Raw genomic sequence first — 72,089 nt, 5'->3', positions numbered from 1 at the left:
CACTGAGGCAGCCTTTCTTCTCTCTCCCGGCTATTCCTTGGAACTCTGCATTCAAATGGGTATATCTTTCCTTTTCTCCTTTGCTTTTCTCTTCTCTTCTTTTCACAGCTATTTGTAAGGCCTCTCCAGACAGCCATTTTGTTTGCATTTCTTTTCCATGGGGATGGTCTTGACCCTGTCTCCTGTACAATGTCAGGAACCTCTGTCCGTAGTTCATCCGGCACTCTATCAGATCTAGTCCCTTGAATCTATTTCTCACTTCTGCTGTATAATCATAAGGGATTTGATTTAGGTCATACCTGAATGGTCTAGTGGTTTTCCCTACTTTCTTCAATTTAAGTCTGAATTTGGCAGGGAGATAAGCTAGATGATCTGGGTGGAACTGATTCAATCAGTGGAAGGCCTTAAGAGCAGAGCTGAGGCTTCCCAGATGAAGAAGAAATTCTGCTTGTAGACATCTGTTCTAATCCATGCCAAGAGTTCCATCCTACACTTCCTGATAGCATGCCCAGTGGATTTGAAACTTGCCTGGTAGATCCCCATTTCACATTACTCAATTTCTTGCAATAAATCTCTTAATATATAAATCTACTGGTTTGACTTCTCTGGTTGAAAATTGACTAATACCACTGCATTGTTGTAAACAAAGATTTTTTAAATCAGAAAAGCACTACTACAAAAGAAAACATTGTAATTTGGACTTCATTAAAATTCTTTCAGGAATTCCCTGTCAGTCCAGTGGTTGGGACTCAGCACTTTCACTACTAGGGCCCTGGTCAGGAAGCTGGGATGCCACAGATCACATGGGATCAGCCACAGATCATGTGGCATCAGCCACTGATATATATATATATATATATATATATATATATATATATATATATCTCACTATATATATATATATAGTCACACTAGGAAAAGATATTCATAATACATATTTCTGTCAAAATATTCATGTTCAGAATATGTAAATAACTTCTACAAATCAATAGGGAAAAAAGTAAATAACTAAACTAAAAGTGGACATAAAATTTGAATTAGCATTCACAAAATAAGATACCCAAACATCCAATAAACACATGAAAAGATACTCCACATCATTACTCATTTGGGAAATGCAAATTAAAATCACAATGAAATACCACCAGACACCAATCAGAATGGCTAAAATTAAAAGGATCAATAGTGTTAAATAATGGCAAGGATTTGGAGGAACTGGGATGCTTACCGTAGAAGGCAATGGCACCCCATTCCAGTACTCTTTCCTGGAAAATCCCATGGACGGAGGAGCCTGGTGGGCTGCAGTCCACGGGGTCGCTAAGACTTGGACACAACTGAGCAACTTCACTTTCCCTTTTCACTTTTGTGCATTGGAGAAGGAAATGGCAGCCCACTCCAGTGTTCTTGCCTGGAGAATCGCAGGGATGGGGGAGCCTGGTGGGCTGCCGTCTATGGGGTTGCACAGAGTCGGACACGACTGAAGCAACTTAGCAGCAGCAGCAGCAGCAGGGGGTTCTAGTCCCAAGAACTGTTGGGTAAAATGAACAGTATCTACCACAGCCACTTCAGGGGGTTCTGCTTTCTCTACATTGTGCTGTGTGCTTGCTGTACTAAGTTGCTTCAGTCCTGTCTGATTCTATGTGACCCTATGGACTGTAGGCTGCCAGGCTCCTCTGTCTAAGGGATTCTACAGGCAAGAATACTGGAGTAGGTTGCCATGCCCTTCTCCAGGGAATCTTCCTGGCCCAGGGATCAAACCCAAGTCTCTTATGTCTCTTGCACTGGTGGACAAATTGCTTACCACTAGCGCCACGTGGGAAACCCCTCTCTGCACTACTTGTGTGCATTTCGCGCTGGGTCTTTGAAAGAGAACTGTGTGAGAAATACTTTCTCAGGACATCCACCTGGGAGGCTGGTAGGATTTGGAGTCCTGGGAGTTCAGAGTTCTAGTTAATATTCCTCTGATCATTACTTGGAGTGGTGCAACAGGGTATAAAAGGAACATGAGGAACTAGATAAGATCTCCTTAAGTTTAAACTTGTTGCCTAAAATTCAATTTAGCAAATGTTATGGGAGGCCTGAGTTTTTACTGCCAGAACCAATAATGAAGATAGATCTAAAGACATAATTATTTATGGTTGGCATAAATAAGCACAACAGCACAACTTGCAGTTGACAACTGGGAACTGAAGAGCTCCACATGTATTTCATTTGGTTAGAAAGCTTAATTTAAATAAAGCACCAGGTGAAGACCTTCTGCTATCAAAATTATTCAAAGCTTGTCCTAAGTGACGTTCTCTAAAACATAGACCCATCTGTTTGTTAAACGTTCCATTTAAACCTGATGTCTATTTCTTCCTTATTTCAGACTGAGGATTTCTAGATCAATATTTTATTCAAGTTTCAAGTATAGATACGCCACTATTATCTAATAGAAAAAAAATCAATAATAATATAATAGACTGTTTGTGTGTGCTAAGTTGCTTCAATCATGTCCGGCTCTTTGAAACACTATGGATTGTAGCCTGCCAGGCTCCTCTGTCCATGGGATTCTCCAGGCAAGAATACTGGAATAGGGAGCCATTCCCTTCTCCCGGGGGGATCTTCCCGACCCAAGGATCGAACCTGGGTCTCTTGCATTGCAGGAGGATTCTGTACCATCTGAGCCACTAGGGAAGAAGCAATAGACTATTAGTAGCATCACCTTCTTGGAACTAAATGGGTACAACTAAAAACTTAAATACAGTAAATGCAAATTTTTACCATTTGAACCACCAGGGATACCCAAGTGAATTAGAGTTGGTTTCTCCTGTTTGCTTTTTAACCTATCTTTCCTCTGCCTTTAACCCTGAACTAGAATGATTCTAGGTTAAGCTTCCTGAGCACAGCATTGACTCCCAGTTGTTGGTTCTTACATAAAAGCTGCATTATAACACCATAGCAAGAGTCAGTATCTGTTTTCTGACAGATCTGTCTCCTGGCAAACCAGATAACTACGTTGAAGAGCCTAAAGCAGGACTATGTTCTCCTCCCTCCCATGCTTTCTTAAACTGTTCTTTGACAGAAAACCCGTAGATGACCTGGGTACATTCCTCCCTGCTGGAAACATGAATTAGGAATGGCTTCAAAATTGCTCAAAGTTGGAATTTTGATGGTAGATTATGCCCGTTTCCCTATTTCTGTGATGAGTGATTAGTAAAACCTCTTTGAAAATTTTCCTTGCTAAGTTACCTCATCCATACATGATGATGAAAAAACAAAACAAAACTTCAGGGACTTGAATTTGTTTATTTATTGAAAGACCAAAATAGGTTCTTAAGAATGATCCTGTCTTGGTTATAGTTACTCCTTTGGTGAACCTTTGAAATGAGGAGGGTGTGGGAGATTGTAATTTACAGATATGGCTGCAATAACATTTTTGTTCCCAAATGGTCCTCTAAACTCTACCACTTCCCCATCAATACCTCCTGGGGTCTTTATCCCTTCATCTTCGACCTGAGCAGAACTTTGTACATTGCCTCAGTGGATGGACTGTGATAGAAGTGACAGTACATGGTTTCCAAGGCTAGGTCAAAAAAGGTAACATGATTTCTACCTGACTTTCTCTCTCTTTCTGCCCTTCTCCCTCTCCCTCTTTCTTTCATTCTGAGCCACTGTGTAAGAAGCCCAGCTAGCCTAAAGCCATGCTGCTGGAGAGACCATATGTAGAACTACATAGAGATACAGTTACACAGTTGCACAGGGGCCCAGCTGTTCCAGCCCCAAGCTGGATGAGTCTCCTCAACCTGATACCAGACATGTAACTGAGCAGACCGTCAAGTGATTCTAGCCCGTCACTGTCTGCAACTGCATAACTGCCTAGCTAAGCCCATCCAACACCTATAACTACGAGAGATACTAATAATAGCCAGTTTTACTTTTAATTAGTTAATTAGTTTTTGGATGCACTGGCTCTTCGTTGCTGTGCGTGGGCTTTCTCTAGTTGCAGGGCGCAGGGGCCACTCTAGCTGCGATCTGCAGGCTTCTCGTGGCAGTGGCTTCTCTTGCTGTGGAGCACAGGCTCGAGGTGCGTGGGCTTCGGTAGTTACAGCACACAGGCTCAGTGTTTCTGGCACACAAGCTTAGCTGCTCTGGAACATGTGGAATCTTCCCAGGGCAGGGGTCAAACCTGTGACCTCTGCACTGGCAGGTGGATTCTTTTCTGCTGTATCTCACCAGCGAAGTCCACCAGTGTTATTTTAAGCCACTACGTTTGGGGGTAGTTCACTAGGCACTGACGGGCTTCCCAGGTAGTGCTAGTGGTAAAGAATCCACATGCCAATGCAGGAAACACAGAAGACTTGCGTTTGATCCCTGGGTTGGAAAGAGCCCCTGGAGGAGGGCATGGCAACCCACCCCAGAATTCTGGCCTGGAAAATCCCTTCTTCCCTGGAGAAGCCTGGTGGGCTACGGTCCATAGGGTTGCAAAGAGTGAGATATAACTGAAGCAACTTCGCATGCACATACTGCTGCTGCTGCTGCTAAGTCGCTTCAGTCGTGTCCGACTCTGTGCAACCCCATAGACGGCAGCCCATGAGGCTCCCCTGCCCCTGGGATTCTCCAGGCAAGAACACTGGCGTGGGTTGCCATTTCCTTCTTCAATTCATGAAAGTAAAAAGTGAAAGCAAAGACGCTCAGTCGTATCCGACTCTAAGCGACCCCGTGGAATGCAGCCTACCAGGCTCCTCAGTCCGTGGGATTCTCCAGGCAAGAGTACTGGAGTGGGCTGCATTGCCTTCTCTGTTGCACACACTAGGCAGTGATATATAACCCCCACCCCCCAAAAAGGGAGAGAATTAGTCATTCATTCTGAAGAATGTTTTGGTTAGGTGCCTCAGTTTTCATAAAAGCTTGAAAAAATCTCTTCGGATAACTCTTGTATGTGTTACCATCCTAAATGAACAACATAGAACAATCACCCTTCAGGCTTTGAGAGATGATAAAAACTCCGATGATCTGCTCTCAACCATTGTAAGAGATCTAGCTCAAAGAAGTGATCTTCATGGAGAAAGTGTCTGAAGGACTTCTACTCCTCTGGATTTTCTGGATGTATTATTTGATGTAGCTAAAAGTTTAGAAAGTTTCGATCTCAAACCATATTACCCTGGTTTCCCATAAAACTGCTTTTGGTGAGTTGCAGTATGGGTCATGCGCCAGATTTCAAGCACTCTGTTAAGAAACAGCGCTTCCCAGGTGGTACTAGTTGTAAAGAACCTGCCTGCCAATGCGGGAGACACAAAAGTCAAAGTCACAGGTTTAATCCCTGGGTCAGGAAAATTTCCTGGAGGAAGCCATGGCAACCCTCTCCAGTATTCTTGTCTGGAGAATCCCATGGACAGAGAAGCCTGGCAGGCTACAGTCCATAGGGTCACAAAGAGTCAGACATGACTGAAGCAACTTAGCAGGCACACATTAAAACACAGCTTTAGAAACACTTTATTGAATTTGTTGTAAGAACATCATTAAGGACACTGTTTACCACATTACGTAATGTCCCAGGTATAAAACACCATATCAGAAAAAAATTTCAGAGCTAAGTTCCAATAAAATCTTTAAAAAAATAAAATGTTTTTCTTTTGTAGTGAAGAAAAATTATGATTGACCTTTATTTTTTCAGCAGAAAATTCAAATTCTTACCTGTGGCTCAGCTTAGATAATTCTGTGGAACCCTATTGCTTATATAATTTATTCCACTCCACTGACTTGTTTTTGCCTAATAGATGTTTCTAATGATCCTATTTATTATTTATATTTTCTAATGGATCATACATATTCTTGTAAGCTTTTCCAAACCCTTACAGAAGAGGAGAGAATAGAAATAAAGTGAGAGGAAAATGAATATATATGTAAATTACTCTTCTGAGACCTTACCAGGCCTCCCACAGGTCTCGTTTAATGATTTATTCATTTACCTCACAAATATGGATTAAACGTCTACTATGAGCCAGCTTGGAGTAGGAAATGGCAACCCACTCTAGTATTCTTGCCTGGGAAATCTCATGAACAGAGGAGCCTGATGGGCTACAGTCTATGGGGTCACAAAGAGTCGGACATGACTTAGCAACCAAACACATGACTTAGAGACACAACAACAAATGAACCAGGCATCATATACAGGGAGAGTAAGGGCTAAAGCAATTGTAACACACACACACACACACACACACACACACACACACACACAGAAATAGCATGCCTGAGCATGGCCCAGAGGTTTGGGTGTCAACAGCATCAGGCAGCAAATTCAAATGGTGACCTCCTGATCCTTCCCACAAAGGGGCCCAGGGTAAGGGTGGGAGTGAGAGTGAAGGTAGATCTTGGATGAATACACCCTTTCGGTTCTTGGCCAGGAACGTCCAGAGGCTACCATCTCAGAAAAACTCTTTCCAGTTCTGGAGAAGGCCTTGCTAAACTTGCCCTTAGACCCGGATTGCCACATCTACACTGACCAAGTCCTTTATCCACCGCAAGACAACACTTGCAACTGGTTTGTCCCACTGCTGCCAATTAGACTTCACTGATTTGTTTGGCTCCTCCTCTGGTCCTCTGGTCTTCCCGGGTGGCTCAAATGGTAAAGAATCTGCCTGTAATGTGGGAGACCCAGGTTCAATTCCTGGGTCGGGAAGATTCCCTGGAGGAAGGAAAGGCTGCCCACTCCAGTGCTCTTGCCTAGAGAATTCCATGGACAGAGGAGCCCGGTGGGCTACAGTCCATGGGGGTGCAAAGAGTTGGACACAACCAACTAACGCGACTAACACTTGCGCTGGTTCTCTGCTATCTTCATTTGCACTGATTGTGTCAACTTTTGCATCTGTGTCTCAGGATACACCTGCGATCCCTCAGCTTCTTGTGCCAAGGGTGACAACAAACCTAATCTTCCTTGTCAACCTTAAACCTTCACGTTCTTATCCATTTCACTATTTCTTTTTCTTTCTTTCTTTTTTTTGGCTTGTCCGTGGAAGCCTATTTATTAACTTATCCTCTTTCTTGCATTAAGGTTTATTCAGGATATTGAATATAGTTCCCTGTGTTAGAGAGTAGGACCTTGTTGTTCATTCATTCCCTATATAAATAGTTTGCATCTCTTAATCCCAAACTCCCAATCCATCCCTCCTCCTCCCACCTCCCCCTTGGCAACCACAAGCCTGTTCTCTGCGTCTTACTGCATTATTTCTGATGGCATTTCCATGAAACGTTTCTACATTTTTTTGGTCTCTGATTTTCTTTGCTAGTCTTTGCCAGCAGGGGGCGCTGTACTCTTGTCTCCAGGCTTCCCCTCTATCACGAGATATTTTCCTGTCTTCTAAGAGGGCTGTACCTCCCTATTCTAGAGTTGGCAAATGTGGTTACTAATCATATTACCCTAGCATTGAGAGTCCAAAGACCATGATGTTTGGTTTGCTAATGAGAATATTCATAAATATTTTGTAGTTAAATAATAAATCTATTTTGGCTTCTCCAAATGCTGGGTTCTAGGTACTTAAAAATGAAAATAAGCTTGGGATTTCCCTGGTGGTACAGTGGATGAGAATCTGACTACCAACGCAGGGGACAAGGGTTCAATCCCTGGCCCTGTAAGATTCCACATACAACTGAAGACACCACTGAGCCCGAGCTCTAGAACCCAAGAGCTGCAACTACTGAGCTCATCAACAAGAGAAGTCACCACAACTAGAAGCCTGTGCCCCACAACGAAGAGTAGCCCCCACTCGCTGCAACTGGAGAAAGCCCCCACACAGCAATGAAGATCCAGCGCATCCCCCCCCCCCCAAAAAAAAAGAATGCTATAAAAAAGAAAGAAAATAAGCCTGTCCAGTACAGGCCCTTATCTATGGAGTTTTAACAAACTGCAGTACTCTGAGCTAAATTTAAATAGATGCGAATTGCTTTTTTTTTAAAAAAATATTCACATGCTGTCTTCCATTTACCTAATAAGAGATGCATGATCTCAGCTAATTTCTCTGACAAATTGCTGTCATAAAGTATGAGTACTCTTCCTGGCAAATAGTCCTCATGGCTGCCATTTTTTCCTCAATGGTGCATGAAAAGGGATAGAAGTTCCCCTTCTGCATATAGGAAAATCATCGAAGAGGTGACTTTAGTAATTGCTCACATCACTGAGCACTCTTTGCTTAAAGTGTCAGTGCTACAGAATGAAGCCGCATTCAGATGATGATGGCCCGTGAATTCAATACAACCTTGAAGGCTGAGGTCATCTCGCATCAATATGGTACGTTTCATCTCTGTTCTATCTCTCCATTAACACCATCCATCTGCCCTCCCCCTAACATTTTGTCAAAGAAATATCCACCTCTAAGAACTGCTGTGTTGGCTGCTATTTTGAAGGATATGACTCAAAAAGATATAATTTTTCATCTTTTGTCCACTTGGTTGGGTGTATTAGTTACATCTTAGAGCAATACGCCATGTTGTGCTTCTACAGGGAAGAGCTAGGTCTATCCTATAGCCAAAGTGGATTTTATACACAACTCACTGCATTTCGCTACACAGAACACTTTCTTTCACAGCAGCTGATTCCATGTTTGCTATTCATCCATACCTTTAAGTACCAGCTTTACCCGCATCAACTGGGCAGTACCTGAAGAAGATATAAGCCCCTAGAGAGAGCCTGCAGGAAATCCTCCTACTTGCCAGAAAGCAACCTGTGTTTATTAACACTGACCATCAAGGAAATACATTGAGTGGAGGACATCATTGTGTAGTTATTTGTCTAATGCAAACATATTAACTGCCCATTATAAAACTGGCATTCCTCCAGGTCTTTAAAAACCTTAACCTCATGGCTTACTCTATCAGTTTGAACACTCTGCATTACAAGTGACAGAAAATCCAATTTAAAACCATTTAAACAACAAAGCCAAAGCCTTTGGTACATCTTAACTCAAAGATCCAGAGTGAGGGTTGGTTTTAAGAAGCCTGAACTAATCATATCAATAAGGACTGGGTTTTCTTCTCTCTGTCTCTCCGCTTAGTGTTGACTTCATCCTCAGCCTCTGCAACAAGGTCCTCAGTAGTTCTAGAATGCTCTCATGATGACAAAGTGGCTGCAGCAGTTCCAGCACATTCCATCATATCACATCACCCGGCAGAGGCAAGCAGTTCCTCAGGAACTGAGCGGATTTCTTAGAAGCATATATTCCTTGGATTTCATCAGCTGTGACTAAGATATACGACCCCTGAACAAACAATTGGTACCTAGGAAATGAGATTGGAGCTTTCTACACCAAAGGAAGTCAAGATGTGGAATGGATTTGGGGCAGTGAAAACAAAGTCTATGAAGTATCTTACTCACGTGCTTTTACCCTATCTTCTACAATGTTCATGCTACCTGACACCAAGTAAAGAAATCTTTGCTTCTCTAAACTGATAAAATTTTTCTCCTTTCGACTCAGGAGGTCACCTTCCATGAGTTATCTCATCTACCACCAAGGCCTTAAATAACCTCTGTGAAGATGCCTCTCAAAGTAGTACCTTCAGGCCAGACCTTTCTTTTGAATGTTAAAGAGATATGCCCAATTGTCTACTAGATATCTACATTTTTTTATTCAAAAGCATTTGAAACTCTTTAAAAAATCCACGTGCTTTAGAGATACATGCTAAAATATTTATAGAAGAAATGATACAATATTTGGAATTGGCTTCAAAATATTCCAGTGGAAAGAGGGGGATGTGTGAGTTTAGCTTAAATCAGATAGATGAAGTGGTTGTTGTTGAAGTTAAAGTTAAGTATCTATGACATTACCTAGTATTCTTTCTACTTTGCATATATATAACACTTTTCATAAGAAATTTTAAAGGCACCTCAAACTCGACATGCATATGAAAGTTAAAGTATGGTTTCGGCCATACAAATAAGACTTCAAATAACAGTGGCTTCACAGGAGAAAAAGTGTTTATCTTTTATGTAAAAGTCTGATAAATCACTCCACAGTGTCAGGGGCCCAAGTTCCTTCTATCTTATTGTTTCCCTATCCCTATGGTGTTCTCTTGGACTTCATGGTCCCAGATGTAATATCGTATCACATTTCAACCAACAAGAAAGAAAAGAGGAAAAGAATATGCCACTCCTTTTAAGAGTGCAACCTAGAAGTCACAAACATCACTCCCTCTCAGATCCCCTTCAGTTCAGTTCAGTCGCTCAGTCATGTCTGACTCTTTGCAACCCCATGAATTGCAGCACACCAGGCCTCCCTGTCCATCATCAACTCCTGGAGTTCACTCAGACTCACGTCCATCAAGTCGGTGATGCCATCCAGCCACCTCATCCTCTGTTGTCCCCTTCTCCTCCTGCCCCCAGTGCCTCCCAGCATCAGAGTCTTTTCCAATGAGTCAACTCTTCGCATGAGGTGGCCAAAGTACTGGAGTTTCAGCTTCAGCATCATTCCTTCCAAAGAACACCTAGGGCTGATCTCCTTTAGAATGGACTGGTTAGATCCCATTACCTAGGTCTTAATAAATTAGGTGTAAGCAGGCGGGGAAATATACCATCTTCCTGGGTAGTCACGTGCCAAACTAAAGAATTCTAATATTAAGAAAGACTTCTCTGAGGGGCATACTGAGGGGCAACTAACAGTCTTTGGCCCATTCTGTCTCTCAAGTCACCCAAATATTCACATGCACCTTTCTTCTTATACATTTATTTCCTCTCTGGGGGCAGAAACCACCAAAGTCCCATCTAGTTTCTGCATCCAGCTCAAAGTTCACAATCTCTGGTTAATTCTCATTCCTATTTATAACATCCACCCATAATTCCTTATGGTCTGGTAGCCTCCAAACTAAAAGAAAGTCACCTGCTTCCAATGATCCTGTTATAAATTGTAAAACAAGAATAGGATTGCCTATTATATATAGAGAGAGAGAGAGCGAGAGAATCAGTAAAGAGAAGAATGGGAAAGAGGGAAAGACACAGCAGCCTCTGGTTCATTGCAACCATCAAATCCTACAGATCAGTAATTGCAGAGATTCCCTGCCCTGGTATTGGAATGAGTCCCTAGGTTATCCCATATAGCAGTTGCTATTATTGTTGCCTGGGGGATGTGGAGATCTCTCTTCTGAATCCTTGCCCTTTACTCTCCATGACCCAAATTTTACCCTATGGGAGGTTCTTTCTGCCTATGCTTGTCTCTGGTTACATCTAAAATAGTCTTTATAGAATGTGCTATACTTGGGGCTGCTTAGTTCTCAAAAGGAATATCTCTGCTACAGGCTTGGGGGCTACTGTGCACATAATTACACAGTCAAAGGTTTCTGCTAGATATTTTTAAGCTGAAGACTGATCTTTTATCGAAAAGGCATGGAAACAGATTCTCCCCTGAAGCCTCCAAAAGGAATACAGTCCTGCCAACACTTTGATTTTAGCCCAGTGAGACCCATTTCAGTCTTCTGACCTCCTGAACTCTGATTTTGGAGGTTACCTTTAATTTTCTGAGTAACATATTTAGCATATATAGCAATAAAACATAGAATCTGTATTTACCTTTGTCTGAAGTTTTTCAATAGTTCTATCATAATGCAGAACAGAACCTTAGCACAAGCTACTGTATTCTGCCATCATTATTGTGCTGGCTTTGTCTGTACGTTTACTGCCTCATGGTTGCCACACTGTTGCCATGACTCCATTTGGTACCAAGTTTACATTCAAGGCAGAAAAAAGGAGGAAAGCATGGCAGTGAAGAAAAAGGTTATATCTATCCTATTTATTAAGAAACCAAAACTTTTCTCACATGCTGCTAGCAGAATTCCAATTAGTTTGCATTGGCCAGAATGAAGTCCCTAGCTAGAAAGGGGAAGTTAGGAAAACTAAGGCAACAAAGTATGCGTTGATAGATTAGGATTCCAGCTCCACTTTGTAAAACTTGATAATGGTTTTTAAAAAGGGAACAAAATGCATCCCTTCTAATTATGATCTGGAGCAAGTCACCTTCCTCCATTGTAAAATTAGCACATTGTATCAGATTATCTTTGTTGGTGATGAAGGCCTGGGGCAAAATAATAAAAATAACAGCAGAATGGAAAGTATTTGAAAAATAGTTAAAGAAAAATGTAATAGGTTTGAGACTGAATGAGCCCAGGCTTTTCAAGAATTTGCTTTTTTTTTTCTTTTCCTTTTTTCAACATACCTAGTGAAAACCTATATCTTAGTTCTAATTTCTTTTACTTATTTATTCAAAACTTTGAATAATCTCTCTACTACTAACCTGTTTAGGATTAAATTTTCTCTTCCATTAAAAAAAGGGGGAACTTGGATTTATACATCCTTCTTAGCTCTGAAATTTCTTGATTCTTTTTTAAGAAGTCAATTCAGCCAGCATTCATTTAATACCTTTTAAAACTAAGACATTCTTCCAGATGTTGTCAAAATATAAAGATGAGTGAAATATGTTCCTTGACCTCAAGAAATTCACAGTATAGTAAGTATGACATTACGGTTTATCATCATCACCATCAACAATGCCAATGTTCTCTTCTTCAGGCCCGCTTGCTTCCAAGGTCAGTCTTAACATTGTTGTAGCCTAGTGCAGAGATAGTTTGCAGCTTCACTCTAGGTATTTCCATCCCTGCTGTTGTTTAGTTGCTAAGTCGCTGCAGCCTGCCAGGCTCCTCTGTCCATGGGATTTCCCAGGCAAGAATACAAGTGGTTTGCCTGGCTCACAGACTCTAGTTGTATCTCACAGGCTTAGCTGCTCTCCTGCCGGTGGGACCCTAGTTCCCTGTCCAGGAGTGGAACCCATGTCCCCTGAATTGTAAGGCAGATTTTTAACCCCTAGACCACCAGGAAAGTCCCTGGGATTGCTTCTTGAAGAAGGGAGACAGCACACAGAAAAAGGAGTGGGTGGCAGGATTAGCTTTCTTTTGGAAGGATCCATGAAAATGAGGTGGGACTGAAGCCCCAAACTCCATAATAGCTTTCTTAACTCCTGAGATGAAACATTTCTTCTTGACTTTGAGTGAAGAAGAGACATTAAAAAAAAAAAAAAACTGGTATAAATGCTCACTAGTGAAGAATTAAATCATTGACTTGGTCATGTGGAGGGCTTAGCCATATCTGACTAACATGTTTTCCTTTTTTTCTTTATGGCTATGCTTTGAGACTTGTGGAATCTTATCTCCCTGACCAGGGATCGAACCCACAAATCAGGCAGTGAAAGCTGTTGACCAATACATTTTAATCTCATTACTCTTAGGCTAGGATGTGAAGTAACATTAGCCTTGAAAGATCCCTTTCTGAAGTCCCAGTCTCCAAAAAGTTGAATTAAAGCTTTTTGATCCCACAAGTGAACGAACATAAGAGGTAACACTTCCTCATTTCTTTACATTCTATGCTACACATTCTTCTTGGTCTCTCTAGATCCACTTTCTGCCATTTGGCACCCTGCTCTCTACCCCTTTATGGTACATCTTCCACCCTCCCAGTTGGCTTCATTCAATGAAAGGCCCTACCAGGAGATCCAAGGTCAAGAGAGGAGAAATAACAGGCTTCCTAGGCTTTCTCTGCTGTGTGCCTCTACTGAAGGCTATAGCCTAGGCAAGCAGTCTTCTCTTAAAAGTTAGATTTATCCCTGAGTTTTAGCAACTGATTGCTCTCTTTGTCCCTTCAGGCTTGCCCTACAGTGCTTCATCATCCTTAATTAGTTTCTCTTATCCCTGCCCATGCTGTCATAAATGATTGCTCAATTACATTCTCTATTTTCCCCAGTGAGTGTGGCATCCCTTTCCTGCTGGGTTCTGACTGGCACATGTTCCCAGAGAATTCCAAAGGAATATCTGTGCTTCTAAGGATTACCAGCTCCCCTACCCCACACTGTGCATATACTTTCTAGTTTGAGTTGATACTTATAAAGCATTCATCTCAGGGGCACATATTACTAGATGCTTAATAATTGTTGGCTCTTTCCCATTTCTCATGTCTTCAACCTAGAACTCCAATTGAGGTAGATAGTACTAATATTATTCTTATTTTTTTTTCAACAGGGCTCATTGAGGTTAAGTAACTTTTGCCCAAAATGTCACAGTTGGGTCCCAAATGACAGAGCTGGGTGTCAAACCAAGACCTGTCACATTGCAGGCTACTGTGCCACTTCTTACTACAACATGATGGAATTTTATTTACATTTGTAACACTTGTTACTACCTACTACAGTGGTCCACACACAGTAGTTGCATTAAAAATATGTGTTGAGGGAATACCCTGGTGATCCAGTGGTTAGGACTTGGTGCTTTCACTGCTGAGGGCCCAGATTCAATCCCTGGTCTGGGAACTAAGGTCTCTCAAGATGCAAAACAACAACAACAACAAAATGTGTTGAACAACGAAACAAATAGAATTTATTTGTTTCATTATTCAATTTTCTCTTTTTTGTCTTGTGTCTTGCAGAATCTTAGTTCCCGGACCAGGGATTGAACCTTGGCCATCAGCAATGAAAACACAGAGTCTTGGGGCTTCCCTGTTGGCTCAGACAGTAAAGAATCTGCCTGCAATGCAGGAGATCTGGGTTCAGTCCCTGGATTGGGAAGATCACCTGGAGAAGGGAATGGCAACCCACTCCAGTATTCTTGCTTGCAGTATTTCCATGGACAGAGGAGCCTGGCGGGTTACAGTCCATGGGGTCGCAAAGAGTTAGACAAGACTGAGTGATTAACATTAACATTATACATTAGTTTAGTTGCCATAGAAATTGTAGGAAAAAAATAAACAGTATGATTACTAATTTTGAGCCCCATTACTCCATAAAAAGTGATTTTTGATGTTGAAAGATACTTTCATTCACATTAATATTATTGTATTTTGCTGAAGTACAATCCTTCATGTGGATTGCATATTTCCATTTCACCTCCAGTAATTTCCAGAAACAAATCATTAAAAACACAAAGACAGGGAGAATGGCAGTGAAACATGTATAATATCATATGTGAAATGAATCGCCAGTCCAGGTTTGATGCATGATACAGGATGCTCTGGGCTGGTGCACTGGGATGTCCCAGAGGGATGGTATGGGGAGGGAGGAGGGAGGGGGGTTCAGGAGGGGGAACACGTGTACACCCATGGCGGATTCATGTTGCTGTATGGCAAGACCAATACAATATTGTAAAGTAATTAGCCTCCAATTAAAATAAATAGATTTATATATATTTTTAAAAAAGTAGTTTCCTAGGGCTACCTACAAATTAGTCTTAGTTATTAAAATAAGTTTTAATATTTAATAAAAGCTATAATTAAAAAATAAAATACAAATACAAATACATTTAACAAAGCACAAAATAAGACTAATTGCAACAAACAATACACTTTAAAGTCATGGAGAGAAGCTTTTTTTTTCTTAAACATTCAGTTCAGTTCAGTTCAGTTGCTCAGTCATGTCTGACTCTTTGAGATCCCATGGACTGCAGCATGCCAGGCTTCCCTGCACATCACCAACTCCTGGAGCCTACTCAAACTCATGTCCGTCGTGTCGGTGATGCCATCCAACCATCTCATCCTCTGCCATCCCCTTCTTCTCCTACCTTCAATCTTTCCCAGCATCAGGGTCTTTTCCAATGAATTGGTTCTTTGCATCAAGTGGCCAGACTATTGGAGTTTCAGCTTCAGCATCAGTCCTTCCAATGAATATTCAAGACTCATTTCCTTTAGGATGGACTGGTTGGATCTCCTTGCAGTCCAAGGGACTCTCAAGAGTCTTCTCCAACACCACATTTCAAAACCATCAATTCTTTGGTGCTCAGCTTGCTTTATAGTCCATTTGTCACATCCATACATGACTATTGGAAAAACGATTACCTTTGACTAGATGGACCTTTGTTGGTAAAGTAATGTCTCTGCTTTTTCATATGCTGTTTAGGTTGGTCATATCTTTTCTTCCAAAGAGCAAGCGTCTTTTAATTTCATGGCTGCAGTCACCATCTGCAGTGATTCTGGAGCCCCCCAAAATGAAGTCTTTCACCATTTCCATTGTTTCCCCATCTATTTGCCATGAAGTGATGGGACCAGATGCCATGATCTTCATTTTCTGAATGTTGAGCTTTAAGCCAACTTTTTCACTCTCCTCTTTCACTTTCATCAAGAGGGTTTTTAGCTCCTCTTCACTTTCTGCCATAAGGGTGGTGTCATCTGCATATCTGAGGTTATTGATATTTCTCCTGGCAATCTTGATTCCAGCTTGTGCTTCTTCCAGCCCAGCATTTCTCATTGTACTCTGCATAGAAGTTAAATAAGCAGGGTGACAATAGACAGCCTTGACGCACTCCTTTTCCTATTTGGAACCAGTCTGTTGTTCCACGTCCAGTTCTAACTGTTGCTTCCTGACCTGCACACAGGTTTCTCAAGAGGCAAGTCAAGTGGTCTGGTATTCCCATCTCTTTCAGAATTTTCCACAGTTTATTGTGATCCACACAATCAAAGGCTTTGGCATAGTCAACAAAGCAGAAATAGATGTTTTTCTGGAACTCTCTTGCTTTTTTGATGATCCAGAGGATGTTGGCAATTTGATCTCTGGTTCCTCTGCCTTTTCTAAAACCAGCTTGAACATCTGGAAGTTCAAGGTTCATGTATTGCTAAAGCCTGGCTTGGAGAATTTTGAGCATTACCTTACTAGCGTGTGAGATGAGTGCAATTGTGGGGCAATTTGAGCATTCTTCGGCATTGCCTTTCTTTGGAATTGGGATGAAAACTGACCTTTTCCAGTCCTGTGGCCACTGCTGAGTTTTCCAAATTTGCTGGCATATTGAATGCAGCACGTTCACAGCATCATCTTTTAGAATTTGAAATAGCTCCACTGGAATTCCATCACCTCCACTAGCTTTGTTTGTAGTGATGCTTCCTAAGGCCCACTTGACTTCACATTCCAGGATGTCTGGCTCTAGGTGAGTGATCACACCATCGTGATTATCTGGGTCATGAAGATCTTTTTTGTACAGTACTTCTGTGTATTCTTGCCACCTCTTAATATCTTCTGCTTCTATTAGGTTCCTACCATTTCTGTCCTTTATTGAGCTCATCTTTGCATGAAATGTTCCCTTGGTATCTCTAATTTTCTTGAAGAGATCTCTAGTCTTTCCCATTCTATTGTTTCCCTCTATTTCTTTGCATTGATCGCTGAGGAAGGCTTTCTTCTCTCTCCCGGCTATTCCTTGGAACTCTGCATTCAAATGAGTATATCTTTCCTTTTCTCCTTTGCTTTTGTCTTCTCTTCTTTTCACAGCTATTTGTAAGGCCTCCTCAGACAGCCATTTTGCCTTTTTGCATTTCTTTTTCTTGCTCCCTGTCTCCTGTACAATGTCAGGAACCTCCGTCCACAGTTCACCAGGCACTCTGTCTATCAGATCTAGTCCCTTGAATCTATTTCTCACTTCCACTGTATAATCATTAGGGATTTGATTTAGGTCATTCCTGAATGGTCCAGTGGTTTTCCCCACGTTCTTCAATTTAAGTCTGATGTCAATATAACATTTCTCAATAAAATAATATTTATATTTTCATATATTATGGCTGCATGTTTTAAAATATACTAATAGGGGTAGGTATTTTTAAAAGTTTGGGGACCATAGGACCTGTGGTATGTTAGAACCAAAATCATGTTCCTGTAGAGGTCATGGCCTTGACGTGTTTGGGGTAAGTAAGAATGATAGCCCGTACTAAGTATTTATGGACTGGATTTGCTGTCCCCAACCATCAGGCTTTTGTCTATGTGATGTCATTCAATAAGGGGAATGTGTTATATAACAAGTGGAGTGTCTGCTTGGCTCAAAACAACCATCTTTCGCTCACAAGTCTCCACACTTCCCTAACTAACACGGTAGAAATTGTAAGCCAAGTTGTTATTCTGGGACCCCACTGCCTTAGACAAACTTGGCTGGACTAGGAGTAGACTTCCATTACAGCTGTGCTAAACAGTTGCTTTCTCCTTAGGTTTTATAATTGAAACTAAGAAAGATGGCCATTTTCTTGAATAGTAGTTATTTGAAGTTTGCAGCTGAGGTTGCCATTGTTGCAAGACCATGTGCATGGAAAAGGAGAGAAGGTTCTTCCATACAGAGAAAAAGCAGATATACAGGGAACCTTAGAACATGATCTCTCTTCTAATCCCTTTGCTAATCTTAAATATTTTAATTTTATATTATTTTTATTATTAGAGTAATGGAAAGGGGGTCATAAAGAAAGCATGTGGGCAGCCTCTAGGAGACGGATAAAGCAAAAAATGAATTATCCTCTAGAGCAGGGTCCTCAACTCCTGGGCAACATCAACTCCTGGGCAACAGACAGGTACCAGTCTGTTACCTGTTAGAAACTGGGCTGCACAGCAGCAGGTGAGCAGTGGGAGAGTGAGCGAAGCTTCATCTGTGCTTACAGCCACTCCCCCTCACTCGTATTACTTCATTCTCACAATGTGATGATAATAAAGTGCACAATGAAAGTAATCTGCTTGAATCATCCTGAAGCTATCCCCATCCCACCCCTACCAGACACACTGTCTTCAACAAAACTGGTCCCTGATGCCAAAAAGATTGGGGAACGCTGCTCTAGAGCCTTCTGGAATGCAGGCCTCCCAACACCTTGATTTTAGCCCAGTGAGATACATTTTAGACTTCTGATCTTCAAAACTGTATGATAATATACTTGTGTTGCTTCAAGTCACTCAATGTATGGTAACTTGTTACAGCAGCAATAGGGAACAAATGCAGGTGGGCTAGTAGGAAACTCCTCTACAATATTTAATATATGATTGTCACAAGGCACCTTGAACTTTCAGAGAATTCTCTGTAGTTTTAAACAACAGAAATTTAGATCTGAGAGGGACCTTCATGGAGAATTTGAGGGAAAGGACTTGTCTAAGGTTACTCGGCTAATCAGTTGTAAAGCCAGTATAAGAACCCGAGTCTCCTATCTTTCATCTATGTACAGTGACAACTGTAAGATGCCTAACAAAGAGACTGCTATGTAGAAGACACTCAATAAGCTACAGAGTTTGTCACTGCTGTCATTATTATTATGGTTTTCCTTTGTAATTCTCTACAAGGCCATTTTGTGGCCAAATAAAGACGTACCCTGGAACATCATTTTTAAATCATCAAAATGATGGGGGAATGTGAGATACAAATTCCTGGGTGTAAGATAGGCTCAAGGATGTATTTTAAAGCACAGGGAATATAGCCAATACTTTGTAATAACTGTAAATGGGAAGTAGCCTTTAAAAGCTGGATATGAAAATTCCCTGGCAGTTCAGTGGTTAGGATGCCACACCTTCACTGCCAAGGATAAGGGTTCAATCTCTGGTCAGGGAACTAAGATTCTGCAAGCCACTCAGCATGGCCAAAAGAATTAAAAGAAAACAAAACTGTATAAAAATTATTTTTTTTAATAAAATAATCAAAAAGCTAACCAAGAAGTGAGTTAGGAATTCTCTGACCAAGAAGCAGAAGGGAATAGTGTCTATACATTCACAGTGATTTTGTCCTAGGGGCCATTTTAATTTAATTTTTGTTTCTTTCTCTTTTTTTTCCCCTTTTCTTTATTTCTTCTTTAATTTTTTTTTAATTTTTAAAAACTTTTTATTTTATATTGGACTATAACCAATTAACAATGTTGTGATAGTTTCAGGTGCACGGCAGGAGCAACTCAGCCATATATATAATGTGTGTATTCATTCTCCCCTGGGAGGCATTTTTAGATTCAAAAAGAGATGACTGAGAGGTTGAACTCCACTTTTGACAACTAGAAGAACAAAATATGGAGTCTTGGATCTGTCAAAAGTGTAATTCTGGACCCATCAACAGCGGGTGATTTTTGGGACTTCCCTGGTGTCCAGTGGTTGGGGATCCGCCTTGCAGTGCAGGGGATGAGCGTTTAATCCCTGGTCGAGGAGCTGAGATTCTACATACTATGAAGCAACTAAGCCTTTGTGCACCAACTTGATGTAGCCAAATAAATATACATATACATATATATATATATATATATATATACACACTACTGCTAAGTCGCTTCAGTCGTGTCCAACTCTGTGTGACCCCATAGACGGCCTCCCACCAAGCTTCCCCGTCCCTGGGACTCTCCAGGCAAGAACACTGGAGTGGGCTGCCATTTCCTTCTCCAATGCATGAAAGTGAAAAGTGAAAGGGAAGTCGCTCAGTCGTGTCCGACTCTTAGCGACCCCATGGACTGCAGCCTACCAGGCTCCTCCATCCATGGGGTTTTCCAGGCAAGAGTACCGGAGTGGGATGCCATTGCCTTCTCCAGTGATGATTTTGGTATACCACGTTTTGGGTTGGTCTTCACAAGGGCAGTAGTCTGGGAAGTAAAGGCCAGCCAAACTAAAGCAGTCTCCCCAAGGTCCCCAATCACCTGGGTTAGGCTGATCCTGTTTGTTGGTACTGCAACATGCCTCAAAGAAAATGAAAATCATCTTCCTATCATGGAAGAAAATCATATGCATCTCACATTATTTCTTCAAATGTTTCAATTACGATGCCCAGCTTACACTCAGGTAACAAGACAACATGAGTGAGAATCAGCACAGTGAAGAATAAATAACTAGAACAATGAAGCAATAACAGATACAAAAAGACTCCAGATAATGGAATTATCAGAGACCAAAACCATATACCCATGATGCCCACTATATACAAAGAGATAAAACCTAAGATTAACAGTTTGAGCAAAAAAAAAAAAAAAAAATGGTGCCATTAAAATGAACCTAAGTTTAAAAAAGAATCAAATAGAAGTTCTAGAATCTAAAATTTAAAAAAAATTTTAAAACTAAATTACAGTCCAGTAGATGAATTTAACGCTATAGGAGAAAGAATTAGTAACCCAGAAGAAAAGGAAAAAGCTATTCAAATGAAGCATAGGGAGATAAAGATGTAGAAAATAAAAGAGAGAAGGTAGGAGAAATAGTGGATAGAAAAGATCTAACAAACATTTAAATGGAGTTATATGAGAGAAGAAAGAGTGGGGCATAAACAATATTAAAATAGGTAATATCTAAGAATTTTTCAGAACTCATGAAAGGCATCAATCAATATATTCAAAAGGCCCAATGAATTCAAGGTGTCATAAATAAAAAGAAATACACTTCCAGACATACATACTAAAAGGGCGGAAAACCAAAGTCTAACAGAAAGAAAATCTTTAAAGCAGCCAAAGGGGAAAAAAACTCCAATGACCTTCAAAATAACAGTCACACTAAGAGCTGATGTTTCACAGGTAGCAATATAAGTCAGAATCTTGAAATGATTTTTAAGTGTCCTGAGAGAACAGAAACTACTTTTATCCTCACGGTCTCCTCAGACTCTTCACTTGCTCTTTTTGTAAGGACTCTTGTGATTCCTTTGGGCCACGCCCAGGAAATCCAGTATTCAAGGTTCTTGTTTCAAGGTCCATAACTTAATCATATCTGCAAAGTCTGTTTTGGAATGTAAGGTAACATAGTCCCAGATTCTAGGAACTGGGATGTGGACCTCTATGACAGGCCATTATTGTACCTACCACATTACCAGTCTAAAAAGTGCTCTTGCCTTTTATCAGGAGTGGTTCTTTTTTCCTATAAAGCCTTTTGGAAAAAGAGGAAACCAAGTGTTTCCAAGAAGCAAAAGTGGATAGGCATTTTTTCATACATTAAACCACTATCAACCTTCAACCCTGATGCGGTAAACATTACCACCCAAATTTTAAAGATCCTGAGATTGAACCTGAGAGCCAGTAGTTATCTTGACTGAGGTCATCTAGCTGGGAAAGTAACTGACTAGAAATTTGTATCCAGATCACCAGACCTGTCTCTAAAACTTCAACCAACCAAGGTTTTCCACCATATCAAGTACAGTTATCACTTTTTGCTTACCATTGTATCAGTCATTTCTGGGCAGGGTGTATCTTATAAACACACTCTAACTTGGTGGGGTTTTAAAAGGATGAGAAAGAATAGGAAGAAGTTTCAAACTGGAGAGACACCTTTGAATTAAAGTGGAGTAGTCCCCACTTGGGGCTTCCCAGGTGGCTAGTGGTAAAGAACCCCAGAAGGGATATGCTCCAAGACCCCTAGTGGATGCCTGACACTGCAGTAGTACCCAAACCTAAATATACCATGTCTTTTTTCTGGACTAACAGGTAGTGTATAAAAGGTGCTAGACAAAAAGATGATTCATTTCCAGGGATGGTTGGTGTAGGATGGCTAAAGATTTCTTGGATGCTACTCAGAACTATAGCTACTTAAAACTTAGGAACTATTTCTGGAATTTTCCATTTAACATTTTTGGACTGCAGTTGACCTCACGCAACTGAAACTCTCTTTCAGGGCAGACTACTACATTGGCTGGCAAACGCTTTTTTATTAACCACGTGACTCCTGTTAAGCCACTGAAGATTCTTTAGGCCTCAGTTCCTTTTATCATCTGTAAAATGAGATGTTTGGACCTAAAGTCATCTTTTCCAGTTCCCCTCCTTCTCTGACATTCTATGAGTCTAAGAGAGGAGTCTTCTCGTCTGAAGATACCTCCACTTTATAGGGTGGGCCCAACGGGGACCGCATTCAAGTTTGAGACATTTAAACTATCCCAGGAACAACCAACTGCAGCCCAAAGGTTAAAAATGACGGGCGATGAAAAGGGGGCGGGGGAGCAGACGAAAGAAGACGATGCAGAAGATACAGATGGAGAGATAAACGGTATGCAAATGACATAAGTAGCATGCAAATAACTCAAGAAAACCATCAACCGGTGACTAGTATTTACAAGGCAGACGAAATTCTGCCGGTCTTTTAAGGATGCAGAGGTAAGACATCCTCTGGAGGCGCTCATGGAAAGCCGGGCTACACTTTTGGTGTTTCATCTAGACATAAAACTTCCACCTCCCTAAAAGCCCTGGCTGTGAGAAAAGTAAGAAAAACTGAGAAATGAAAATATCACAAAATGCTTAAGTGTGCCAAAGACAACGTGGAAACTGTCTGGAGACAACTGGGACCACCCCCGCCCCGCCCCCCAAGCCTAATCCAGACACACAAAAGAAACCGCCAGCGCCTTCGGAGACGCAGTTTCCCTTCTCCGCCAGCCAAGCAGGCGGTGGCGGAGACCCGCGCCCCCGGCTGCCCCCGCCTCGGCCCTCGGGCCTCGGAAGTGACGCAGCGCGCCCCGCCCCCGCCGCTAGATCCGCTGCTGCTGCCGCGGCGGGCGGACCTGCAAGAGGCGGCGGCGGCGGCCGAGGCCGAGGGAAGATGGCGGACGGTGTGGACCATATAGACATTTACGCGGATGTGGGCGAAGAGTTCAACCAGGTACGTGTGGGCCCGGGCTCACGCCGCCGAGGTGGGCGGCGCTGCGGCCGGGACGCGGACCTCGGGCCCGCTGCGGGCCACGAGCCGGCGCGGCTGCAGACCGTGCGCCCTTGGCGCCAGTGGGCCGCGCCGCCCGATCCCGGCGCAGCGCCCGCCTCGCCCCTCGTTCTACCGCGTCGTTTCGTGGGCGGCGGGCGCCGCCACCCTCCGCGGGGATCCGAGCGCGGACGCCGGCCACTGTGCAGCCGCTGCCGGCTCCTCCCTCGCCGCCGCCTCGCTCCCCATTGTTGGCGGAGGCCGGCGGGCGCTTCCCGCCTCGCTAGGCCCGGGCGGCGGGGCGGCGTGTGCGCGGCGGGGAGGACGGGCCGCCCCTGCGCCCCCTCCCCCGCGGCTAGGTCGAGGAGGAAGCCCGGCGGGGCGCGCGCCGGCCTTCACCTTGCCCCCGGCCCTGCCGCTCGGGCTCCGATTCCTTCGGTCGCTCCATTTTGTGTCTCTGTCGTCACTGGGTCGCCTCATGGAAGGCCGTGTTCACGGCCCTTTGTATCCCGCGCGCCCGGCTTCCTGAGCTCCCCTGCCCGCGTTTGCGACAGGTTTCGGCGTGGCGCCATCCCTTTCCTTCTCTCACTCTTTGGGAAGACGGCTTCGGTGCGGGCACGTTTGCAACAAGTCCTTTGACTTTCGGACCCATGGATCGTGTTTAAAAAGTCGGTGCACTGGCCCTACCTCGGTGTTCGAGGGCTTGCAGTGCCTCTGAGGCCCGGTCGTTCTCGGTCTTTGTGATGAAAATACCAGTGAAGATAGGTGGCCCGGGCCAAAAGGAAGACTTGGAAGCGCGAGGGTTGGATGGAACAAAAAAGATGGTAGCTCACCAAGAGAAGAGATCAGAGTAGTGATTAAAGAATCTCACCCGAAATCCACATGGTGTTTGTTAGTTTGATAGCTGTTTCCCGATTTCCGAAAGCAAAATGTTGACCGTTCTCCGAGGGGTTTGGAAAGGCTGGAGAAAGTGAGAATGCAAGGTTTTTTCCGGTATCTCACAGGCCACAGTTGCCAAGAAGGAATATCCGCGGAGCTATGATGTCTGATGTTGTGCATCCTTGCAAAAGGTTGTTACTAGAGCAGTGACGTTTAAGCTGTAAGCATTATGGTCACATCTGCTGTCTTTTATATAGTAACACATTTTAAAAAAGCAAATTGTGTTTAACTGCAGTGTTCCTAATAGCTTTCTTACATTTTCCAGGTCCATGTAAGCTTAGTGAAATTCTGGTTAATGTGTTTTTGTGGGTTTTTTCCCCCTCCTTTAAGGATTTTATTTGTGCTAGGAGTTAAGGATTTTTTTAAATAGGGAAAACTAGAAATCCTTTTTTTTTGTTTTGAGGGATGATGGTGCCCTTAAGTTTAAAATTAGAAGAAAAGTTCAATTAGCTTTAAATGTTTTCTACCCCATTAAAAAAAGAGTATATTTAAACGTAACTCATTGTGATCAAATGTTAAGTTTTAAAATCTTCATTGTGTTGCGCTTAAGGTTTTTTTTTTTTTTTTTGCTATGCCTGAGTTGTGTCAGTGACAATACCTTGAGTGCTAAACACAGTCGGATTCTAATGCTTTTTTTAAGGTCAGTAAACAAAGACCTCTGGGAAATTTCTTTTCCTTCTATTTATCAAATGAGTGTAACATTCCATCGACAGGAGGTCCATATCTGCAAGTAAAAAAACAAATGTTCAAGGGAGTCTTCATTAGCCCTCTTCCAAGAAAATAAATTTCCTTTTGTCTTTCTAGTTACAGTAAAGGAAGAGCTGGGCTGCAATTTTAGAAGTTGAGCATTGTTCACAACCTTTTAATGAGATACTTTTTAGGCTTTTGCATACTTCATTTGGGATGGGCATTTTTGTCATCTGTGTAGCTGGATGGAGTGATACTTGCTTATCCCTGTGCACCAGCTAGTGCTGACCGAACAGGAGGTAAGAAGAGATTAAAATTTGGTAGCCCTGATGAACTGCTTAATAGGGTTCTTTAAAAAATAACATTTTGTGGATTTTACCTATAGCGTTTATATTGCACATGTATTTGAATGGTTTTTACCTCTAGGATCTTCATACTTTTTAATCAATTAATGGCATTAAATAGAGGCTTTGTTTTTGTTATTATTTTGTGTATCACTGGCCTTTGTAATCTGCTTGCTGTGATAATTGCTGTTCACAATATAGCCATAAAAGGGTAGTTGATGGTTTTTTAAGGTTCGTTCTTAATTTTTTAAAATGTTACTAGTATTGAAATATTTACCTGAAATTTTATCAGAATTAGAAGCAACTACAAAATTGTTGATTTAATTTGCATTCTTACTAGCTGGTGACATTACTTCTGTTGGTTGCTAAACTGGCTTTATTTTGTTGTAGTTGAGTAAAATGTCTTGCTAAGTATAACGGGTTTTATTTCGGCTTCTAAACTGCTGTAAACATTTAAAAAGTCTTCAATGTGAGCTGTAGTTTTAATTGCATTGTATACTTTGAAATTCTTTGTAATATATGTGTTTTTTATTTTTTCTGTTTTAAACAGTTATACTTGTATGATGTCTATTTCATGTATGTACTTTGGTAAAGAGCAGTGTAAACCTGTTTCAAAAAGTGAGACATTCAATTGTTTTAGAAACTTTAATTTGGAGACGGTGTGAGAAAAAGTTACTGAAGCTGTAGTTCTTCACCAGATGAGTTTAGAATGAAGAATAAAATTGGAGAAGGGAAGAATGCACAAGGGCCTCAGTTATCCTTTATAGCTGCTCTTTAGTTCTTAAATTGAAGATCTTTGGATGGAACCAAATTGAGAACAGTTGCTCAAGTGGAAGAACTTGAACTCCTTCCAAACCTCTGTATTACTTGGATTTGGAGTTGGAAAGAAAGCTGCTGGTTTCAGTCTCTCACAGAATTGATAGTGTGTATCAGTTCAGTTTGAACTGGAATTTGTACTTGAAGGTAGTAGTTACTACTCTCATATTTAATACTTACAGACTTTTATTTTGACCTAAACTAAATTTTTTAAACTCAGTTGTTCAGTATGCATTTCTCGAGTATTTTATATGCCAGCAAGGTAGGGCTTCCCTGGTGGCTCAGGTTAAAGTGTCTGCCTGCAGTGCGGGAGACCAGAGTTCGATCCCTCGGTCAGGAATTCTCCTGGAGAAGGAAATGGCAACCCACTCCAGTATTTTTGGCTGGAGAATCCCATGGAAGGAGGAGCCTGGTGGGCTACAGTCCACCGGGTGGCAAAGAGTGGACAAGATGGAGCAATTTTCACTTTCACTTTCACTTTCAAGGAAGGATACAAAGTATATAGATAGTGTCTAGACTAAGTGCACTGTAGTGGGATTACATAAAAAATGGCACACTGACAGGTCATGTGTTACAGAAACCACTCTTTTATGTCTGTCTTATGTGTAAACTTTTTGTTGGCAGAGGAAAGGAGAGGGAAGTCAAATTCTGAACTTCAGGAAAGCTTATACTGGGTGCACTGAAGTAGTGTGTATTTTGCTTGTTTGGGAAGTAAAGCCCTTCATGTAGAATTTAGTTTTTGATGTACCTGGTGGTAGGTCACTGAGAGCAGTGCTCATTCAGTGATCTGACAGTCAGACTTTAAAATGAAAATGTATGTAGATAGTGGGAACAAAGTCATTTGGAAGTTACAGACTTAGACATCCTTATAAGCGTACTGGTCTTTATACCATGACTCATTATACTTTACATTTAGTTATTGTGTATCTATTATAGCCAATGTCTAGCTAATTTTGGAAAATAAGTTTTATTAGGCAAATATCTATGAAATCTTATTTCTACCAAATATATATTGAATAGAGAACCCTCGAAGATAAGGCATGTAAGATGGAAACTGAGGTAGGCAGAGACTGATTCAGAAACTTGGGTAGAAATGTTCAGGGGAGCTGGAATTCTTAATTATCTTATTATTTATAAGTAGTTCATTCTGTTGTTCACTTTGTGATTTATGTGCCATATTTTTAATACCAAATTGGCTTCCTTACCATTAGTTGAGCTTTTAACAGGGATTGGAAACTGGTTTTAATATCTACTTGAAATGTAAACAAAATCAAAAGTGAAATACTTTCTAAAAAGATAGGTATGTATTAGATTATCTGTTTTGTGGATTTTGTGTGTTAGTGTATTCTTTTCCATGGTATAGAAAACATTTTATAAGTGCAAACTTGTATTTGCTTATATTTCTCTAAATGGAATTTTTTTTTTCCCCCAATAGAGGAACTTTGAACAAGTGGCCTTTGCTGTGACATTAGTGGTGGTAACATATAATGCAGGAGTGGCATTAATACAGTTTTAGGAACACCAAAAGTAGTGTTGTGCCTGTCAGGAAGACTGAAGGTTATAGGACAACTACCACAGTCTTCCCAGTGATGTACAGTATATCTGACATTAAAATTATATGGGAGGTGATTAGCAAAAGTATGTCCCTCTTCAGAGCAAGGGTATGGTGATAATGCAAAAAAGGTTGAGAAACGTTTCTTTTAAGAGGAGCTAATTGAAATTTGGTTATTTTACTATCCGTCTTAATTTCAGCGTTGTCTCTGACCTGGCTACAGCTGCTCATATGTCATGAGGAACATGATCTTGAGAGGCAGAATCTTAAAAGGTTACCTTGCCTTTAAAATGATTATCGTAATTAAATGTAGGGAATGAAATAACTTAGTAGATTTTTTTTTTTAACAAAACCTAAGAGTTGTTGCCTACTGGAAGTTAAGTATAGTGTATAGTTCTATTGGTTATTAGTTGCTATGAACAAATTGGGAAATATTTGGTAATCTAAAATAATTAGAGGGGTAATATTGATTATTTTTTGTTTTTGAGTAGCATTAAAGTTTCCCAATGGTAATAACTGAAAAGACTGCATATAGAACTTGACACTGTTGACTGCTTTTCTTTGACAGAGTTTGTCCAATAGACTTTCAGAGCTCACCTTCTGTATATGTGATCTGTGGTATTATTGTTGTTGTTTAGTCCCTAAGTCATGCCCAACTCTTTGGGAGCCCATGGACTGTAGCCTGCCAGGCTCCTCTGTCCATGGTATTCTCCAGGCAAGAATACTAGAGTGGGTTGCCGTTTCCTTCTGGGGATCTTCCCGACCCAGGGATCGAACCTGGGTCTCCTGCATTGCAGGCAGGTTCTTTACCACTGAGCCACCAGGGAAGCCCTGACTTGTGATACTCATTTTACATAATTGTAGAACGTGTGTGTTTTCCCCCCTTTTAGAGTGGGAACAGAAAGTAGGATGTGTTCTGTATAGAAGTATTTTTTTAATCTGGAAGATAGGTGTGATATGGTGATGTTGAAAAGGAAGGTTACTGATAACAGAGGAGTGTGTGTTTTAAGTTGCCTCTTAGTAGTGGTGGTAATGTATTCAAATTCATTAATATTTCTTCACCAAGTCCAAATGCATACCATGGGGCTAAAAGTACAGGCTGTGGCCTTGGAACTGAGTGAAGCTAACTAGTCTACTTGGAAATCAAACCCCAGGACTATGGTCTCAGTTAGTATCATATTTCAGTTAGTTGGGAGCAGTCAAAGTACCAGACCAAGTGACTGATCGTAAATATTGGTAGAATCATATCAGTATGGAAAATGGGTTAGTGTCAACATAAGAATTCATCGATGGACAAAACTAGTAAGTTGTGACTCATCAGGTTAGTGTAGCTGCAGTTATTATGCCTGTAAATTATTGTCTACTTATGTGAACATTTTCCTAGATTTATAACTAGTGAAAAATCAAATCATATTTCATGAAAGTATAGATTGAAATACCTTTAGTGCTGCTATTAATAACCTTGCATTCTGTTTTACTCTCCCTCAAACCGTATATTATGATTATAGTCTCTGCAGAGGAGGATGGAAACACAACTCCTTTTGAATAATAGTAACAATAATTGTACTTGATGTGCAGAACTGGATTGCAAACGATTTCAAAGTGCCTGCTAGCCCTTGCGGGAAACTTTTTGGTATCTTAAGTGTGTGGAATCACTGCTGCAGCTGTGCTACCTGAAGCTTTAGCTACACTGAAACTTCTGAACAAAACTCTTTTTCTAATTTTTTCTGTCACTGCAGTTTGATCGTGTTCCTTGGTTTCAAAAAACTCAGTTCTCAAAGATTATTTTGGTACTGCTGTGGAAACACAATTATGGCATTATTCAGTGATTTGTGGTCTTAGTTTCTGCCCATTGCTGAAGAGGGCTTTCTTCTCTGACTTACCTTAAGATCTTGTCCCTTATTAAATAAGTTACATACATTCAGCCTCATAACAATATTGTTATGTAGGGATTGTGTTACATAATCAGCAAATTGGATAACTTCATTATGTAGAAGATTACCTGATATGCTATGTGTTTTGAACTGATAAGTGGTATTTCCCTTTCTAGATTTTTTTTTTTTTCTGTTTCTTTTTTAAAAAATCTTTTTCAAAAAATCTTTTTCTGGCTTCCTTCTCATTAGCAAAACAAGAGCCATGTTCCCTTGGGACTCTTATACAGTATTTTGTTGATCTGTTCATAGTCATATTGCTAATGCCTTTTCAATGTCATTCTTTATCCATAAAATGGTTAGTCCCTAAAACTGTTAGCTTCTCCTTATCTGCCATTTGTATTCATTCTTACTGAATTGTATTAATGGAGAAGATAAGAATTATATTCGTTTTCTAAGTGTAATTGCCTCTCTGCTTTTATTACCTCGACAGAGGAGCCTGGTAGGCTACAGTCCATGGGGTCGCAAAGAGTTGGACACGACTGAGCAACTTCACTTTCACTTTTCAGAATGAAATAGTTCATATCCATTTAGGTACTTTGTGGTGGAAAGGAAGATAAAAATAGAGCTTTTCCTCTGCTACTGGCTAGTCAAGCCAGTGGCCCAGTAACTGTTACCAAAGGCAATTTAAATGATGCTCAGTGTTCTGCCAATACCTGCATTTCATTTTTCTTGTGCTTATTTACAGGTTGAACCCCCCTATTTTTCCATTTTTCTTCTGTTCACAGATTTGCTTATTTTTCATTTTCCTCTTACTTGCATATTACTTAGGCATGTAAGTGGCATCTAGTAGCCTTGTTTTAATTCTGCTGGTGACACTTAATGGCAAAACTTGACTAGATTCTTCCTTGTTCATGTCCCTTTTCTCTTGACCATGTAGATATGTTTTGCTAATTGACTATATAGCTAAGAAGTCAGGTAAGCATTAACTGTTTGTTGACTGAGAATAATAAAAGTTAATATAGATACTGATTTGGATAGTTTAACCTGTATTTTGTTTCTCTTCCCCCTGTTCATTTGTTGTGACATATAGAATCATTACATAGCCTTATTTCTTTATCCCTTTCCTGTGGCCTAGCTTACTATGCTTTTTCTAAAACTAACAGCTTCCACAGAATTGGGAAGCATGATCCTGAATACTATATAAAATAATGTATTTTTCTGCAGTTAAAAATATTAAAGATTGGTAATGGCTCTGATTTTTGTTTGTGATATTTTTGTATCAAAAATTTGTAGTCACTGTTGTTACTTTTAGAGTATTTCGCTTCCATGAAAAGTTTATTATTTTATTTTGTCTACATGTTATTCTGTTCCTAGAGGAACATTAGTTCCTATAATAAGTATCAGTGGGGAAATAGGATTCATTGTATAGAAATTCACATTATAGGCACTGTTCAAGAAGTGCCATAAAGTGAAAGATTTGTACTGAGATCTTTGACCTATGTCTTCTACCAAATTTTTAGAAGAAAATAGTTGAATAAATTTGCATTCACATCTGTTTTAGAAGTTTTCTGACTGTTGTGTAATCTAGAACATTATTTCTGTATCTCAGGAAGCTGAATATGGTGGGCATGATCAGATAGATTTGTATGATGATGTCATCTCTCCATCTGCAAATAATGGAGATGCCCCGGAAGATCGGGACTACATGGATACTCTCCCGCCAACTGTTGGTGACGATGTGGGTAAAGGAGCAGCACCAAATGTTGTCTATACATACACGGGAAAGAGAATTGCGCTGTATATTGGGAATCTAACATGGGTGAGTGACTTGATTTGAATTAAATCCTTGGTGATTGATTTCAAACTATTCTAGTAGTTACTTTTTTCTCCAGTATATAAAATAAGAATTTCAAGTTATTAAATTGGTTCTGCATGCTTGCTTACGCACCAAGGGGGGGACATACATGTACCTTTTAAATATAGTAAGTACCAGAATCTTCTAGTTCTGAATTTTGTAGACATTCAACTTGTTTTGGTAGAGATTCCAGTTAAATGTAGTTCAATTATTTTATCTTTTACTACTCCTACACTTCAGCTATCCCAGTTTACAAAGGAAAATGCTCACATAAAGTCTCAAACCAGGATTCAGAAATATAGGAGAGAAAGATACACAATATGATTCTTATTTTTAAGAGTTTTCATTATCCAAATCATAATTACACGCATGCTGAATTTCATTTTTGCTCTTAAATTTGAAATGTGATTTACAGAAATACTGCTGTTATACACTGTACTTTAATATGGTTTATGAGACTGTAGGTTTATTGATTGGAGTTCCATTAGCTGAATGTTTAGTATTATTATCTGTGTTTTATTAGCGTTGAATCTTAAATATTTACTAAAATAGTCCAGTAGAATTTTTGCATCTCTATTTAAAAACATTTATTACACATACTTGAAAATTTAAAAATTGCCTAGAGATCAGTTGTTACTGTACATTTCCTTAATAGTATTTTATTTTTAAATGTTTACATATTTAAAAAACTGGCCAATCTCCCATCATCTGAGCAATTTTTATAATGTTGGAGACAGTAGCATTGTAGATATGAAGAGTGGTTGCTAAGTAAGGCTGAGTCTTGGCTCCTACATATGTTTTATAACCTTGGACAACTTCTATTGCATAGAGTGTAAAATAGGAATTATATGTAAAATGGGACTTCTGTGTTTTGAGAATTAAATATTTGGTAAAAGGGTATGGTAGGCACTGAATACATGTTAGGATTTTGTTTTGTATACTTTGAAACATAAGGTGGAGTTTATTTCCCCAAATAATTTCTTTTAAGAAAAAAAGCAGCAGATGAGATTGGTTTACTGAAAATTTAAAGTCATAGCAGTTGAAAGCTGGAAGAGACTAAAAGCTCATTAAGGGTTTTCTTTTTTTAATTCTGTATTCTCTCTGAGGGTATGTACCTTCTATTTCCAAAACTCTTATCAAGGGACGAAATTATGTCTTCAGGTGCTTTTGTGCTATTTAAAAATTGGAGACTGACTGGTGGTAATTGTACATAGTTTGCACTAAGGATTAATTTTCTCTTGTCTGTCCTGAGTTTACCCTTACAAACTAAATTGAAACAATAAAAATCTTAGATATGTTTTGATGGTTAATGAGGGGGAAATATCTTGCAGTGGACAACAGATGAAGACTTAACTGAAGCAGTTCATTCTTTGGGAGTAAATGATATTTTGGAGATAAAGTTTTTTGAAAATCGGGCAAATGGCCAGTCAAAGGGGTAAGAATTTTGTTTTAATTCTTTTTTTTTTTCACCCAATGGGAGTTAGTAGCTAGCAATTACAATTTTAGGGGTGACTTTCCTTGAAGTTAATACTTATCTAGACATGTGTAGGATGTTTCTTTTCTACACTGACAGGAGGTTCTTGGGCAAAGATTCATACTTGTTTAATGTATCGTGTGGTCTACCTCCCTAAAACTAGTGGAGCTGGGAGATTAGGTCTCTCTTCCAATTTTCCTGCTTTGTCTCCATTGTGGTTGAACAATGACAGTTTGAAGAAGCATTACTATCCCCATGGTTAAGGGGTATTGGAAGATGGGCAACTGAAGAATAATGTAGCATGGATGTTTTGCAATAATTTTTTTAACTATTAAACTACACAGATGAGGTAGGATAATTATGAAATGCAGATGTACAAAAAAGAACAATAAATATACATCTTCTCTAATGTATTAGTTCTTTCCATCATACTTTGCTACTGTAATTTATTTTACCGTTCTTATTTTTGGTTATTTGAGTTTTCAGTTTTTGTCTATCATAAATAATGTTTTATTTAAAGCTCTGGTATAGATTTTGGATTTTTTAAAAGATAATTGGCTAACTACAGAATGATAAAGTAAAAAAATATGCTTAATGTGCTTATTTTATATCCAGTGTACAATAACTAGGAATATTTTCAAACATGTGCAGAGTCTGACTGCTTTTCACGAACTTCACTTCTACTGCCTGGTCCAAGCCACTGTTATCTCTTACTTGAACAGTAGCTTCCTATCTGGTGTACCTGCCTTCACGCTCATTCTCTACAGTCTATATAGAGACATAGCAGAAGTTGAAAAAAGAGTGACATCAATATTTGTCACTTCAGAATGTTGTATTGATGATCCGTTTTATTCAGAGTAAAATCTTCACTGTGGTCTATAAGGCACGAAGACCTGTTTACCCCCGACATCTCTGACCTTATCTCCTACTGCTGGTCACTTTGCTATGCTGCTTCAGCTACCTTAATCAGTCTTTGCTGTTCCTCAGACACATTGCTACTTAAGACCTTTACACTGTTTCTTCTGTTTGACTTACTTTTCCCCAAAATATCCACCTTTGGGATCTTTCACTTCAATCAGGATCCTGCCTGGGTTCCCCTTCTCTGGCTGTACTGTGCAGGATCTTCGGCTCCCATCGCTGTTTCCTTTTCCCCAGCTTTTCTTACATTGTATGTTATTCGTTTATCGTCTTGTCTCCTTCTAGATTTAGATTGTAAGTTCCAAAAGAGCTTTTTTCACTATTGTATTCCCTAACCCTAGAATGGGGCCTGGCATATAGGAAGTGGTGCTCAGTTAAATTAGTGAATTAATGAAATTGTTTCTAAATGTTGTGACCCAAGGTAATCTTGAATCAAATAGCAGACTTTGTTGACCAGGATCTAATTAAAGGACCATACTAGGGAGTAAAGGCTCCTAAGAGGCCTTCTGAGAATAATTTAGAATATCGTATAACTTTATGAATTGACACTCATTCATTTTTTTCTGTTCTAAATTTATTTTTCCTAGTGAGATACAATTCACCTACTATAAAATTCACCCTTTTAAAGCATTCAAATCAGTGGACTTTATTTATAAAGTTGTATAACCATTATTATTGTCTATTTCCAGAATGTTTCGATCACCCCCGAAAGAAATCCTGTGTCTATTAGCAACTGTCTTTGTGGATTTGCCTGTTCTGAAGTGGTATCATAAAGAATGTGGTCCCATGTGCTTAGCTTCTTGCTCCTAGCATAATATTTTCAGGTCTCATCATGTTGTAACATGTGTCAGTACTTATTTTTTAAAAATTAATATTCCACTAAATATTACACTATGTGAATACACCACATTTAAAATTTCAGAAATTTAGAAATTCTGAAAATTTCATCCATCATTTGGTGGACGTTTGGTGGTTTCCATTTTTGCTATTATGAATAAGGCCCCTATGAATATTCATATGAGTTTTAGCATGAGCATTTTTTTAAGGAAATTGTTTCTTTTATCTCAATAGATTACACTGTAGTTCCCATATGATTTGCAACTGTTCCAAAGCCACAGACAGAAAAATTTTTAGTGAAGTTAAATTTATCAACATTTATAAAAATTTCTAATTTTGTTCTTAAGAATAATACTTCTCTGGATTCATGTACCAGTTTGTATGAACATTTTCAGTCAGTTCTGTTAGGTACATGTATACACTCAGGAGTTTTGTTTTTTTCCTGCCATAAGGCTTGTCGGATTTCAGTTCCCTGACCAGGGATTGAGCCTGGGCCATGGCTCTGAAAGCTCCAACTCCAAACCAGTAGACCGCCAGAGAATTCCCAGGAAGTTTATTGGGTCATATTTTAACTCTCTTATATTTAACCGTTTAAGAAGCTGCTGGGATATTTGTCAAAGTGTCTGTACTATTATATATTTTTTTATCAAGCAGTGTATGAGGGTTCTAGTTTTTCCCACATCCTCACTAGCACTTGTTAATTGTCTTTTTGATTAGTGGGTGAAGTGGTATCATTACGATTTTGATTTACATTTTGCTGTTAGCTAATGATATTGAGCATCTTTTTATGGTGATGTTTTTCGTAATAATTAAAAAGTGGAAACAACCCCAAATGCCTGTCAGTTGGTGGATTTTGAGGAAATGTGGTATATCTATATAATGAAATATTATTCAGCCATGAGAAGGAATTAATCACTGACACATGCTTTAACATGCATTAAACCTTGAAAACATCATGCTAAGTGAAAGAAGCTAGTCTCCCTGAAGGACCACACACCATATTATTCACATTTAATGAAATGTCCAGAGTAGGCAATCTACAGATTTGTTCTTTAGGGTTGGAGGATGGGAAGAAATGGAGTGACAGCTGACAGTTATGGGGTTTTTTTTTTGAGTGATGAAAATGTTCTTAAAATTGATGTGGCTATGATTGTGAAACTCTGAGTATGCTAAACAAACAAAGCCTTGAATTCTGTACACTTTGAATAATATGATGTGTTACTATAAAAAAAGTTAGAGGTGGAAGTGTGACCATTGTATTCTAAGAAATGGTTTTTTTTGGTAGGTAAAATTAAATTCAGATCATTTCTTTTTTAATAACCGCAATAACAGTTAATCCCTCCTCACTTTCTACCCACATCCCTTTAAACACCTTTTAGGTTTGCCCTTGTTGGTGTTGGATCTGAAGCATCCTCAAAAAAGTTAATGGATCTGTTGCCTAAGAGAGAGCTTCATGGTCAGAATCCTGTTGTAACTCCATGCAATAAACAGTTCCTGAGTCAATTTGAAATGCAGTCCAGGAAAAGTAAGCACCCCCTCAGAGGCTTTTATTAAAAGATGTGCATTTTAGCCAGTCTTGTTAGCATTTGTTATTTGTTGTTTTAGAGAAGTCATCTTTATATTTAGTTCATTGGAGAATTCATTTTAAAAAGTCCATGCTTTGAGTTAGATTTAAATTACTGATTATGACTGGTTCCGTGTACTGGAAACCTGTTCCCATTTTTCTCTAAATGTTACAGACCCAACATTATACAACAGTGTGCAAGTTTTATAGCCCTGCCATTCTTGTCCTGTCATTCCCATCCTAAAGAAAGGAAGAAACTTCATTCTAATCCTTAGGTTGAAGGAGAGTTATGTGGATGTCTCTTATGGTGGGGGAAAAACTACTGGTAACCAGAAAGTATTCATTGGTTTTCTGCTTGGCACCAAGACCTGTCGCCACTTGGTAAAGTGACCGTAGAAAAGATCTGCTATTATATACTTAAAAATGTTAGCACTTAAAGAGACAAATGGATGATTATGTAATTAACAGAAATTTGAGTGGTGGTTTTTCTTAATGTTCTAGCACTTAGAACTTAACTGATGAAAAGACTTTGAATGATTTATACTTACTGAAATTTAGATTTCTGTTAGAGAATTTTGGTCTTGGCTGCTGCAGAATACTGGTATTTTGAAAGTAACTCATTATTTGTTTATCAGAAATACATTTAAGCTTAGATCTTTGAGACTTCAAAAGAATTTAAATAGATGTTAATGTTTTCCTAAGTGGGTACTTCTCATGTAGTTTGGACTGGCCCAAGGCATCTGGAAGTTAGTAAGCAGTATACATAAACTTTGATTTAGAGTTGTTTCTAATATCTAACAGTGGTTACATGTCAGAGAACTATTTTAATAAATGCTATTTATGAGTATTTGGATATTTGCAGCTACACAATCAGGACAAATGTCTGGGGAAGGTAAAGCTGGTCCTCCGGGAGGCAGTTCACGTGCAGCATTTCCACAAGGTGGTAGAGGACGGGGCCGTTTTCCAGGGGCTGTTCCTGGTGGGGACAGATTTCCTGGGCCAGCAGGACCAGGAGGGCCACCTCCACCTTTTCCAGGTAAAATTTTTCTTAAATTGCCATGGATAAAATGTGTCTACCTAATACCTCTTTTCCTTTTCTCTCTTTTTCAAGTAATGCATTATTAATGTGACTTACTCTCCTTGTTATGCTATTTTTGGAATCCAGGAAATTTGATCAAGCATCTTGTTAAAGGAACTCGGCCTTTGTTCCTGGAAACTAGGATTCCATGGCATATGGGGCACAGCATAGAGGAATTACCCATTTTTGGCCTAAAAGGTCTTTATTTTTCTCCAAACTTGCTTGACTTATATATAGAATATTTACATCCGTCTTATTTTCTTACCTCTTAAAAAATCCTTTCAAGACCATTTTTCCTTGTTTCACTTTCTAGCTTGACATCAGAGTAGACTATAAGGTGGGTGATTTCGCTGTAAGAAGTGTGTGTATGCTGAAAGATGGAAACTATCTCTAAGCACTGTAATCTGTTAAAGTTTTTGTCTCAGTAGTTTTTCTTAAGTATTAAATTGAGCTAGTTAAATGTGTAAGGATATACTTCATCTTTGTAACTTGTTAGTGTAGCATTTATCATATGGGTTTCATTTAAAGAGCAGGAGTCTTGGTCTATGAGTTATGCTTTAAAAGTATAATTGTGGCATGAAGATTAAAACACCTTATTGAAGTGTTTTTCTTTTCTTTTTCTCTCTCTTCCCCCTTTATTCTGCAGCTGGACAGACTCCACCACGTCCACCCTTAGGTCCTCCAGGCCCACCCGGCCCACCAGGTCCTCCACCTCCTGGTCAGGTTCTGCCTCCTCCTCTAGCTGGGCCTCCTAATCGGGGAGATCGCCCTCCACCACCAGTTCTTTTTCCTGGACAGCCTTTTGGGCAACCTCCATTGGGTCCGCTTCCTCCTGGTCCTCCACCTCCAGTTCCAGGCTACGGCCCCCCTCCTGGTCCACCACCTCCACAACAGGGACCACCTCCACCTCCAGGCCCCTTTCCACCTCGCCCACCTGGCCCTCTTGGGCCACCCCTTACACTCGCTCCTCCTCCGCATCTTCCTGGACCACCTCCAGGGGCCCCACCGCCAGCTCCACATGTGAACCCAGCTTTCTTTCCTCCACCAACTAACAGCGGCATGCCTACATCAGATAGCCGAGGCCCACCACCAACAGATCCATATGGCCGGCCTCCGCCATATGATAGGGGTGACTATGGGCCTCCTGGGAGGTAAGTTAGTATGCGTCTATAAAAGTAGCCTTGGTATATTTGATCTGCAAAAGCTATTTTTCACTCTTGTCTGCGAAGTTTTAAAAAATTAGGAGCTTTCCCCAGGTACATAATGTTCTGTATGTTTTCTCTTACAAGAAGCAGTATGATATGGTGAGAAACATACAGAACAGCGTTGGGAATAATCCAGCTCTACCACTTCCATAGGCTTGTGATTTTAGGGCAAGTCACTTTATTTCCGTCATTTTTAAGTTAAAAGAGGTTGATAAAGATACTGAAGCAAGCTAATGGGATCCTCGAGCTACTTTTAAAATTTTAACGTCAATATCATCTACCATTGATGACACTACATAGAAAGCTAAAGTTTCTTCATTGTTTTAGAAATCAGGTCAGTTTATTAGATAGTATCTCATGTTTATCAGGAGTCCTGTGTAGCAAAATTACTAACTTTTAATTAAAGTGGGAACATTAAATAATTTATAAGCATCTTTGGGTAGACAAAGACTTGTAAAACACAGGCTTTTTGGGAATTAAAATAGTTAATGGCAATCCTTAGAGAAATGCTGCATGGAAACTAAAGTACTTTTAAAGCTGCTGCTGCTGCTAAGTCGCTTCAGTCGTGTTTGACTGTGCGATCCCATAGACAGCAGCCCACCAGGCTCCCCCATCCCTGGGATTCTCCAGGCAAGAACACTGGAGTGGGTTGCCATTTCCTTCTGCAATGCATGAAAGTGAAAGTGAAATTGCTCAGTCGTATCCGACTCTTTGCGACCCCATGGACTGCAGCCTACCAGGCTCCTCCCATCCATGGGATTTTCCAGGCAAGAGTACTGGAGTGGGGTGCCGTTGCCTTCTCCGACTTTTAAAGCTATCCATGCTCAAATCGTAATCTGGAGAGCTGTGTTAATCTTTAAAAACTTTGTCCCCTTCAGTTTCTTTCGAGTTTATAGTTTGATTTTATATTCTTTAACTGTTACTGTTGAATTACTCTGTATTTCAGTTTGTCTAACAACGTCCTGCAGGGATGGATTTGAGCATCTGCCTAATTTCATACAAGTATACAGGGCCAGGGAAATAAATTTGATGTTGTAGATAAAGTCTTCTGACAGTTATCTATCCATAGACATTGTGTCTTTTTTTGAGTGCCTGGAATACTTTCTTTTCTTTTGAGAAATGTTACATCTAGGAAGGTAGCACAGTTTTTCTTCTATTCAACTTAATTCCAGTGAGCAGCTGTCTGTTAAGTGTTCATTGTATGGGTGTGGGTTAGGTGGCTTGGTTTGATAAGTTTAAAGTTTGAATCGCATGCCTTTTTTCTAACATAATTGAATTTCTGTAGTATCAGTTTTTCTAAAAATACTTGTGTATATATATTTGGTTATTATTGAGTAATTTTTAATTGGAAGTGGGAGAAAACTGACGTTTTTTTTAAGGAAATAGGATGGGTATGAGTCACAGAATTTATCTGAAATCATACATGGATGTTGGAAAACTTGTAATTTGGTTAGACTGCTTACAAAGTTTTGAGAATAATAATAATACCTTATAAACATGCAGAAGGTTGTATTAGCTCTTTCTCATCTCATCTGAATGAACTGCTTCTGCTTGCCTCGATTCAACATCCTACCTAGTAACTAATAGCTACGATGGTAAAACGTTTACCTTTTTTGTACTACACACGTAGTCACAATTTTTTAAGTTGTCCAGCAGCTTTAGAAAATCTTGGGGTTTTGTTACCTTTTTTTCAGTAAATATTTGTAGGTGTTGAGGGTCTTTTATTTGCCAGATATCCTGGGGATTCAGTAGGGCATACAAGATAGGTCTAAGATCTTGTCCCTCCTGAAATTTTATTAGTTAGACATTTATTATTCTTCTGTTGTGAGTTGGGCTCTGCGCCTAAAGGATCCAAATATAAATGAAACCAGATTTTGGCCCTGGCTTGTATAGGGTTGTAGTTTTTGCATTCAGCATGTTTTGCTTAGATATACATACATATATAGACAGACATCAAAACAATTTTTTACATGTTTTTGTATGACTGAAAAAATATTTTATTGCAGTTATGTAGATATAGCATTTCTTTTTTTTTAAGTACAAAATAATTTATTACAGTATTAGATATAACATTTCTGACTTCCAGAAAGATAGGGTTTTTAAGTTGCTACTTTCTTTCAGCTGAAAGATAATGATTGTACAAAGGAGTTTTGCATACACCTGCTCTGTACGAAAAACAGCATATTTCAATATGAGAAAATAACTTAGTTCTGAGGCACTTGTCAAAAGCAGTTATTTGAATTGCATTACACTATTATGACTAATTTAGAAAATCTTTTGAGTATGATTTAAGGTTTATTTTTATTTTATAGGGAAATGGATACTGCAAGAACGCCATTGAGTGAAGCTGAGTTTGAAGAAATCATGAATAGAAATAGGGCAATCTCAAGCAGTGCTATTTCAAGAGCTGTGTCTGATGCCAGTGCTGGTTTGTATATTTCTTTCTGTATTAATATTTCTTATTTATGTTATTAGGAATGACCTAGAACTTTTAAAAAATGATTTTAGTTTTGGCTGTGGGCAGGCTTTCCCTGGTGGCAGCAAGCAGGGGCTGCTCTCTAGCTGCGGTGCACTGCTTATCATTGTGGTGGCTTCTCTTGCTGTGGAGCACAAACTCGGCACACAGGCTTCGGTAGTTGCAGCACCCTGGGTCAGTAGTTGTGGCGCATGAGTTTAGTTGCTCCGAGGCATGTAGGATCCTCCTGGACAAGTGATCGAACCTGTGTCCCCTGCATTGGCAGGCAGACTCTTTTCCACTGTACCACCAGGGAAGTCTAGGCATGACCTATTAAGTACAACTTTGAAGATGGGTCATCTACATGTAATAGTTATTTTTATATTTCCCAATCATTATCTATCTTTTATTTAAAAGGCATTGAAGGAAACTATATGTCACAGTGTAGTGAAATACCCCTGCTGCTGCTGCTAAGTCGCTTTAGTCGTGTCTGACTCTGTGTGACCCCATAGACAGCAGCCCGCCAGGCTCCCCCATTCCTGGGATTCTCCAGGCAAGAACACTGGAGTGGGTTGCCATTTCCTTCTCCAATGCATGAAAGTGAAAAGTCAAAGTGAAGTCGCTCATTTAAACATTGTAGGTATAAATTTAAGTATTAGCCCTGACATTTAATGGCTTAGGGGCCTCAGGGCAGCTCATTTATTCCCATATTTACTAAATGATCATGTGTTTCATACAGCTATAACAATAACAAACTTCATGTACATTAAAGCCTTTCCCAAATGATGAAACTGAAAAAATTAAGATATCATTTATAATCATTTTAAAGTGCATTGCTTTTTTAAAATGGTTGACTCAAATGATTAGGTGATATTTTTGAAAACAAGATTTGTTTGACTTAAACCTCTCTCCTTCCACTCGCAGGTGATTATGGGAGTGCTATTGAGACATTGGTAACTGCAATTTCTTTAATTAAACAATCCAAAGTATCTGCTGATGATCGTTGCAAAGTTCTTATTAGCTCTTTGCAAGATTGCCTGCATGGAATTGAATCCAAGTCTTATGGTTCTGGATCAAGGTAAAACTTTCCTGTCTCACGTCTGTTTAAAATTGCTGCTTTGCAAATAGAGAAAAATATTGTTTGGGACTCTGTAGGACTTTGATTTTACTTATTACTGTTTATTTAGCAGCTAATGTGATTTTGTTGTTGTTTAATAAATGTCAGGTGTTTGCTTGCTTAAAACACCTCAAAGGCTTTCAGTTATTCTTACAATTCTTGTTCTCAGAATAAATGTAATAATGCAAATGTAAGCATTGTAAACAGTATGATACAGTTTGCCTCATTATGTGCCTCTTTTGCTCACTGTTCTCTAGCAATATTGGTTTCCCTTCTCTTCCTCTTGACATATCAAACTCTTGTTTCTGTTTTAACACTTGGTATTTCTTCTACTGGAAGCTCTTTTCTTTGGCTCTTCACATAGCTGTTCCTTGTTCTTTTCTCAATTCAATCTTTCTAGGAGGGTGTGTTCTCCCAGGTTATTCTGATTATTCTGTTTATTTCTTTAATAATTCTGCCTGCAATCTGTTCTTTCTTATTGTTGTGAAGTATTGTTACTTATTGTTCTTATTTCTTTTCACTAGAACACATTGAAAAATGGGAGGGGTCTTATTTACCTGTCTTGTTGATTACTGTGTTGGTAATGATGTAGAGAATGGGTGCTAAATAAGTATTTCTTGAACAAGAGAGTTTATGATCTATTTCTTAGGGCTTTTTAAAAATTAGGCAATTCTTTTTTTGGCATTACTGCTAATGTTGAAATTTTACATATTTTAGAAAGGTAAAGCTTAATCTTGACATGATATTTTTAGGGCTTTAGTGTACTTAACAGGTGGTAGAGTCATCTTCATTAAGCGAGGAAAAGGAGCTTGTCTTTGTCATGGTCCCCAACTTTATAATTATTACTTTTGTGACCCAGTTTAAGGATCTTTGGATCTGAACAAATTTTCATAGCTGAAGACTGTATCTTACATAGTCTTTTAACTTCTTAAGTCCAGAATAACTTCTACCTTGATCACAAGCTTAACACTTAATAATGTTTGCTAAGTTGAGCTGTCTGGTACAGAAATACAGAATAGAGATTAAACTAATAGGCAGTTATTTCCTAATTGTGAATTTCAGAACTTCGACTAGTAGGATTTCTAAGATACATGCTTTGGTTAACGTACCTGTTTTTTGTTTGTTTCTAAAGGAAGTTCATGCAGCATTTCTCTTTACTAAATAACAGTGGGAATAATTTCTCAGTCTTTTCTAGTGGTCGTGTGTACTAAGTTTCTTCTTTGCTTCCCGCCATGCTTCTCAGCACAGTCATCCTCCGAGCATACATATGTATATATTTCTTAGCAGGGTAGCACTTAACGATGAACCATATTTTGGCTAGTTATAAATGTAAGATTGATACCTACATACATGTTTAGTAATGGGTGATAATTTTAAGTAGTTAAGTCTCATTGTGTTTTGAGTGATTTCATGAATTTTATTTCTATATATTCTATATATATATTCTCTCTATATATATTCTCTCTATATATTCTCTATATATATTCTATATATATATATATATTCTATATATTCTTCTATATATTTTGGTTAAAACACAAGTTCTATGAGATTTTCTCTACTTTACCTTTCTGCTTTTCATTCCGTAAATATTGCATGTCTCTTTTAGGCTCCTGGTTATAATAGATGGTATGATGTATTGCCATGGTGTGTCTGGTTCCCAATTTTTAGGTGAATATTTTTTAAAATGGGATTTCTAGTTCATGCTTGTTGCTGAGTTGATAAATCATTATTGTCTGTTCAGGATATTTTAGTCTAAACTGTATTTTTAAGTTTTTTTTTGCCTTGGGTATTTTTAAACATCAAAATACTAAATTTTAAAGCTAATTATGGAGAGCATTAATCCAGTAATTTCTTTTAGAAGACGTGAACGATCAAGAGAAAGGGATCATAGTAGATCACGAGAAAAGAGTCGGCGTCATAAATCCCGCAGTAGAGATCGCCATGATGATTATTACAGAGAGAGAAGCCGGGAACGAGAGAGACACCGCGACCGGGACCGAGACCGGGATCGAGAGCGTGACCGAGAGCGCGAGTATCGTCATCGTTAGAAGGTGGGTATTCCTTGTTCCTGTTGGTTTTAGCATACCTATTATTAATAGTAATTATAACTCCAAGGCTATTGTTTATACAGTATATACCCACATTTTATATCGTCCAACTACTTGTTCTGAATTTAATCTTCTGGAATCATCTGAGGTAAATGACAGGTGAGTAATGACAGGTAAACATTTCGACCTCTTATCCTTAAATATTGCTTGCTTGAGTTAACAGCTTTTAGGTTTCAGACTGTTAATGATCCTAAGAAAGCAAGAAAATAATCAAGAGGACTCATTGTCTACTTCTAAAATCTAAAAATTGGAATTCTCTTAATCACATACATAGTTTGCATGTGATTTAAAATATAAAGGATGAATTAATTCTTACTATAATATGCTTGGACTTAAAATAAATTTAAAGTTTCTCTCCTTGAACTATATTTATTCCTAAAAATTTTATAGACAATCTGACACTTGTTGCTAGTTGGAAGCTGGTTTCTTACCATTGAGAAAAACTTTTTTTAAGAAAAGACACTTTTCCTGCCATCTGGGCTTTGTTTTTAAAAGAAAAGAAACAGTATTCTTTGATTTGCGAAGAAGATAAGAAAGTTACTCAGTTAAAATGAATTCAGATATTCCATATAGAGAATTTTAAGTTGTATCAAATCATACATCTCAGGTTAGAATAACCTTGAAGTAATTTTATTTGATGTTTCATTCATAAACCATAATCATTGTGTCTTTTTTTTTCTGTATTTAAAAACTATTGTGTACATTTTTCATAAAGCGGGAAGAGTTGTCTGTTTATACTTCATTTTCACGTGTAATTTTATTTTTATATTTGTGAACAGCATTTATTCATGTGAAGAGTGGGAAGAGGGCACTATAAGGCTTGTGCATGTGACACAAAAGTTATTCTGTAAACAGAATTTTTTTCTTCATAGGTTGGTGGCATATCCAAATTAAATTAGACTAAAACAAATCCCTTATAGGTTACTATTCTTTACATGATTATTTTCCATAACTAAAATTGGGAAATACTGAAAATTCAGTAATTATTAGTGTTTAAATTGTTATGAGCAAAACCAAAGATTTGTATGTAATTCTGTGACAGAATAGCAGTTTCTTTAAGTAAAGTAGATATATTTTAACAAATGAGATCCTTTTTTAAGTAATACTACTTAGAAAACAAGCAATGTAAATCTTATTTTTGTGGTTTACAGATAAGTTATATTACTTACAGTTTTAAGAGCTTTTTGAAGGGAAAAGGCAAATTTTAATACTTTTCCTTGTATTTTGAATATGCATCTTGAATATATAGCAAACTGTAATTTAAAAGTAGTTCTCCATGTACTGTATTATAAACTTAATACAATTTTCAAAACATTTTAATATAAGGCAAAATTTTTTTTACTTTTAAAACTAAGCTTTTTGGAATTGATACTGTTCTTGGATGTAAGAATTGAATGTTGTGTCATGTGAAATTAAACATTAGATTTTTAGATGTAGTCCCCTTCCTCTCCCCAAGTTGAATGGGCCTAATCCCATCTTAAAAAAAATTCCAGTGCTCATCAGTTGCTTTAGGTGAATTATGGCCACTTCAGTGAAATTCTTAATGTTCATCAGCCATTTCATTTAAAGTAAGATACAGGTCCTTCAAGTTATATTTTTACTTAGACTTTGTCAGTTACCAACAAGCTTCTAGTTAACTGAGGTCATGAGAATGGAACTTGCATAGCTTTTCAATCTTCTCCAGGACTGGACATGCCCATTAGGGGCATTCTGAACCAGTTTATATCCAAAGTTAATTAACAGGCTTTCTTACTAGTTTTAGTTAAACTAGCATAGATAGATAGGTAAACTCTTTCTGAAAAGTCCATTGTTAATTTTAAATACCTTGAATTAACTAACATTACATTCCAGTAATGGGTACACCTAACTATATCATGGTTTGAGTTTCATTACATTCAGACATTAACTATGAATTCTTAACTTGCAAACTAAATATTGTCGGCATTTTTTCTTAATCGCTGATGTGTACCATACCAATATTCCCATGGTTTGTTTGTACATTATAATCAGAATTGAGTTGTAATATTGTTATGTGCCTTCATCCAAGCAAAATTTTACATACGCATTTCCAGTGCAAAAAATTTTGTTAACCTGGAATATTGTACCTTTGCTATATACCAAAAAGTATTTATTGCTGATATAGACATGGAATAAATGGGGTGGGGGGGAATTGGGATTAAATATATCCAAGTGAAAAACTTTCTTAAGCAAATAAAAACTATTTGCACATTTAATCACCATCAAAATAAGGTCTATTGACCTTTTTTAGAAGTTTTAAAATATGAGTCCTTTTGAACTTTTATGTAAACCTGAAATGGACTAAATGGAATAAGAGTAATTTGGAAGCTGAAGTGAATGTCACTGTTAAGTCTGTATACAAATAAAACAATAATGTGACCTATTATTAAAGTGATGAATGGCTAAAAGGGCAAGTTCTTAATTTAACTGGAAACTTAATGATGTTGGCAAGCTGTTAATGTCTGTCCCATCTTAATTTTTTTGTGTTTGAACTGTTGGTAATGTTAACTGCATTCTCTCATTTAAAAAATGTATTAGTTTTTCTAAAAGCATTTAATATCTAAGTTCAAATATATAATATTTTAATGAGAATATCAATATTGTGAATTTCAGCATGTAAATACATTGTGCTTTATATTCTGTAATTTCTGCCTCAATTCTCAGACCACTCTGAGCAAAACAAAAGTAGTTCAGTGTTTTTAATATTGTATGCTTTTTACAGAAAAAATTTTATTTTCATAGTTATTTTCTTTCATGTTTCTGTTATTACTTATTGGGAACAACGCTGCTTAGGAAATTTCTGTTAATGGTTTTGCTTTTGTTTGTATACTAAAGATTAATGAAAGGATATTTAAAAAATACTTTTTATTCATGCTTTTCGTCTCCCCGACACATGACTTGACACATTCTCAAATCATTATCCATTCCTTTGATTAGATTTTTAAGCATCATGTATGGGGAATAGGTTAAATAATTATACTTTCCTTTGCTATATGGTTTCTCTTCTCCTATCATAAATATTATGATCTTAGATTTTGTTGTGATTGTACAAGATTTAGGGTGTTTTGCATTCTTTACTCAGTTTTTTAGCTTTGCATTAATTTGGGAAAAACAAACCAAAAAAGCCGAAAGAATCGAATGTTCTTTTTTAAAGGTTAAGATGTTTTATCTCCTTAAGAGTTAGTGTTACTTTGAGTCTTAGGTGAAAATTAAATACTTCTAATTATCTGATGAACGATACTGGTGATGAGATTTAAACATTATTTCTGCAATTCTTAGGTCATCTGAGATCAGACTAATGTTACCCATCCCTGTGTTTATGGTCTCCGTATATATTCTAACTGCTTCTCTGGATATGCTACCTCTCACTTTTAATTTTCCTTGCTTTTAGTATTATTAGCAAAACCTGTGTGACTATACAGGTATGTTAATTGCAGTGAAAATAAGGTAGTAAGTGATCCCTAGAATGTATGTGTAGTGTGTTTTGCTCACTGTGGTTTAAGAATATGGTTTTATTTACAAATAATTAATGTTCCCTGTTTCTTTAAAAAAAAAATCAGTACCAATGTGAGTCACCTTGATCTCTCACCTTCATTTCAGTGTAAAATTTGCTACCATTGGTTTAGTTTGTGAATTTGATTGTTTTGAATAAATGCTTAATTAGAATGAACAGTTAGCATTGTTTAAGAGAAGCCTAATAACTAAAAAAGGAGTAAGGATGTCATGTATGCGGTTCAGATTTACTAATATAATATGCCTTGGTGGTAGCATGTTTTAACTTTCACAGTGAAATCTAAATCACAGCTTATTTTAAAATGGCCATTTTCTCAGATTTTGGAGCAAAGATGAGTATTCTCTGAAGTTTATTTCTGCCATTTAGTGGACTGCCTGGAGCAGCAGTCATGTTATATTTCATAGTGTAATAAAATTCGTTAGTTAAAATGAGGTAAGTACTGTCTCTAGAAGTGGAAAGATGAAAGTACAAAATGTTTTGGTAGTAAGGGAGTTTTTTGTAAATATCTACCATAAACAAAATTTTGTGTACTATGTTCTAGTCAATGCAAGAAGGGATGTTGATTTTAAAGAGTTGTATTTAGATATTTCTCTGTCTTCTGCCCACCTCATCTCCATTTCTCTCTTCAAGAAATTTTCAGATTAAAAGTGAACTTTGTTACACTGAGTTAATAAATTAGAATCCTTCAAATTCAGTATATTAATGTGAAAAGCTGTAAAAGATCCATATCTAATATATATTTGAATCTTTTACTTGAAAGATGAAGTAACTGATACCAGTAAATTTTCTTGGATAAATTTCTAATAGAAGCATTCATTATTTGAGTTGTTAATACTGGCTTGATCTTAAATTATCTCGGGATTCCCTGGTAACTCAGCCGGTAAAGAATCTGCGTGTAACGCAGGAGACCCCTGTTTGATTCCTGGGTTGGGAAGGTCCCCTGGAGAAGGGATAGGCTACCCACACCATCATTCTTGGGCTTATCTCAAAATGCAGGTGCTTCTCTGGATTGAAATTTTAACTTAGTGATCAGTTTATATACTCATTAAAGAGCCGTAGATTCCATCTGTCTCAGTTTTTTTTACATCTGTTTACATAGATCTTCCTTCTATAACTGATAGCTAAAGCAAGACATTGTGTAGTTTTGACGTTATAGATTTGACTGCATGGTATTCTGAAAATATGACCACTGAATGTATTTGTTACTTTTAAGCTTCTTTTTTATATCTTTGTTTATGTAGATTTTTGCCTAGAAATTTGAGACTATAATATGGAATTGGGTTATTGGAAATGGGTTGTATTGCCTTCAATTTTGCCTTTTTTTGAGATTGTAAAATTTGTATTTCCAAATGGATACGTGTAAAGTGTTCAGAAATAGAAATAAAAACTGTCCGATTATCCCCCAGATTTTATGTTTGTATGGTGAAAATTAGAGATTTATTAGTAGTAAAAGTCTTATCTTTAAAGCAAACAATAAATGTATTCATCCTAAAGATACATGTTGTAATTTCACAAACAGGATTCTTTACATATAAAGTAATAGAACTTCTCCATTCGGAATGATATAAAATTGCAGAATATGCCATATGGTTTTTGGAAGGGTTGGGTATTTTTGTTTTGCTCATTGTGACTTAATTTTTCCTTCTTAATTAACCCTTTCAGTATGACAGAATAATTAGGGAGATAGCATTCTCTTACAGTAAGAATTGTGAATTTCCTTTTTTTTTTTTTTTTTTTTTTTGGTTAGAATATATGCCTTGTTTCTCTTAAATGCTTCAATACCAGTTTGTTAAGTATATTGAAAAGTAGTAAAGATATGTGAAAGCCAGCCGTCTTCCAGATTTTTTCCCTGAAATAATTCCACCAAAAGCTTTATCAACATAAGATAAAGTACAATAAAAGTTAGCATTAAAAAAGGCTTAAGTATCTATATGAAAAATAAGGGCAAATAAAAATAGTTCAAAAGTTTTAGGATTATAGTATCTGCTTTTCTCTTTTACAGTTGTAAAATTTAGTTTTTTACTGTTAGGCAATGTGAATATGTGTGTTGATGCTCTTAAGATGTTTACACCCTAGTTGAGGAGGAAAGGACATGAAAGAAAATTTATAGTTAGTTGTGACAGAATACTAATTATTCTTAATTGTAGAGTAAAAAGTATTTTTCTTAATTTTATGGAAGACTGTCACTAAACATTGTGCCCTTTTGCCTCTTACATCATCTTATTGACATGCTCTCTTGGAATTGATATTTCAAATAACTGGTGTTTCAGTGGTCACTAATATCACGTTAATTGAATATGTTTCCTTTGTGAACCTCTACCTGAAGTTTGCATTTTTATGTATTCCTAAAATTTTAGTTTATCTCATTTATTGGGTTTTTTTTTCCTTTTTGTGAGTTTTCAGTGAAATTTGTAGATTCCCATTTAGCTTGTTTTGGCTTAGTTTATATACATTAGATATTTTGATATAGGTGAAATAGAGTGACAGTACTGTTATAAATTTGTATATGTCTAAAGATTTGTACGTGAATGTCATTATATTTACATGTGCATACTGAGCTTATATTTACAAGTTTTGTAACATGGAGGTCCGTTTGATTTATATTTGCAGAAGTTCCTGTATACTGTCAAATACAACTAATTTGTAAAATAATTTATTGCATTTATATTCAGTTCTCATTTGTTTATGAGTTATATAGAATTTATGTGGATGAATGAAAAATATTTACGTTAAAATCATACAGGCATTTTCCATTTTTGTAGTATGAATACTTTAGAAAATGACTTACAAATGTTTCCATTTTCACAGAAACAGTAGCTGCTACATTTTCATTTGTTTCAGTCATTAAATTTATAAGGCAGTAATACTTAAGAAGAAGGAAATCAGAATGTCTCTTTTACTCATCATATAAATTGGGAGCATTCTCCATCATAAAGGCAGCTACTGTTTCGGGTAATTCTTATCTTGTGTTAGAATACGTAACAGTGAAGTAGATGCACGACCTGTGTATGTATAGTTATGCCAGCGTTTTTCTGTGTATTATGGGGAATAGCAAAATCTACATCATAAATTTTGACACATTACAGCTGAAGGAAGAGGAACACCTTCCAAGACAAAACAGCCTTCTGGAAAAATGACGCTTGTCCAGCAGTTTGCTTCTTGTGATTGAACTGAACCTGTAAGGATTCATGGATAAAATGAACAGGAATAGATCTGAATAAAGCAAATCTGCATAAATGGTAACCAGTAGCTCTACTTTTATTTTTTATGTTGCTTAACTGTTTTATTTGAAGGAAACCTGTGTGATTTAAAAAGTTAAAGCTTTTGCAACTTTATTACTGGTTATATACATTTGGCCATTATAATGTGCAAGCAATTGGAAAAAAAAAAACGTCAAGTACGTGCTTGTTTTATAGTAGTTTGTTCTTGTTAAAAACATGTTCATATGATAATGTCTGTAAACAGCACCACTTTGATTACAATAGATGTAGTGTTGTAATAAACTGTTTAATGGGGCTGATGTGTAAAGCTGTTCAAGTTATTTGATGTTTACACCTCAGGGAAAGTCTTGTGTTCAGCAATATCTAAAGATAATGTTACTATGACATTTATACTGTCGTTAAAAAAAAAAAACATTGCAATAGCGTTTTTGGATATGCATCAACCTAATCTTGCGTTCAGTGAATTAAACATACTAATTAAGTGTCTCTTGCCCTTGATTTTGATATTAGAATAGGTGATTACCTGGATATTTAATATTTCTATATTCTGCTTTTCTAGCTGTTTTTACCTAGTTAAGCTTGTGACTTTGCTGAATGGTATGTAAACTTGTAAAAAATTGAAATTTCACGACATAGCAATCCAGTCATTGTGTTAGGGGTCAACAAAGATTTTGTGATTTTAATGTTTTAGTAAAAACCCACAGTGATTTGCTACAGTCATGCAGCTTAATTACAAGACACATGTATTGAAACGCTTAATTGTAAACTGCTAGCATTGAAGAAATATTTTGACAATTCTGATTTGATGCAGCGGTTATTTGCTATTTTATATTGATAGTGCTTATGGTTTATTTTTGAAGCCATGGGCGATGTAAATATAGGCAGCCGTGCAGCAGACAAATGTGAGTACAGAAAGCCTTAGTTTTATTTTCCAGTTACAGAAAATACACTTCTAAAGGGTGTGAGGCTTATTAACATTGCGTTGTATTCTCCTGTATGTGTAATGGGAGATTATAGGTGTACCTGTCTCCACAGTTTAAGGAGTTCGGTGTATTCATGCAGTCTGTTTAATTCATGCTAAAATTACCTAATCAAAGGTTTTTTCCAAACCTGCCTTGCATATGAGCCCACATTTAAAGCACCTGGCTAGCATGTGTTCTTAATCAGCATAGGCAGAGTGTCAATTTAGGAAGGTCATTCTGAATCACTCCTTCAAAAATTTGAGTTAAAACCTTTCAGCTTGTTTTTAATGTTTTTAAAATTAATTATCTTTGAGAGATCTTCTGATAATACACATTTTTAAAGTATAGCTAAATTTTAGGACAATGCTAATTTAAGCACCCTGGATATTATGTAACGTGCAACCTTAGAAGCCCTCCAGAGAACTGCAGTTCTTCACTTTCATGTTATCCACTATCATACTAGCTCTTATAGAATTAGCTGTTCCAAATATTGCCAGTTTTATTTTAAAACATTTTGTGATTAGGGTGTTTATGCATGGAATCACTGGTGTTCATCAGAACTATTTGCTCTCAGAAATGATTTTTTTAAGTGTTCTATCTTGCTGAAAATGTAGTTGGCTTTTTAACATTTGAGAGTTGTATCAAAATCAGTTTTCTTGCTTTGTGTATAGGTGTTGTTAGTTTTTATTATTTCTTAGCTTTTTTAATATTACATTGCCGTAATGCGAAGAAGTATGGACATAAATATTACAAGGAAATTAGTTAATAGTTTAAAAGGTAAGTAAATGTCCATGAGGATACAATTTTCTCTGAAAAGTTTAAAAGTGGAACTGTGCTTGAACTTGAAATGAAAACTGGAAGTTTTATACTAATTAAATCCTTCGTATATGTTTTCATTTTCTTAATCAGTGGAATCCTTTAAATTGCTCATTCTATATCATTCTCCCCGCTTGGCTGATCTCATTACGTACTTTTGTTGCAGACAGTGTGAGTGTATTGTACTTGTTTGCTGTTAGTCTATTATTTTTAAATGTCATCAAAAGGGAATAACTTTTTGATTTGACCAGTTTTTGCAAAGTCTTTATCTGATACGTGAATGTATAGCAGTAAAGGTGAAAATGCAAGCTTTGTTTTATTCTTCATTCCCTCCCCCCTCGCTTTTTTAATGGGCTGATGTTACTGAAAACTTTTTTAATGTTAAAAACAATCCAAAGAGATTAATCTTTACATAGACACCAAAAAAAAGTCCCAGAGATCTTTTTTATTTCTTTTTGATAATAATAGTAATGGCTATGAAATCAAAACTTGAGTTTAATTTTAAGCCATAGCATTTATTAGTGCTATGCAGTCACGTTCCTTTTAGCTGGTAAAGTTATGAATGAGTGATATAGCACCTAAATGGTATTGCTTCTGAAGCAACCCTTTGAATTGAAAGTGCTTTTGGTTAAAGGACATAGGTTTTGGAAAGGATATTCCAGTATAAATTTGTGAGTGTTTTGTCGATTTTCATAAGCAGGATTTGGAGTAAGTTGCAGTGGCTAATGATCATAATTTAGCCCATTTACCTAGAATATTCTTAAGCAGTTAACTACAATTTTGAGTTCACAAAAAACTTATGGATTGTAGCTTAAGGTATTTATTTTCAGTTCATTCTCCTATGGAGAATATTACTTTGTTTTCTACTAGTTTATGGTCCGTTCTTAAACATGGCGGTTTTAATCAATGTTGTATAACATTTTATAGTGAAAGAGGAAAATTGTTGGAATGGTAAAGACTTTCTTTCCTTTATGTGTTAAAATGTGCCAATAACCTAAATACATACTGTTTGATACAATGAGATACTACTGCAAGACTTTCTGTTGCAGTGCTCTCGACATTTTGGTTTTCATACCTGAATGATCATTGTGTTTTCTGTATTTTGTAAGATGGCCTCACTTTTTTGTTTTAAGCATTAGCTTGTTTTTTAAGAGGAAGTTTATGTTCTAATTCTTTACTGAGAACACAGTAATTCTTTACTGAGAACACAGTATTGAGATCCTAGCTCTTTTACATATAACTGCCTTTTAAATTTTATCCATTAAGTTCATTTGCATCCCATGGCCATCTGTAATGTTTCCTGTAGTTGTATGTACTTTTAAGTGCACGCTTATCCATTGTACACATTAGACATTTTCTGTGCTGAAATATATTAAGTGGGATTTCTGTAGCAAAACATTCTGTTTTTCTGTTCTACAGTATTTGTGGTGTTGTTTTCTACATTAACCTTCAGTTTAAACACTGGTGTATATGTTTTATTTTTTTAGCAACTTGACTCTTAGAAGCCTTAGACTAATTTTTTAATAAACACTAAACCAAAAATTATAAATTTATTAAGATGTGGCCTTACATATAGCATTCCTTGTGTTTGTAATGTGAGATTTTTGATTTAGAGATTTCAAAAGATTCAGGATTAAAATAATTTATTGTAAGCTGAAATAGAAAATGTGTTTTAAAATGTCTAGGCTTCTGGGAGGAAGTTCTTATACTCTTCTTTCTTAGAATCAGAAAGAAGTAATATGAAGTTTTATAAATACTCAATAGTCAGGCAGTTGTATTGTGTTCGGATTGATTTAGGTTTGTCTTAACCAGTTTCTTTAAAGTTTCAGGTGGTTGGTATTCACTCTGAATGTGCAGCTATTATGGTTTTTTATGGGACATATAAACACTTGGTTAGGTTTATATAGATTTTAATGTTTTAAAGACTTCCTGCTATATTAGCCTCTTGTAATGGGAGTTTTTAAAAATATTAAGTAGAGTTTAATTGAAGTCACACAAATCTTGAAACGGTATCTGCAGACAGTAAATACTTAAAGAGAATTTTTCATGTGGGAGTATCCTAAAACGCCGCCATAGATGTAAATGTTTTACATCAGTATCATAATTGGACAGACCCTGCATTTAGTGGAAACATTTCATTTTGAAGATGTGTTCTTTTCGTCTCCTTGTTACTGCATAGTCCTTCCCAGCATTTGTAAGTTAAATTATTTTAAAATGGTGAATTCATGTTTATTTTTTTACTTTGAAAATTGTAGTACTCAGGTGGTATTTAATGGGAAAAGATCCTTTGGGGTAAATCATAATGTGTTCTAAGGAATGCATCTATAACATTGATGACTTTAGCCTTAAAAAAAAGGTCTATTATTCCTCCTTCCTCTTCATTCCATGATATATTAGCAAAGTAGTTTACAGCCTTGTACAGCCTTACGAAGTTGTTTTACAATTTTTAATGGAAAGCCCTTAACAAAAAATTGTATCATATTACCAGTATACGTGAATTACTGAACCACGGTTTGTAAATAATTTTATCTAATACCAGAAGGCCAAAGAAAGTCTTAAAATTTTAGCTATTGACTCTATGGTGACTTCACAATAAAATATCTGTGCAAAAGGTAAGGTGATATTTGATCAAATAAATACATCTTTTTGATGTCCATGAGAAATAGACTTCCATATTAGCTTCTATTAAAAAGCTCATTCCATTTTATTAAAATGATTGTAATTGCAATTTTGTGTTTAATGTTTACTTTCTGTCTTTTCTTTCTTTAGCATTTAGGTGACTGTTCAGCAGTTTGCTATATGGCCATTGTTGGCCTTTAAACTGCACTAGTAACGAGCATGGTATTTATCTTGTATTGAAAATAAAACACAGTTTTTATAAGACTTTGCAGTTTGTCTTTTTTGTTTGACTTATGATTTGTTAACCATTGTGTATGGTGTGAATAATAATCCATATGTATGCAATATAACAGAAATTGGACTGTTGGTATTTTATCTTTAAGCCACCCTCCTGGATAGTGGGGTTTTTTTTTTTTATTGCCATTTTGATGGTCTTTAAAGCAAATGATATCTGACTAAAATTAGGATTTAGAAACCTAAAAGATTTTTAGGCTGCTTTATTTTTAAATCTAAGTTTCAGAGAACATTTGTTTAATTTTAGAGGATTTAAACCTTACTAGACTTCAGTCAGACCTTTTTCTCCAGCTGGAGGCCTAACTGGCAGCTAGACATCTCTACTGGAATGTCTGCTAGGCATCTCAAAGATAACATGCCAAGGCTGAATTCTTTTACCCTCATGCATTCCCCACCACCTGCTGAGCCCCAACATCTAGCATCAGCATCATTTCAAATGCTTAGGGCCAATACTTTGAAATTATTGACTCTTCTCACACCCTATGTCCAGTACAGCAAGAAATCTTCTTGTCTACTATATCTAGAATCTGACAACTTAATTGCCACTCCCACTACTTTAATTTTTTGCCTGTATTACTGGAGGAGTTCCTAACAGGTCTCCATGCTTTCTGCTCCTGCCTCCCTATAGTCTGTTCTTGGCACAGCTGTCAGAGTTTCTGTCATATCTCTGTTCAAAGTCCTGCTATGACTCCCCATTCCTATTAGAGTAAAGCTTCAGTCCTTAAAATGTTCCTCAGTGATTTGGCTCCTAGTTTCTCTCTGGCCAGACCTCCCAGTACCTTTCTCCCTGCTCACTGCATTCCAGCCGTTCTGGCCCTCCTTTTTCTGTATTATTTTCGGCTACATCACATGCCTTGTAGGGTCTTAGTTCCCTGGCCAGGGATTGAACCTGGACTCTCAGTAGTGAGAGCTTGGAGTCCTAACCACTGAACAGCCAGGAAAGTACCCTGGCCTTCCTTTTCAGTCCAGGCATGTTCCTCTAAAATTTGTAAGAGGGTGACGAAGGATGATTGTTGGATGGCATCACTGATTGAATGGACATGAACTTGGGCAAGCTCTGGGAGATAGTTAGGGAAAGGGTGGTCTGGAGTGCTGCAGTCCATGGGGTCGCAAAGACTCAGACACGACTTGGAGACTGAACAACAGCAAATGTTCTCTCAGCATTTAGGCCATTTTCCTTGCTTGGAATGCTTTGGATATCTGCATGACAGTGTCCTCTTAATAAGGTCTGTTTTCACCTTTCTGTTGAATGGAACCCACTGTCTTCCTTCATTCTGTGTTTTCTAAAGTGTTTTTTAGCTAACAATACATAATACTAGCACAATATGTTACGTTAGTTGTATGTAAGACTAAAGCATATGAAAGCACGGATCTTCTAAGTCTCAAGTGCCTACATAAATAAACAAATTGCATGTAGATGGTCAATAAATAATGAATGAATAGAAAGTTGAGGTCTACCACATTATCCTGTTAGCTTAAGCTTATGACAGTACAGTGATAAGAGCTAATTCAACATCTTTCAAATTTTAAAGTATACAACACAAGAAAACACTGGTCATGGCAAACACACTCTTCCAACAATGCAAAAAACGACTCTACACGTGGACGTCACCAAATAGTAGTACCGAAATCAGATTGATTATGTTCTTTGCAGCCAAAGATGGAGAAACTCTGTACTATCAGCAAAAATGAGCTGACTGGCTCAGATCATGAGCTCTCAGATCAGGAGATCCTTAGCAAAATTCAGGCTTAAATTGAAGAAAGTAGGGGAAAACATAAGCCATTCAAGTATGACCTAAATTCAAACCCCTTAGGATAATACAGTGGAGATGACAAATAGATTGAAGGGATTAGATCTGGTAGACGAGTGCCTGAAGACCTATGGACAGATACACAGGAAGCAGTGACCAAAACCATTCCAATTGCTTCAGATACACAGATGATACCACTAATGGCAGAAAGTTAGGAACTCAAGAGCCTCTTGAGGGTGTCAGAGGAGAGTGAAAAAGCTGGTGTAAAGCTCAACATTTAAAAAACTTAAAGACAATGGCATCCAGTACCATTACTTCATGGAAAATAGAAGGGGAAAAAGTTGAAGCAGTGAAAGATTTTGTTTTCGTGGGCTCCAGAATCACTGCAGAATCACTTCAGCCATGAAGTTGAAAGACCCTTTCTCCTTGGAAAGTTATGCAGGCTGAGATGTATGAAAAAAGTTAACACTTTGCCAACAAAGGTCCATATAATCAAAGCTATGGTTTTTCCAGTAGTCCTGTCCAGATGTGAGAGTTGGACTATAAAGGCTACTAAGTGGAAGAGTTGATGTTTTCAAATTGTGGTGTTGGAGAAGAGTTCTTTGGACTGGAAGGAGATCAGTCAATCCTAAAGGGAAGGATAAGAAGGAAGTGACTTTGTTCAGTTGTGACCCCATGGACTGTACCCTGCCAGGCTCCTTCGTCCATGGAATTTTCCAGGCAAGGATACTGGAGTTGCCATTTCTTTCTTCAGGGGAATCTTCCTGACAGGGATTGAACCTGGGTCTCCCACACTGCAAGCAGACTCTATCTTCTAAGCCGCCAGAGAAGCCCTTCTAAAGGAAATCAACCCCGTATATTCATTGGAAGGACTGATGCTGAAGCTCCAGTATTTTGGCCACCTGATGCATAGAGCCATCTCACTGGAAAAGACTGATACTGGGAAAGATAGAGGGCAAGAGAAGGGGACACAGGATGAGATGGTTAGATAGCATCAAGAATTCAACGGACATGAATTTGAGCAAACTGGGAGACAGTGGAGGACAGAGGAGCCTGGCTTACTGCAGTCCATGAGGTTGCACAGTTGGATAGGACGCAGGGACTGAACAACAGCCACAAAATAATGAAAACTGGCCATTTAAACCATTTTAGTGGCCTTAAGTATATTCACAGTGTGCAATGCAGCCATTACCTCTATACATGTCCAGAAAGTGAAAGTCACTCAGTTGTGTCCTACTCTTTGTGACCTGATGGACTATACAGTCCATGGAATTCTCCAGGCCAGAATACTGGAGTGGATTGCCTTTCCCTTCTCCAGGCGATCTTCCCAATCCAGGGGTCAAACCCAGGTCTCCGGCATTGCAGGCGGATTCTTTACTGAGCCACAAGGGAAGCCCTACATGTCCAGAACTTCATCCTAAAGAAATCTTGTCCCCAGTAAACAAAAACTGACCATTCCTCTCCCACTTCCAGACCCTCTCTGGCAACTTCTGTGCTTTCTATGAATATGTGTATTCTAGATATGTTATATAAGTACAGTTACAGAATATGTTGTCTTATGTGGCTGACATTTCACTTAGCATACAGTTTTCAGGATGCATGTTGTAGCGTGAATCAAAATTTCATTCCTTTAAAGACTATTGTGTTGTACGTATATGCCACATTTTGTTTAGCAGTTTATCTGTCAGTGGCCATTTGGGTGGTTTCCACCTTTTGGTTGTGGTGAGTAATGCTGCTTTGAAGATCAGTGTATATGTATCTATTTAAATCTCTTCTTGCAGTTCTTTTAGATACATATATGGGAGTGGAATTGCTGAATTTTATAGTAATTCCCAGGTGGTGCTAGTAGTAAAGAACCCACCCAACTGCCAGTGCAGAAGCTGTAAGAGAAGTGGGTTCAATCCTTGGGTTGGGAAGATCCCCTGGAGGAAGGCATGGCAACTCAGTCCAGTATTTCCTTGAGAATCTCATGGACAGAGGAGCCTAGGGTTGCAAAGAGTCAGACACGACTGAAGCGACCTAACATGCACGCACATGATAATTCTGTAACTTCCCACGTGGTGTAGTGGTAAAGATAATACTTGCCATACTGGAGACACAAGAGACATGGGTTCTATCCCTGGGTTGGGAAATCCCCTGGAGTAAGAAATGGCAACCCACTCCAGTATTCTTGTCTGGAAAATTCCACAGACAGAGGACCCTGGTGGGCTATTGCAGCCCATGGAGTCACAGATTCAGACACAACTGAGCACACAGACACAAGGTAATTTTATATTTACCTTTTTGAGGAGCCCTGAAGCCTTTCCACAACAGCTGTACTGTTTTATATTTCCCATGAGCCATGCATGAGAATTTCAGTTTCTCCGTATCTTGAATAAACGTGTTATTTTCCATTTTTCTTATAATAGCCATCTTTTGGCTGTGAAGTATGAATGACACTGTGAACTGTGATTTTTATTTTTCCTTGAGTTTTATCATTTTTGCCTAATGTAGTTTGACAGTGTTGTGAGAGACATACACATAAAGCATTGTCATGTGTCATGGAGAATTGACCCTTTTCTCATTAGGTAATGTCTCTATCAACTGTGATTTTTAAAATGACTCATGTTTAGCCAGTCTTTCTAAAGCATTTAATGAAGTTTTCTTTGAACCACTTGTGTTTGCAGTCATATTTTGTTGCTTTCAGTTCAGTTCAGTTGCTCAGTTGTGTCCAACTCTTTGCCACCCCATGAATTGCAGCACACCAGGCCTCCCTGTCCACCAACTCCCGGAGTTCACTCAAACTCACGTCCATCGAGTTGGTGATGCCATCCAACCATCTCATCCTCTGTTGTCCCCTTTTCTTCCTGCCCCCAATCCCTCCCAGCATCAGAGTCTTTTCCAATGAGTCAACTCTTCACATGAGGTGGCCAAAGTACTGGAGTTTCAGCTTCAGCATCATTTCTTCCAAAGAACACCCAGGACTGATCTCCTTTAGAATGGCCTGGTTGGATGTCCTTGCAGTCCAAGGGACTCTCAAGAGTCTTCTCCAACACCACAGTTCAAACGCATCAATTCTTCTGTGCTCAGCTTTCTTCACAGTCCAACTCTCACATCCATACAAGACCACTGAAAAAACCGTAGCCTGTAAGTTAAATAAGCAGACTGACAATATACAGCCTTGATGTACTTCTTTTTCCTATTTGGAACCAGTCTGTTGTTCCCTGTCCAGTTCTAACTGTTGCTTCATGACCTGCATACAGGTTTCTCAAGAGGCAGGTTAGGTGGTCTGGTATGCCCATCTCTTGAAGAATTCTTCACAGTTTATTGTGATCCACACAGTCAAAGGCTTTGGCATAGTCAATAAAGCAGAAATAGATGTTTTTCTGGAACTCTCTTGCTTTTTCCATGATCTAGCGGATGTTGGCAATTTGATCTCTGGTTCCTCTGCCTTTTCTAAAACCAGCTTGAACATCTGGAAGTTCAAGGTTCACATATTGCTGAAGCCTGGCTTGGAGAATTTTGAGCATTACTTTACTAGCATCTGAGATGAGTGCAGTTGTGCGGTAGTTTGAGCATTCTTTGGCATTGCCTTTCTTTGGGATTGGAATGAAAACTGACCTTTTCCAGTCCTGTAGCCAGTGCTGAGTTTTCCAAATTTGCTGGCATATTGAGTGCAACACTTTCACAGCATCATCTTTCATGATTTGAAATAGCTCAACTGGAATTCCATCACCTCCACTAGCTTTGTTCATAGTGATGCTTTCTAAGGCCCACTTGACTTCAGATTCCAGGATGTTTGGCTCTAGGTGAGTGATCACACCATTGTGTTATCTTGGTCTTGAAGATCTTTTTTGTACAGTTCTTCTGTGTATTCTTGCCACCTCGTCTTAATTTTGTTGCTTGACATAATATTAAGTCATGAAATCACAGAAAATTCCATCAGTGTAGTTTCAGAACACACAAACTGAGTCTTGTGTAATTAGAATTTTTTCTACACGAATGTGTAAATGAGTTTTATAGAGACTGTATAGCTAGGTTAGGTGGAGGGCATTTTAATCAATTCTTGTCATTGGGTACACTCAGGTTATTCCACTAGATTTTTGACTTGTATAAAGGATACTATAATGAATATTCTTATGAGTAAGTATAAATGCACATATTCTCCAGAAAGTAGTTTCTTGTGCTTGATTTAACAAATATGAACAGTTGATGTTTTTGACACATAAAATTGCCCTCTGACCACAGCTGTATGTGAAAATGGGTATTTCTCCATTTCCTTTTGAATAATGAATGGTTTTAAAATTACTGATTTTAGAGATGAAAATTGGTATCTTTTTTAAAAAATGTGATTTTTTACAGTATATTTTAAAATATTTAATTTTAAAGATATCTTACAGTGTTTGCTGCCATCTAGTGATAATTTTATTTAAGAAATAATAGGGTAAGTCATAATTTAGTAATTTTATCTTATAATTGAGGAAACAGTTAAGTGTATGCATTCAGACCCCAAATAATATAACCAATTAAGAACAAACTCAAGAGCTGAAAAATCCAAGCCAAGCTCTCATCCAAGATCTGAAAGATTCTTTTCTAAGCTGTTGTCCCTGTTAAGTCACAGCAGTACAGTCAAACCAAAAGATCAGGTGATGATGAGAACAATACTCTTGATCATTCTGATGAAAGCCATTAAGAAAATTTTATATCTTTATATTGTAAATATTTAAAAATTTATTCAGTCACATAAGTGTTACTTGAAGGAATTTTGTACCTACATATTTTGTATTTACATGTAGATTATTTATTTGGAGAATATATTTAACTTTTCTTTGAATAGTGTATAGTATTCTAATGCCATTCTGAATAGATTTCTCAGGATAGGTTTAAGAGTGTGGGCTTAATTTGACTTAACTACATAATACCTGTTTTATTTTTAATCCTAGGTGAATACCCTATCTGTTTTTTTTTTTTTTTCTTTTTTTAGCGTTTGAGTGGCCACTCTGTGCTATATGTGGCGTTCAGAAAGGATATATAAGCCAAGGGATATTCATTTTGCCCTTTGAGAGGAGATAAAATAATTTATACCCGATGAATATTCAAAATGACTGCAGTGTACAAAATACCATGAAAACACAAAACCATGTGCTGTCAGGAAGAAAGCAGTTGAAGCAACAGACATCTACTGGGCACTGTCCCAGGTGGTATTTTTAAGAATCCAATTCCATTGGAGTTCCTCATTTTATAGGTGAGAGAAATTTAGGAAGATTCAGTAGCAAAGCAGTAGTCCACTTTTGGGTCAGAAGAGCCCATATAGGGAGTGTGACAGTGGGACTTAGTGGTCATTACTTAGAGAAGATAGGAGGTGGTGTGAAAGACTCCAGTTACTAGAGTCAAAAGGTTATGAAGCTCTGTGAACATCAATATAGAAGCAGATTAAGGAGTTAGTATTAAATTTAATAAAAGATGTGCAAGTGCTTTTGGAGAAAGTTTTGAATATTTTGAGTCCTTTTGATTTGATATGGACTCAAATCAATGGACAAACCCATGTTCATGAATCAGATTTAATGTAAGTATAACAATTCCCTCCAAATTGACTTAGCATTAATACATACAGATCCAACTAAAATTCCAAGAGGTTTGTCAAGTCTTACTGTATATTACAGTCTGATTCTAAACTTTATGTGGAATTAAAAGCAAATAATGTGGACTTCCCTGGTGGTCCAGTAGCTAAGACTCCTGTCCCTAATGCAAGGGGCCCGGCTAAGTTCCATGGTCAGAGAACTAGTTCCCGCATGCCACAATGAAGATAGAAGATCCATCTTGCTGCAACTGAGACCTGGTGCTGCCAAATACCCTTTTTTTTTTTTTTTTTTTTAGTTAATAAAAATTTAAAAAGAGAGGAAGGGAAGAGTTGCTGTCACATAACCAAGACCTGTAATAAGATAGTGCAAACTTTATACGGCAATAAATTCATAGGCCATGGAACAATACAGAGGGACCAGAAACCACATATAAATGAAAACTAGAGTTTATGCTAAGATGGAAATTGTATGGATTATACTGAAAAAGAAAAATGGACTCTTTATCTAATGCTACACATAAACATCAATTCTAGGTGGATTAAATATGGATTTAATGGGACAGACAAAGCTAGACTATTAAAAAAATTCATAGGAAATAATTTCATGATTAGATAAGGATTTCTTAAGATATAAGTGCAAATCATAAAGGGAAAGTGATAAATATGAATAAGAACTTCTGTTCATTAAAGACACATTAATAGAGAAAAGACAAGCCCCAAAGTGGAGACTCTCCAAAGAGCTGACTTGTTAGACTCTGAAACTGGGAAAGATTGAAGGCAGAAGGAGAAGGGAACAACAGAGGGTGAGATGGTTGGATGGCGTCACTGACTCAATGGATGTGAGTTTGAGCAAGCTCCCGGAGATGGTGAAAGACAGGGATGCCAAGAGGCGGATGCAGCTGAGCGACTGAACAACAACAAAGTGGGGAAAGATACTTGACACATAAAACTAAGGATTAGTATCAATAATACATAATAAACTACAGCTCTATAAGAGAATGACAAAAATCCAGTGGAAAAATGGGCAACAGACATGAGTTAATATTTCACACAAAAATATTCCATAAGTACACGAAATGTTCAACTTCATTAGGAATCTGAGAAATGCATATTGAAATCACTAAGTGTGATATATGCTTAGTGTATATACACTTAGTATATAGGCCAGGAAAAAAAAAAGTTTGATAAGTTGTGTGTTGGCTAGGATATGGTGCAATGAAGAGTACTGATGGAAAGGATGTGAATTGTTACAATGACTTTGGAAAACAGTTTAGCATTACTTTGTAAAGTAAATGTGCATATATATACACCGGTGAAACTTGCTTCCTTATGTGCGGAGGCTTTTACAAGAATGTATATAGCAACATTATTTCTAGTAGCAAAAAACTAGAAACAGTACAGATGTCCACCAACAATAGATTAATAGTAGGACATCTGTACAATGAAAATACTACTCAAGCTGAAAAGATAACTCTAGCTGCACACAGCAACATAAATGAATCTTAAAATTATGTTGACTAGAAAAAGCAAGTCAGAAACATTCACACAGTATATTTCTATTTATATAATGTTCCAAAACAGGCAAAATTTTGAAAGTGTATTAGAGATTCCGATACAAGGAAAACAGTAGAAAAGTTCAAGGACGTCATGCACAACATTTAGTATAGTCCTGGAGGCAGGGAGGCAGAGGAGTACAGTGAAGGGAGCATGCCACAGGAGGCTCATGAGGTGGCATATTGCATTTGTTAATTCTATGGTTTGAACTGTAAATATACGTTCAGTTAAGTCACTCAGTCGTGTCCGACTCCTTGCGACCCCATGAATTGCAGCACACCAGGCCTCCCTGTCCATCACCAACTCCCAGAGTCCACCCAAACCCATGTCCATCAAGTTGGTGATGCCATCCAGCCATCTCATCCTCTGTCGTCCCCTTTTCCTCCTGCCCTCAATGCCTCCCAGCATCAGAGTCTTTTCCAATGAGTCAACTCTTCGCATGAGGTGGCCAAAGTACTGGAGTTTCAGTTTTAGCATCATTCCTTCCAATGAACACCCAGAGCTGATCTCCTTTAGAATGGACTGGTTGGATGTCCTTGCAGTCCAAGGGACTCTCAAGAGTCTTCTCCAACACCACAGTTCAAACGCATCAATTCTTCGGCACTCAGCTTTCTTCATAGTCCAACTCTCACATCCATACATGACCACTGGAAAAACCATAGCCTTGACTAGACAGACCTTTGTTGACAAAATAATGTCTCTGCTTTTGAATATATTATCTAGGTTGGTCATAACTTTCCTTCCAAGGAGTAAGCGTCTTTTAATTTCATGGCTGCAGTCACCATCTGCAGTGATTTTGGAGCCCAAAAAACAAAGTCTGACACTGTTTGCACTGTTTCCCCATCTATTTCCCATGAAGTGCTGGGACCAGATGCCATGATCTTAGTTTTCTGAATGTTGAGCTTTAACCCAACTTTTTCACTCTCCTCTCTCACTTTCATCAGGAGGCTTTTTAGTTCCTCTTCACTTTCTGCCCTAAGGGTGGTGTCATCTGCATATCTGAGGTTATTGATATTTCTCCCTCCAATCTTGATTCCAGCTGTGCTGCTTCCAGCCCAGCATTTTTTATGATGTACTCTGCATAGAAGTTAAATAAGCAGGGTGACAGAATACAGCTTTGACGTACTCCTTTTCCTATTTGGAACCAGTCTGTTCCATGTCCAGCTCTAACTTGCTTCCTGACCTGCATATGGGTTTCTCAAGAGGCAGGTCAGGTGGTCTGGTATTCCCATCTCTTTCAGAATTTTCCACAGTTTATTGTGACCCACACAAAGGCTTTGGCATAGTCAATAAAGCAGAAATAGATGTCTTTCTGGAATTTTCTTGCTTTTTCGATGATCCAACGGATGTTGGCAATTTGATCTCTGGTTCCTCTGCCTTTTCTAAAACCAGCTTGAACATCAGGAAGTTCACGGTTCACGTACTGCTGAAGCCTGGGTTGGGGAATTTTGAGCATTACTTTACTAGCGTGTGAGATTAGTGCAATTGTGCAGTAGTTTGAGCATTCTTTGGCGTTAGATATATTTAATACAAAATAAGATTGCAATTATAGAAATTGCCTGTTGTGTAAGTCCAGCTGAATTCTAGATCATGCTATCATACCTAGATAATGTCACTAACAAGTATTTAATACTTAAGGTAGATCTCCAAAAATGTTGCAAATGCTACTTTAAAACAACAGATTTCCTATTTGTGTTTGAAGATTCATTTGAGTACCAGTTTACTTGAAGTATGAGCACAATCTGTTGAGGGCAAAGTGATGGTAGACAGATAATGTTATAACCACTCTCCTGGTCTAATCAGATTCTTAACAAGAAAGAAGCATGTATAGTCTAGAAAAGTGTATTTTAAACTAGTATTGATTTTATGTTTTATTTCAAATTTTCAAATAATGTAAAGCATTGTTTTTGTTCAGTTGCTAAGTCAGTGTCTGACTTTGACCCCATGAACTGCAGCACGGCAGGCTTCCCTGTCCTTCACTGTCTCCCGCAGTTTGCTCAAACTCATGTCTGTTGAGTTGGTAATGCCATCCAACCATCTCATCCTCCGCTGCACCTTTCTCCTATTGCCCTCAATTTCCCCAAGCATCAGGATCTTCTCCAATGGGTTGGATCTTCACATTAGGTAGCCAAAGTTTGGAGCTTTAACATCAGTCCTTCAGGGAGTATTCAGGGTTGATTTTCTTTAGGATTGATTGGTTTGATCTTGCAGTCCAAGGGACTGTCAAGAGTCTTTTCCAGCAGCGTAAGGTTTATATTTATCAGAAGTGAGCTAATGACAATACTTTCTCTCAGAACAGCCTGAAAGTACAGTACGGGTTAAAGGAAGCCAGGTGCTTGGTGACCAGTGTCCCAGGGTACTGGAATAGGTGTTGAGAGAAGCGCAGTTACCAACAATGGTCAGTAACAAGATAGACAGTCTGAAATTTGAGTTAGATGTGAGGCTACACGAAAGTATATTCTGTGTATTCATTTTCTTAGATGGGGTGCAGTGGGCGATACAATCAATGTATATGGACGTAGACTGAATAGTCACGCTCCCTCACCGAGCAGACCATTCTGGAGTTTTCTGCCTCCTAGAGCCACTCTTGCCTGGAGAATCCCAGGGATGGAGGAGCCTGGTGGGCTGCCATCTGTGGGGTCGCACAGAGTCGGACACGACTGAAGCGACTTAGCAGCAGCAGCATTAGAGCCACTGTGGGTGAAATTTTGTATTTAGTAATATACCTGTGCCAAGCCATTTCTGTCCTCCTCATGTGATGTGGTGCCTCCTTTTTAAAAAAACTTTGAAAAACAACTATTCATGCCAATGACTCCCACAATAGAGGCAGTCTACTTCTTGCAGAAATTAGCTAAGATGGAGATAACCAGAGCTAGAGTCATCTTGAGACAAAATGGGGCTCTAGTGGCACCCCACTCCAGTACTCTCGCCTGGAAAATCCCATGGACAGAGGAGCTGGTAGGCTACAGTCCATGGGGTCAGGAAGAGTCGGACACGACTGAGCGACTTCACTTTTCACTTTCATGTATTGGAGAAGGAAATGGCAACCCACTCCAGTGTTCTTGCCTGGAGAATCCCACGGATGGTGGAGCCTGGTGGGCTGCCGGTCTGTGGGGTCGCACAGAGTCGGACCCGACTGAAGCGACTTAGAACAGCAGCAGCAGCGTAGTGTTGGAAGCACCTGCCACTAGGTGGCAGGCTAAGATGGGTTAGGGAAGCTGGTATATGGATGGCAGTGAAAAATGTCTTAAGGTCCGTCTAGTCAAGGCTAGGGTTTTTCCTGTGGTCATGTATGGATGTGAGAGTTGGACTGTGAAGAAGGCTGAGTGCCGAAGAATTGATGCTTTTGAACTGTGGTGTTGGAGAAGATTCTTGAGAGTCCCTTGGACTGCAAGGAGATCCAATCAGTCCATTCTGAAGGAGATCAACCCTGGGATTTCTTTGGAAGGAATGATGCTAAAGCTGAAGCTCCAGTACTTTGGCCACCTCTTGAGAAGAGTTGACTCATTGGAAAAGACTCTGATGCTGGGAGGGATTGGGGGCAGGAAGAGAAGGGGACGACAGAGGATGAGATGGCTGGATGGCATCATGGGCTCGATGGTCGTCAGTCTGAGTGAACTCCGGGAGATGGTGATGGACAGGGAGGCCTGGCGTGCTGCGATTCATGGGGTCGCAAAGAGTCCGACACGAATGAGCGACTGAACTGAACTGAACTGAACTGACAAAAGGCCTTAATTACCAATTACTGAGTGCTTCCTAGATGCCAGGCACTCTTCTAGGGGCACATTAAAAAAAAAACCAAAAAACCCTTCATCTTAAGATTAGTGAAGAAAAGATACTTTTTCTTTGAAGCAGTGGATTTATTTTCCTCAGTTTGGAGGGCGCCTATCTATGACTCAGTTCTTTTTGAATATTATGGAGCTAAATTGGCTGAAGAAGACATCTCTCAGGAACTTAACTTTTTGAGTGTCTTTATATGTGCACTTTCCGGGGTTAGTCCCAAAAGAGGTGTTGCTGCAGTATTTAGGATACCTTGGGAAGAGGGGTTTATGTGAGGTCAGATATGCTGTTCCAATCAGAATTTGTCTAGTTAGCGTCTCTCTCCAGGTAGGAGAGATTCGTTCATTTAACAAGTGTGCTGACCACAGATCTAGGAGCTAGATATGCAGCCCTGGGTGTGACAGATAACATCCTTCTTCTCTTGGAGCTTGTTTTTAAAGTCAGAGTTACCAACTGGTGTTAAAGTTATTAAGTGAAGTAAAGCAGGGTATTTTTCTACAGGTTCATCAGGGAAGGCCTTTATAAAGTGCAGTTTAAACAGAGATGCAAAGACAGTGAGGGTGTCAGCTGTGTGTATATCAAGGAGGAGACCATTCTAGTGGAGGGAATATTTGCATTCAAGTGCAGATGCCCTGAGGGGTAAGTGAAGCAGCAAAGGCTAGTAGAATGAGGGAAGAGGAGAATGGTTGGAAATGGATTTAGGAAGATGTTTGGGGGCATGGCTGGGTAGGGCTTTATAGGGAATGGTGAAGATTTTAGTTTTTACTCACAGTGTGACAGGAAGCATGGAAGGGTATGAGTAGAGGAGTGTCGTAATCCCCCTTTTATCACTGGTCACTATCTGGAGAAGAAATGGTTAGGGAACAGTTGTGGGAGCAGGCAGACCAACTGGCAATTTTGCATTAGTGTGGTGAGAAATTGAAGTGGTTTGATTGAGGAAATAGTTGTGAAGAAGCAGTAAGGCAGTATATTTTAAAGGTAGAGCTGACTTCATTTGTTGATGGACAAAAGCTGAATGAGACAGAAAGAAATCAAGGATATCTCTATAGTCTTTGATCTAAGAAATAAAAAAAAAGAATTGTTTTCTACTGAGATAAAACTGGAGGGTTGAGTGGGATTTTTTTTTTTTTTTGGTGGGAGCAGAAATAAAAAGTTTCATGTTGGACATGTTGAGTTTGAGACAACAATTAGGCTACCAAGTGGAGCTAGGTACTCATTTGGATGTACATATCTGGAATTCAGGACAATTTCATGACTAGAGGTACAACTGTGTGAGGTATCGGTGTCTAAATAATATTTAAAGCAGTGGGACCAGGTGAGATCACCAGGAGAACAATGATGGATAAAGGGGAAAGGTCAACAGTCTGAAAAAGGGGGCTCCTGTACCTAGAAATAGGGAAGATAGAATGATGCAACCAACAAGATAGGCAGCAGCTCGTGAGGTAAGAGAACCAAGGGAGAAAGGAAGAGAGGAGAGAAAGAAGAGAGATGGAAATGTGGGGAGACAAGGAGGGAGTGTGGGATAGAGAGGGAAGGAAAGGAGAGGAAAGGGGAGAGAGGGAAAGAAAAGGAAGGTGTCTCGGAAGCCTAGTTTCTCAAAACAGAGTGAGGTGTGTCACACACTATTGACGGTTTTGATAAAATGAAGACTGAGTTGACCTTTGGATGTGACATCTGGAACTCATGGTGACTTTGAGTGGAATTGGGCTTCCCTGGTGGCTCAGAGGTTAAAGCGTCTGCCTCCAATGCAGGAGACCCGGGTTTGATCCCTGGGTCGGGAAGATCCCCTGGAGAAGGAAATGGCAGTCCGCTCCAGTATTCTTGCCTGGAGAATCCCATGGACGGAGAAGCCTAGTAGGTTACAGTCCACGGGGTCGCAAAGAGTTGGACATGACTGAACAACTTCACCTTGCCTTGAGTGGACTGATATTAATGGAGTGGTAAGGATACAAGGATGATTGAACTGAATTCAGGAGGGGATGATTGGAGAAAACATTTTATGGGAAAGTAACTGGAAGAGAATGTTGTTAATCAGTGGATGTCTGGGGTCTTTCACAATCTGAGTGTCATGTTGTGTTCAGGAATGGCCAAGCCACATTTGAGAGGCCATCTTCCATGTGTTGCCTTGTATAAAGTTGAAGCTCCCAAGGAGCCCACATTTTTACAAGATGCCACCTCCCAATGAGCTGGTCAGGGAGTAGTGAGTGTGTATATAAAGTTCTGGAATAGTGGCCTCATTAAGGCTCCACAGTCCTAATGATGGACCTTCATTTTGTTCTCACATAGTAAGCCAGTGTCCTCATAGGAGACTTGGAGGGCATGATGAACTTTTACAAGAATTCGGTGTCTATCTACTTAAAAAGAGCCTCTAACAATCCAAGCACTTGGCAAGGACACAAACTCTCACTATAACTCTAGCCTCACATATTGCTGCACATTGGAGAAGTTCATTAGCCTCCAGGTACATGGGTTGGGAAGATCCCCGAGACTAGGAAATGGCAACCTACTCCAGTATTCTTGGCTGAAAAATCCATGGACAGAGGAGTGTGGTGGGCTACAGTCCAGGGGGTCTCAGAGTTGGACACAACTGAGGGACTGAGCATGCGCACATGTGTACTCCTTATATATATTTATTTATTTAGGATAATTTGTGAGTTATCATGGAAATGGAATCTTTTTGGAAAATCATGTAGGCAATTCTAGTAACAGAATTCTTTTGTAAAAGTGGAGAATTATACCTGAAAAGAACACAAATAATAGTTGCAAAATGTTGAATCCAACTCAACAAATCCTAATATCAAAGATGTGACATTTTCTCCAGTGAATTTAAGAAAATTAGACAGAGAACATGTTCTGTACTTGTTCCTGTTTTTAAAAAATGCTTTATTCACATCTTTCATTGTAGCTTTCTTATCATATATCTGACTACAAATACCATTCAACAACAGGTTCAAGTCATCCAGAAGTTGCTCCACTTTGTTGAATAAAGCCATAGCTAGTTTTCAGTTGATAAGAAAGGTAAAAATCACTCATAAGGTTTTCTATATTAACCATGTTACACAGCAATCAACAATTGAGCAGGGCTGTTACATCTGAAATAAAATCTCCAGTAATGGACTATTACTTGCTGTCTGATTTGTTTATTTACCAGTTAATTTTATACATATTTTCCATTTTAATTTTTAATAAAGTGTTTTGGATAAATATTAATTAGCTTTTCTCATTTTAGTATTTTTCCAAATGCTCGTGGATTAAAACAGCAGCTATTTTGATGACTCCCATGAAATATTTGGTATTTAATAATGCCGCTGTTCATTATGAACTCTGAAAGAAAATTCTTTTGCTTTAAAATCTTTTTTTTAAATACAGTTGAACTTCCTTTTAAAATTTATTTGGCTGGGATGTGTTTTAGTTGCTGTATCCAGGATCTTTAGTTGTGGCACGTATGCTGTTAGCTGCAACATGCAGGATCTAGTTCCTTGACTAGGGGTCAAACCTGGGCCTCCTGCATTGGAGCATGGAGTCTGCTCCACCAGGGAAGTCCCTTTTGCTTTAAAATCTTAATAGCCACAACTATTAGCACTTCAGAGTAATATTTAATGTTCTTTCTTGTTTCTGTTGAAGACTTTGGTCTAAGGGCATTTTTATTTTATTTATGTGTAAACCAAAAAACCTAAGAAGACATGAAAACAAATATAATATGCTATCCCCTGTTGGATCCTGGAACAGAAAAAGAACGTTAGTGGGAATACTAGTGGGATCAAATAAAGCCTAGAACTTAGTTAATAGTAATCTAATGTCTACATCTTACGTAGACAAA

General features: G+C 38.4%; 1 protein-coding gene across 2 annotated transcripts; it reads left to right on the top strand.

The window, feature by feature from the left end:
- The first annotated feature begins 23,155 nt into the window (after window positions 1–23,155).
- On the top strand, window positions 23,156–51,391 carry CPSF6 (cleavage and polyadenylation specific factor 6). Of its 2 annotated transcripts, none has more exons than XM_052640072.1 (10): window positions 23,156–23,318; window positions 31,176–31,385; window positions 32,753–32,856; window positions 36,030–36,175; window positions 37,077–37,250; window positions 37,939–38,443; window positions 40,810–40,925; window positions 41,877–42,030; window positions 43,931–44,123; window positions 50,799–51,391. In XM_052640072.1, exons 1-9 carry the CDS (start codon window positions 23,259–23,261, stop codon window positions 44,118–44,120), a joined length of 1,659 nt encoding a protein of 552 aa, XP_052496032.1. In that variant the 5' UTR covers window positions 23,156–23,258; the 3' UTR covers window positions 44,121–44,123; window positions 50,799–51,391. The 2 variants fall into 2 exon arrangements, with proteins under 2 accessions (XP_052496032.1, XP_052496033.1); XM_052640073.1 differs by having other exon boundaries at window positions 23,158–23,318; window positions 43,934–44,123; window positions 50,799–51,390.
- Window positions 51,392–72,089: the final 20,698 nt, after the last annotated feature.

Source organism: Budorcas taxicolor, chromosome 5, assembly GCF_023091745.1.
Source record: "Budorcas taxicolor isolate Tak-1 chromosome 5, Takin1.1, whole genome shotgun sequence".
Taxonomy (NCBI): Eukaryota; Metazoa; Chordata; class Mammalia; order Artiodactyla; family Bovidae; genus Budorcas; species Budorcas taxicolor.
Note: the sequence above shows the minus strand (reverse complement) of the source record. Positions and strands in the feature narration are given on the sequence as shown.

Bases quoted from the DNA above. Each gene is read 5' to 3' on its own strand.
- CPSF6 (XM_052640072.1), top strand. From the start codon at position 23,259: ATGGCGGACGGTGTGGACCATATAGACATTTACGCGGATGTGGGCGAA. The intron at 32,857-36,029 runs GTAAGAATTTTG...AACACCTTTTAG, and splicing joins GCAAATGGCCAGTCAAAGGG to GTTTGCCCTTGTTGGTGTTG. The intron at 38,444-40,809 runs GTAAGTTAGTAT...TTTATTTTATAG, and splicing joins GACTATGGGCCTCCTGGGAG to GGAAATGGATACTGCAAGAA.